We start from the raw sequence: 72,089 nt of genomic DNA on the forward strand, positions 1-72,089 counted from the left end.
TTATCAACAATAATGGTTTCGAACTCATTCAGCTCGGAGTTGATGGACTTACCCCGGCGTGTCGTAAAGGGGGTTTGAGTTTCTGGTAATCTAAGTCTACAAATTATATCCTATCACTACTTATGGTGATTGAGTCGTGGACGTGGTGTGGCCTGTGGGAGTATTATTATCGTATTTTGTGTTTCTGTTAATCTTAAGTTTCATAAGTACATTTTATGTTTTGTATAACACTGGATGCGTTTATGCGATTTTCTTTTACCATGCATGGACTCAAGATGATGATGTATCATGATGTATGAACTGTTCTTGTTGCAATAAATAATAATGTTTTGTTCAGTGGGGTTGAATTGTAATATTCAATTTTAGTATCTTTTTTTATTTTTAAAATAAAAAAATCTTTCATATATTTAGTTGTTCTACATTGACTTTCCCCACTATATAACTCATAAGTACATAACTCACTTTAGCATTATTTTCCTACTAATATCTTGAAACAAATTATTATCAAATAAGATGTTAGATAATTTTTAGTGGGATATCTTCTTGACAATTAGGAACGTTTTCGAGCTTTAAAGGTGGGTGTTTTAAGTGGGCACAAGTATATGATGCTCAATGGTGGTCGTTGTTTAAAGTTTGTCAAGGGTTAAAAACAAGTGAGGCTAAATAGAGAGAATAATTATTAATTAATAAATAAAAGGGTTAATATTATTAAAAGTAGGGCGAAACATAAAAAATATGAGGCTGACCATTAGAAAGAAACTCAAAGACAGTGAGTAATATTCATACTCGAATACCATACATTCTACTATTGGTTATGCTGTTTTTGTTACGAATAAGATGATTTATTGGCGCTCTAAAAAGCAATCTACTGTTTCTAAGTTCTCCGTCGAAGCTAAATATTAATATGATGCTTACGCTGCTGCAAAGATTATTTGGCTTTGACAACTTCTGGTTCACCTTGGTTATTATCTTCATTGTGTGATGAGTGATATTTGTATCACTCAAATACCTAATTTTCTTCATGTTTAGAGTCATTTTTCCTCTTCATTTATCATTTTCTAGCTTATTTTGTGTAATTTATAATTATTGAGTTATTTTTGAATATTAGTTATTTTGGAGCCTTGGAGGTTTGCGAGGATGGCCTTAAGACATAAGGAAGATAGTTGTGGGAGGCACGCAATAGCATGGGTGGTGTTTCGGGTAAAAACTTGTAAGATGGGGGGATGAATCGAGATTAGGAGTCGATGGCTAATGATGGTGATCGGTCACTCAGGGAATGAAGTGAGCCCTGCAAAAACGAGAGTTAGACTACCCCCGGGGTTGTATTCGAGATCGCTCCTCCGATGATCAAGTGGTTTGTCTAAATTCATTACCTCAATAAATGGGGATCTGATCCCTATTTATACACGTTGGAATGTGAAAAAATTCCCTGCCAGGCTGGCACAAGGCCCAAGGATAGGTGGGACCCACTAGGAGCCTTGCCAGGCTGACACAAGGTTTGAGAATGAGTGGGTCCCGTTAAGAACTTATTGGACCCAAACATTAGCCCCACACAAAATATGTGGGAGAAGGCTTTCCTGAAGCCATGTGTTTTACGGAATATCGGTTTCGCCACCCCATGGAAGGTGAAACTCGGCTACCCTTATGCTTTTGCGGAGGTGCCCCTTGGGACTAGAGGCCTAACATATCTCAAGGGATGCTGGGTCTCGAGGGCTGATGTTGCTCGAGATGTCGCAGGGGTTGATAGTACCCCGAGGTCCTCGAAAGGTCTTGCTCGAGATGCCTTGGGGGCTAATGAGCCCAAGGACGTCGAGGGGTGACGCGACCTCGCTCGAGATTACTCAGGGGTTAATGAGCCCCAAGTATCTCGAGGGGTCGATGACACCTCGCCCGAAATACCTCGGGGGCTAATGAGCCCCAAGTATCTCGAGGGGTTGATGACACCTCGATCGAGATGCCTCGGGGGCTAATGAGCCCCAAGCATCTCGAAGGGTTGATGACACCTCGCTCGAGATGTCTCGAGGGCTGATGACCCCTAAGTATTTCGAGGGGTTGATGACACCTCGCTCGAGATGTCGTGGGGGCTAATGAGCCCAAGTAATTCGAGGGTTAATGACACCTCGCTCGAGATTGCTCAGGGATTAATGAGCCCCAAGTATCTCGAGGGGTCGATGATACCTCGCTCGAGATGCCTCAGGGGCTAATGAGGCCCAAGTATCTCGAGGGGTCGATGACACCTCGCTGGAGATGGCTCCTCAAGTATCTCGAGGGGTTGATGACACCTCGCTCGAGATGCCTCAGGGGCTAATGAGCGAAAGTAACTCGAGGGGTGATGCGACCTTGTTCGAGATTTACTAAGGTTTTAATGAGCCCCAAGTATCTCGATGAGTCTTGACGTTGTAGCTCTTGACGGGCGCCAACCTAGTAGTTGTGGTGAATCTAGGGTATCCTTCACTCGATCTGGGTGAAGTGCCTAAGTGTAGGTCTTTGAACTTAGATGTGTCCAGTCAACCCATTGGGCGGGGATGGGTTGGACTGCAACTAAGGGAGGATGTTCCTATTAGGGGTGGTTCTTCGGTGGTTGCTCTGTGCATGGTCCTTGGATTCAGCTGATGGACATTATTGGGCCTTCTGTGAGGCCCAGTCCGGACATCGTTTCGAGAGCTTTTCGAGCCTGTCAGATGTCAACTACTACTTTCAAGGTGGTCCAATATAATGAGGGGAAAAGACTTCATTTTGTCTCTTTACACATTTTGATTCTTTAGGAATTCTGTGTTTCGCCAAAAAAATTATCTCGAGAGCGTTAGAAGTCGACAACCTTACTTCGAATTGGGATAGGATCTCGAGGGACTTCCAATAAAGGTACGATTTACTCCTTTTGCTTAGTTTTAAATGGATCCTTATGGATGGAGCCCCCTATTAATGAATAATGGGGGATTGTCGTCTACCTTGGGGACCCCTCCTCCTCAACTCGAACCATTGCTTGACGGGGTTTTAATAAATGGGGTTCTCATGGTGTGCGTAGCATTCGACTATCCTGACCCATCTCGGGTGCTCGATGCCTTACCGTGCTCGAGCGATTCTTTCTGATTGGGGGGGGGGGGAGAAGGAATTAAACAACCCCCCGCATGTTGTGACCATTGCTCGACCCCGACCATAATGAGTTACTTAGACGATCTTCTCGATAGTCAGGTAGTCCGCATAATGGAGGGGGAGCAGTGAAGACCATTCCCTTGGCCTGAGCACGAGTGGTAGGGAGGAAGAAGCTCAATCTCAGGCAAAGGGCATAGCGCATTTTTATGTCCGAGGTCCCTTTATGCAATTCCTGGGAGGTAACCTCCGCTTCCGTACGCTTTATACATCCCATAACCCACCGAGACTGATTACACCCCTCCGACGGGATGCATAGCTCTGTACAAGGCCTACCTCGAGCTTGGTTGGAGGTTTCCTCTTCATCCATTTATAGTCATGGTACTCCGCTCCTACAACCTTTCCCTTTGTCAACTGATGCCTAATAGTGTGGGCTCGATGGTGTGTTTCCTCGCGATTTGCACTATGATGGACTTGGAACCTTCTTTGACTTTATGGCGGAACATGATGAAGGTGGTAGTCATCTCCCGAACTCGAACAGAGTAGGGTGGTCGAGTTTCCAGGTCCGTTTCCCTTATAGGACCGTGGGAACTATGCCCTCGAACCAACAATACTTTCATACTGAATTCATGTAGATTTATCGGGCCGAGCAGTGGGATTTGTTCCTCGAATAACTGAGGATGAAGCCAGGGTGGCTATTTAATGCGAGACCATCACCTCGATCGTCCATGGTGATCGAAAGCAGATTCCTCAACATTGGAATCCTGGTGCGGAGGACCTAAGTGATGAACATTTCCTTTTGACAATGGGGTTTAGCCCTGCTTATCCCAAGGGTAGTGAACTCGTTGTTAGGTACTCGACCGGATGCTTTTATTTGATCACTAACTTGGCTTCTTTTTGTACAGTTATTGCCTGCCAAGAGCTCAGGAAAGAGATGCAGAAGCGTCTAACGGCTAACCAGCGGGTTCATGAATAGATTCGCTAGAAGGTGTCGAGGGGAGACACTCGGGTTCCTCGAGCCCCCAAGGGTGGTGGCGTTGGGTTCAAGGTATATGATGAAAAAATCAAAAAATTAATGATTATAGTTGTATATGTCATTTATAAATCAATTTTTTTTAACAAATTACTATGACTTTAATTAAAAAAACAAGTAATATATACGTAGAAATAAATCTACTAAATAATATTTTAGAAAGACTAACAAATTAGAAAAAAATATGCAAAAATATGCATATATATATATATATATATATATATATATATATTATATATATATATATATAATATATATATATATAAAAGTATAATCTTTTAAATGCGCTTAAAATTATTATTTTTGCATATGGTTATTTTTTTATTTTTGCATGGGTTTGATATGTAAGTACTAATTGAGATTTCTTAATAAATTTATATACTACAATTACATATAATCTTTTGCAATGTCTTAGAATTAAGGAATTAAGTGTGACCAAATTTTACCTATTACTTTAAGCTTGAATTTCAATTAAAAAAGTATAATTAACATATATAACATACCGTAAAGAAAAAGAAATTGAGAATTTAAATCACAAAAAGCTAGTTTAGAATTACTCGTGTTCATCTGTACAATTTTCCTTCCTTTAGCCACCTTTGACAATCATAACGTTCGAAATAATTTTGATAAAAAGAGGTTAAATCTTTAATCTCCTTTGAGTGAAGAAGTATGTTATCTAAATTAAGAATGAGACGGAGTTTCTTGCCTACAATTAAACTTTTTAGGAGACTACTTCCTTATTGCTGAAGTTTCTCATAACTTTCAGCCATTCTTATCTCTCTTTTTTAATTTGTGTCTCTTAACTTTTCCTAATCAAGGTGGTAAACTTAGTTGTGAATTATGATGATACGCTTCCAAGTGTTCGGTATATATAGGATTATATTTGAAAAGTGGCAAAATTTACCTTTACGAACTATAGCCTATAGGTATAACTTACTCCCAATATATATCTCCTTTAATTTGATTCACTTGAATTTACATTTTTATGGCATTTTTTTTTTCAGAGATGGCTCCATAGGTGTCACTTCTAGTTTTTTAATTTTTAATTTTTAGTTTTTAGTTTTAAATTCTAGAAGCGGCATAATTTAGGCTCTATAATAAATTAAAAGAGTTGTTGGTGATTATAACTTACATATTTTTCTGATCATGAAACCTAGTTTTTATGATAAAAACTTATTTTACTAGTTTGAACTTGATTATAATTTACAACTATATATATTTAGTAAATAGTACCTCTGTTTCTATATACATGTTATATTGAATGTTTTCACATTATTCAAATACTAAATTTGACTGCATTTTGAAGCTAATGCACATATTCAAATCCTACATACTCTCTCCGAATTTTATTAGTTTACCAGTTTCAACTTTTGACACTGTTCACATACATGATGACTTTGACTATCTCTTGTGATGTGTACTTAATGAAAAATATTGTCATTTGAGATCTTGTTAGATCCGTCTTATCAATGTTTATTATCCAAATTTTAACTTTTTATAATTTTTGCTTATTGATAGTTAGGAATATTAAGGTTAAAATTAGTGTATCGGCAAACGTGTTCCAAACAAATGGCTAAACTAAAAACCAGAGGTAGTATAATATAATTAGTAGCTAACATCATATAACAACAAGCCTTTTAGCAACTACTCTACTTCATATGAATAATATATGTTTTCGTCTTTCTCCTTCATTGTTTCGAAGTAACCAATATTTTCATGATTATAAATGATCACCTAAAAACCCATCCATCTAAATGACTACATTATTCTCCAAAGTCCATTTCGTCAAGCCAAATAATGTTAATCGTGTGAGGATTTTGATTTACACCATAACTTGGCTCTTTTCCCCCTCACACGAATAAGAGCTAGTGACTCCATTAATTTTAATTTGTTAATAGAGGCATATATTGGATTACTCATAATCATATTGATAAATCATTCATTTTATGATATATAGCAATAGCAGGTATGCTATAAAAACAACGAATTTTTTATGATCAAAACGTATTATACTCATTTAAACTGGTAAATATATAATCATAAAAATAATGGGTGATTATTATTTTCTAATAAGTTGACGAGGACAGAAGTTTATTGCCAACTACCAAATAATATAGCAGGTATGAACAACGCAAGATAATTTAATTTGGTTAGGAATCTATATTGTTTTTCTATGAGCTATATAATTTTGTTAGGAGGCTATATTATTTTTCTATGAGCTATTGCAGAGGGTACTTAGCACATACCAAACTAGTTCAGGAGAAGACCATCAGCTTTTAGTCTCCGCTTTTTCCATATTTAACCAAGTTTTCTTGGCCTTTCCTAAGGATAATTTGTTGTGGTGTTTTTTTAGGTATTCAAAGACTGAAGTCCTAAATTGTTTGTTCCTTTAGGACGGTAGCTGTGATGAGTTTTTTGTACTTATTAGATTACTCAATTATGAGATAATAATTCCGATTCCCACCACCACTAGCCTTCTTGGCCTATCCTAAGCGTAGCCGACTTTGCTTCCACTAAACTTCCTCCGTGCTTTTATTATTACAAGTTACAACATTTTCTTTATTTATCAGTTTTATATCAATGGCAATATCACTAGATTTAACTATGTTTTTTCTCTATCTCTTTCCTTATTACATATCCCTTTTTTCATCTCTCCCCATCTCTTTTATCTTCTTAAAAATTTTGACACCTACATGTTGCAATTCTCAGAGAACGGAGTAACTAGGTAGTATATTGTTTCAATATAAATAAACATAATGATAAATTTGATAGAACTGAAAATAGGGTTAAATAAGCCAAAGCGAAGGAAGAGAATTCGGTCCACTTACAAGTCCAAAAAACATTCGATACTAAAACCAATTAACAATATTAGGAGTAGGACTCGCAATGGGTTGAAGATAGGATATGTACCTAATGCAAAAAACATCACCAGATACGATCAAAACATGGGTTATTGATCCGATTTTGGGCCGGATAAATTGGGCTTGGACGGTTGGCCCAAATCCTCAGCCCGCCCCATCACGATCCAAATCCTCATCCACACCATTCATCACCTGCCAAAAAAATCAACCTCATATTCGCCCCATGCATCCATCAATAGCGGGTGATGCAGGTGGGAAATGGATGATACTAGAAAAAGTTGTTTGTAGACTTAACAAAAAAAACAATTAATAAATGAAAATTAGCCATCAATTAATAGCAAAACAACATAATATCAATTGTGTTCCAAATTTTTTCAAACATGTTCTAAATTATTTCGAGTTTCGTTAGAGGTTTCCTCTTCATCCATTTATAGTCGAGGTACTCCGCTCCTACAACCTTTCCCTTCATTAACTGATGCCTAATAATGTGGGCTCGTTGGTGGGTTTCCTCGCGATTTGTACTATGATGGACATGGAACCTTCTTTGACTTTGTGGCGGAACATGATGAAGTTGGTAGTCATGTCCCGAACTCGCACAGAGAAGGGTGGTGGAGCTTCCAGGCCCGTTTCCCTTACAGGATCGTGGGAACTATTCCCTCGAACCAACAATACTTTCGTATTGAATTCATGTATATTCATCGGGGCGAGTAGTGGGATTTGTCCCTCGAATGACTGAGGATGAAGCCAGGGTGGCTATTTAATGCGAGACCATCACCTCGATCGTCCATGGTGATCGAAAGCAGATTCCTTAACATTGGAATCCTGGTGCGGAGGACCTAAGTGATGAACATTTCCTTTCGGCAATGGGGTTCAGCCCTGCTTATCCCAAGGGTAGGGAACTCGTTGTTAGGTACTCGACCGGATGCTTTTTATTTGATCACTAACTTGGCTTCTTTTTGTATAGTTATTGCCTGCCAAGAGATCAGGAAAGTGATGCAGAAGCGTCTAACGGCTAACCAGCGGGTTCGGGAATAGATTCGCTAGAAGGTGTCGAGGGGAGACACTCGGGTTCCTCGAGCCCCCAAGGTAACATCTTCCCTTACTCGACCTTCCCTTTTCTATTGTTTGTTTCTTGTTTCTCTTGCCTGCAGGACCCCTCGAAAAGGCCCCGTACTCGACCTCCTACAGCCTCGGCCATCGTCACCTTTCAGGGGGGTAAAGACCGGAGGAAAATTGATGCGGACTCTACTCCTCGATCGAGGGAGGGGCTATCCGCATCTCGAGAGACTAGGGAGGAGTCCCCTCCTCGAGAGGAGGATCCTTCGGCTTGTAAAAAGAGGAAGACCCTGGACCTAGATTCTAGCTCGCAGCCTTTTACAGAGATGTCTGGGATGGAAAAAGCCAGGCGCTTCGATCTGGCTGTGAAGCACTTCCTCACTAAGGACCATCGAGGTCTGCCGAAATTCGACCAAGGAGGAGGAAGTCGAAGCCCTTCACTCTTCTTGGATCGATGTAAGTGTTGCTGATACTGCCAGTATGACGCCTCGAAGGGTGAATCTTCGAAGGCCATAAAGCTTGTTATCCAGGAGTGGCAAGACTCTTAGACTGGCAAGGACTTTGCAGCTGATATGAGGCTACTCGGGGCCGAGGTTTTCACCGAGGTTATATTAGGCAACCTTCGAGAGGCTTTGGGAAAAACATACCCCTCATTCGACTGGGACGTGGTCGAGACAGAATATAATTCAATCATCTCCAAGGAGCTCGAAGCTGACGCTTCCCTCGACATCGAGGGCTTCTAGCGGATGAGGTTCAGAATACCGAGGTAGGGGAGGAAGGTGGAGAGGAAGATCCCAAGGGGAAAGCTGACTTGAGTGCCTCCACTTCCCTTAATTTCGAGGATACCTAAAGTACTTCGACCAGCGACTCGTGAAGTAACTGTGATTGAGTCCTTTAGTCGATCTTGTCTTTCGCCCTTTTGTATTTAGCGGGTTTCTCAGTGACTTTTCGGATGTAAATTTCATGTCAATGATAGAACCTTTATTGGACTTCGGTGTGCATCATTTTCCCTTTTTGCTTTGCTTCAAACTTTTAATTTGCATGCCACTCGATTGAGCAGTCTTATTCGAGGTATGATATCCTCGAGCTTCGATAATCCCTAAGGGTGTTTGAATCTTGTGCTTCGTACTAGATGCTTGAATCTCGAGGCACATGACGAGCTTGTGGCGCGTGATGGCGTGGTTGGGCCACCACGTGTAGCCCAATGAGGGCGTTGAATTTATTGCAACCTTGGGAACCGCGGTCCTGTTTCTTTATAAGTACGGGACTGGGTCATTTAGAACTCACAATTTCATTTCTCTACTTCTCTCTTTACTTTATCTCGACCACCAAACTCCTTTTTTGAGTGCCAATGTCTCAGCATTTGATCACTGTAGAGGCACTTCGAGCGGCTAAACGCCGTCAACTGGCCAAGTCCAGCTCGAGTATTGCTCCCCCTTCGACTGGGAGGGGAATTGTCTCGAAGGCCATCTTTCCTGATGGTCCTTCTTTGAAGGAGGCTCCTTCGACTAAGGCGGGAGACCTGCCCCCAAACACACTTGTCCTCAATTAAGAACCCTCAGAGGTTATGTAACATCCTGTCCAAAACCAAGAGTTACATAGCCTTAAGATAAGGTAATAGCTATAGATAATGGCAGCGGAAATTCAAAGAGACGGAGATGCCACTCTAAGGAGTAGAACAAAAACTAAAATAGAATAACCATCATAGGAAAAGTCAACTCCAGTACATATAATCAAAAGGGAAAATGAGGTCCATACCCTCATCTCCAATAAGTCTCAAGAGTCATACAACCACCCAAGTAAACCTCAAAATCATAGAGTAAACAAAACTATGACAACTGAAATCCATGGTTCCAATACATAAGTCAAAACTAGAATTAGCTACTTAAACCAACTAAGTATCTAATCCTGAGTCCAGATTGAAATACTCATCCACTAGGACAAGCTCCCTTTCCTTGCTCACACGGGGAACACACACACCCCCGAACCAGATTAGAACCACTCTAAACAGCGTCACCATCTGCACAAAGATACAACAATTTTCACAATCAGTGGGGAGTAACTAGCAGTTCTCCCAGCTCAAATAGAAACAGATAAGAGCTTAAATAATTAGAACAACATCAGAAAACATAATACCAAATACCAACTCGCTATAAGATACCAACGACAACCATGTAACAAATGCGGTCAACGTTGCAAACAAATGCAACAAATGCGGTCCACAAGCTCAAGCATAACAGACCATACCGCCTGTGAGTAGACTCATTGGACCATGCCGCCAAGGCCAACGTTGCATATTCGAGGAACCATACCGCCCTTTTCGAATAGCTATAATCTACGGATCATACCACCCGTAGTAACCAATGGACCATAATCTACGGCCCACGGTTTAGTAACCAAAGCCTAGGACCATACCGCCCTTAGGTTAACGAGCATAAATTTCTAGGACCATACCGCCCTTAGAATAACTACCGCAAACTCCTTGAACCATACCGTTCATATGATTACTCTATCAACAATGTGCAATCATACAAGACAAGCACACATCAATCAAATCCAATCATCAATAAGAACAAGTTATGAGTGAAACTCAACCAATCATACCCAACAAGGTTCCAACATGAGTTTGCACAACCAACACAAACAATCGGCACGTTCCAAGACTCAAAACCAAGAGTTACCCATCACATGAGGACACATACCCTTAACGTAGTACTTAAACCACCCAAAACTACTCAAACATCCTTAGCATACTTACCTAAGACCAACCAAGCCCAAACACACAAGCTGTAAACCAAAAACATAAATAAAGTCACCACATCACGACCCAGGGGCAGACCACCCGTCGCGAGGTGCGACGAGGCTCGTGGGACGCGACTGGCAGCGTCGCGAGTCGCGAGCAGCCTTCTGCCGTGGCTTTCGAGCTTCGTTCGCTCGCCCACGAAACTCCTCCGAGGCTTGCTCCAGCCATCCTTGCCTACTCCAGCCTCCCTTACACCCACGACTCACCAACAACAACAACAATAACATACTCCAACAACAACAACAATGACAAAAACTACAACAACCCACTCCAACACCAACAATAACGACAATAACAACAACGCACAACTCCAACACCAACAACAACGATATTAACAACAACAACCTACTCCAACACCGATAACAACGTAATCACAACAACAACCAACCCCAAACACCAACAACAACGATAATAACAACAACAACAATCTCTAACACCAACCACATCAACGACAATAACAAATCATCAACAAAACAACAACAATAACAACATGGAACTTTAACCATACAATCTTCTAAGTTCTTCCTAATATGATACTATGTTCTCTAATGCATTTCTAACAACCTAAGTTCAATATCTATACTCTACCGAACTAGAAAAACGCTAGTTACCTTTTACTTGAATGTTGAAAACTCTTAGCACTGCTCTGTTCCGACTATGATTCGCGGTGATCAAAAGCTCGGAATCCAAATCGCTCCAGTCAAAGTATAGAACAAGATGTCATAAACGTTCTGTCCAAATTTGAAGACTATCCAACGGTTAGATCTCCGGCTACTGTTATTTTCGTAAAGGTGCGACAGGGAACAAAACCGGATGACTCGTCTGATTGCAACGAAAACTGCAGTCGCGTATTCCCCTTTCTTCAAAAAATAATTATACCACGAGCAAGATCTTTCCGATTAGATAGATTTTGACTACTCACATGCTCAATTCGGATAAGAATTGAAGGAGATATGATGCAAAGAAAATGGGTGTGCAGAAATGGACGAAAACCGAGAAGAGAGAAGAACTCTTTCTCTTCCTTTGTAATGGTTGGACGAGAATGGGGTGTGAAATGGAGTCACAAAGACCAAAGGTTGCTGATTTTATTTTCAGAAAAATGAAGGTGAAAGGGTGATGATTAAATGGCATTAAGAAAGGTAGACTAAGAGATGACCTTTGGTTATCGCAACGTTACAAGAGAAACTTAAAAAACTGTCCAAACTCTTCGTATAACAAGGCTAAAAATCAGAATTTTCGGACCTCCCTAAAATATAACATAATGTACGTAGGCTAACACTAGTACAATGTACATTTCCCGGCACTAAGTAAAACGTTCAAAAATAATATGTATAAGTATATGTTTTCCAAACTAAAAATTATTATTACCAACGTAATAAAAATATACACGTAATATACGATCACATTATACACTCGACACACGCAAAAGTTCTACATTGTCCGTTTTATAAGAACAATGCAGACAACCATATAATACAACTAACACAATGCCACATAAATAAGACGTACATTATAACCTCTGCACAAAGTCAATTAAAATAATGTAGGTGTAAATATATATATATATATATATATATATATATATATATATATATATATATATATATATATATATATATATATATATATATATATATATATATATATATATACTTTCCGAAAATAATTTAATAGAAATATAATTTATCACATAAGATAATAATAATTAACACACGAAAATTTCAGAGAAATTTCGGGGTGTTACAATCTCCCCTCCTTAAGAAAAAGTTCGTCCTCGAACTTAAAATACAAGGAAATACCTGAGACAAAAAGCTCGGGATACTTGAGCCTCATCGACTCTTCCGTCTCCCAAGTGGCTTCCTCGTACTTTTGGCTTCTCCAGAGCACCTTAACCAAGGGTATCACTTTTCTTCTTAGAGCACAATTCTGACGGTCCAAGATCTGAACATGTCGCTCCTCAAAAGTCATGTTCGGCTCCATAGAGACCGACTCTATAGGAATGACATGAGACAGATCATTGCGATACCTCCGCAACTGCGACACATGGAACACATCGTGCACCCTCGACAACTCAGGGGGCATAGCCAATCTGTAAGCCACCTCCCCAATCCTCTCGAGAATCTCATAAGGGCCAACATACTTCGGGCTTAAGTTACGTTTTTGCCAAAATCTCCCCACTCCTTTCATCGGAGACACCTTCAACAGCACCTTATCCCCAACGGTGAAAGAAATAGGCTTCCGACGCAAGTCTGCATAAGACCTCTGCCTATCTTGAGCGGTTCATCTCGCCTGAATCACCTTTACTTGCTCGACAGTATCTTGGATCAAGTCTGGTCCCAACACCAACGAGTCACTTATGTCGCTCCAACAAGTGGGACTACGACACTTTCGCCCATACAAGGCCTCATAAGGAGCCATCTGAATGCTAGCATGGTAACTGTTGTTGTAAGAGAACTCCACCAAGTTCAATGACTTCAACCAAGACTCTTGAAATTCCAAAGCACAATCTGTCTGCCCATCCGTAGCAGCATGGAAAGCGGTACTCAATTTCAACTTAGTACCAAAAGCTTCTTGCAGAGCAACCAGAAAGAGACAAAAATCTAGGGTCACGATCAGATACTATATCCTTCGGAACACCGTGCAACCGAATGATTTCATTAGCGTAGGCTTCCGCTAACTCTTCCATAGACCAAGTATTCTTCATCGGAATAAACCGAGCTACCTTAGTCAATCGGTCCACTATCACCCACACCGCATTCTTACCCCCAGCAGCTCTCGGAAGACCCATAACAAAGTCCATCGAGATAGAATCGAACTTCCACGCAGGAATTGGTAATGGTTGTAGCAAACCACCCGGTCTCTGATGCTCGATCTTGATCTTTTGACACACCAGACACCTGGCCACAAATTCGGCCACTTCCCTCTTCATGCAAGGCCACCAGAAATTAGCCTTGAGATCCTTGTAAAGCTTATCACCCCCAGGATGAACTGAGTAGGGAGTACAATGAGCTTCTTCGAGAATCTTCTTCTTAAGCTCCAAGTCATTAGGCACACACCGACTCATAAACTTTAGACCTCCCTCGGAGTCGACTCTGAAATTTTCGGCTCGGCCCTGAGCCTTAGCTTCACGGATCTTTTCCAACTTAGGATCATACTTTTGCTTCTCTCGCAACTCTAGGAACAAGGCAGGCTCGGCACTCATAGCACAGAGAGTTTCCACCGAACCCCGAGGAACCACTTCGATTTCAAGCTTCTGAAATTCATCACATAAGTCTCTCGGCGGAATTCTAACCGCAATAAGAGAATGCTTTGACTTACGGCTGCGAGCATCCGCAACCACATTAGCTTTGCCCTCATGGTAATCCAGCAGCAGATCGTAATCCTTGATCAGCTCCAACCATCTCCTCTGCCTCATATTCAAATCTCTTTGAGTGAAGATATACTTGAGGCTTTTGTGGTCGGTAAACACCTTACACGAAACCCCAAACAGATAGTGTCGCCAGATTTTAAGAGCGAACACCACAGCAGCCAACTCCAAATCATGAGTAGGGTAATTCTTTTCATGCACCTTCAACTGCCTGGATGCATACGCCACCACTTTCCCTTCTTGCATAAGAACACAACCCAAACCAAGCTTCGATGCGTCACTATAAACTTCAAACCCAACCCCTTCAGTAGGCAAGGTTAGAACAGGAGCGGTAGTGAGGTACCTCTTCAATTCTTGGAATACTTTTTCACACTATTCAGACCACAGGAACTTACTCTCCTTCTTCATCAATTTAGTCAACGGCTGAGCTATCCTTGAGAAGTCCTTGACAAACCTTCGATAATAACCAGCAAGACCAAGGAAACTCCGGATCTCGGAAACATTCTTAGGACTCTCCCATTCCACCACAGCTCTAACCTTAGAAGGATCCACCATCACTCCATCCTTGCTGATAACATGGCCTAGGAACGACACTTCCTTCAGCCAGAACTCACACTTGGAGAACTTTGTAAACAACTTCTGTTGTCTCAGAATACCCAAGATCAACCTCAGATGCCTCTCATGCTCTTCTTCATTCTTAGAGTACACCAGGATATCGTCGATGAAAACAACTACACACAAATCCAGGAACTCATGGAGAGAGCGGTTCATCTGATCCATGAACACAGCAGGGGCATTAGTCAAACCGAAGGGCATGACCACTAACTCATAGTGCCCATATCTTGTTCGGAAGGCGGTCTTAGGAATGTCCTCCTTCTTCACCAGAATCTGGTGATAACCTGACCTCAGGTCAATCTTTGAAAATACTCCCGCACCCTTTAACTGGTCAAACAGATCCTCAATGCAGGGCAAGGGATACCGATTCTTGATAGTCACCTTGTTCAATACACGATAATCGATGCAAAGCCGCATACTCCCATCTTTCTTTTTGACAAACAGAACAGGAGCACCCCACGGCGAGACACTTGGCCTAATAAATCCCTTATCAATCAATTCTTGCAACTGAGTCTTCAACTCTTGCAATTCAGCAGGCGCCATTCTATACGGGGCCTTTGACAGAGGAGCAGTACCAGGAGTTAAGTCAATGCTGAACTCAACTTCTCTTTCAGGAGGGATACCCGGTAGCTCATCAGGAAATGCGTCCGGATACTTACGGACAACAGGGATGTCCTCTAACTTCGCTTCTTGGGTCAAATCTTTCACCATACAGAGGAACACTTGCTCCCCTTTCTGACGGAGCCTTTGCATTTTGAGAGCAGAAACGATCTTTACTCCCTTCTTCAACACCACCCCACAAGGACTACGAAGAATCACTTTTTTGATCGCGGCAATGAATCTGAGCACGATACTTGAACAACCAATCCATGCCCAAAATAACATCAAACTCGACCATGGAGAATGCCTTGAGATCGGCAGGCAGATCAATACCCAACACATAGATATGCACTCCACAATACTCAGCCAAACAAGGGTAGTTCTCCCCAGAAGGTAGAGAAATAAGAGTCCGAATAGGAGAACTCGAAGTCAAATTAGCTTTCTTGGCAAACGAATTAGACACACAAGACACAGAAGCACCAGAATCAAACAACACAGAAGCAGGAACAGAATTAACAAGAAAGGTACCGGAGATGACGTCGGGATGAACATCGGCGTCGGAATGAGTCATACTGTAAACCCGATTCTTTGGCGGAGCAGAATGACTAGGAGGAACAGGGGTCTTAGCTGTAGCCCTCGGATTCTTGGGATACTCATAACTCTTGTGACCCGCCTCTCTGCAATAGAAGCAAATAATAGCAGCACCCTCACAATCCTTTCCCGGATGTAAAGGCTTCTCATACCTCCGACACTTGGACGGATCAGAACCCTGCCTAGAAACGGAGCCTTGGTATCCACCACGGAAACTCGGCTCGAACCTCGGCTTCTTAGCCGGACTAGGAGCAACAGACGGAAAAGGCTTCCTTACGGATGCGGCTTTAGCAGCTTCTTCCTCTCTCACTGATGCATGAACACAGAGGGCCATCTCATAAGCAGCTTGAAAAGTGGTAACCCCCGAACACAGCACCAGAGTCCTTACCCTCGGATTCATCTTCTTAATATATCTCTTAACCCTCTCAGCTTCGGTGGGAATGACAGTACCAGCAAATTTAGACAGCTCCGTAAAGCGGTCGGTGTACTTCTGGATGTCCATACTCCCTTGAGTCAGAGATAGAAATTCTTCCTGCTTTTGCCAGCGCAACTCATCGGGGTAGAATCTCTCTTTCAGCTTGGCGGAGAACTGAGTCCACCCAAAACTCGCTGTAACCATACACGCATCCTTCACCGTACTCCACCAATTATCCGCCTCTTTCTTCAGATAATACGTCCCAATCGGTACCATTTCGACAGCAGAGCAGTTTGTTGCCGTGAATAGCTTCTCCATCTCCCTTAAGCAGTTTTCCAGAGCCACAGGATTAGCAACACCATCATAAGTAGGGGGCCTGTGACGGTCAAACCGGTCGAAAGCAGACTGCCCACTACCCGAAGAAACAGCTCTATTAGCCAAAGAGATGAAAGCATTTTCCAGGCTTATGCGACGACGACGCCCAGCTTCCTTTCTAGCGGCTAACTGTTGTCGTGGAGGCATACTACAAAATAGAAACTATCACATTAGTCTATAAAAATCACATAAGCAAACATTAAATCGATAAACATAGTAAACAAAATGTTTCCCCAGGCTTACTTCCTACCCAGGTAACACTCATACACTCTAGACTTGAAATCTAAGACACTAGTAATCCTAGTCACAAGTCTACTCATCTTCTGGTGAAATAACAGCATCCTAAACAGAGATTCTGGAACGTTTTGCTCTGATACCAACTGTACATCCCAAGATACCAAGAAGAGTACATAACTTATAGAAGTAATCATGGGCGGAAATTCAAAGAGACGGAGATGCCACTCTAAGGAGTAGAACAAAATAGAATAACCATCATAGGAAAAGTCAACTCCAGTACATATAATCAAAAGGGAAAATGAGGTCCCATACCCTCATCTCCAATAAGTCTCAAGAGTCATAACACCACCAAGTAAACCTCAAAATCATAGAGTAAACAAAACTATGACAACTGAAATCCATGGTTCCAATACATAAGTCAAAACTAGAATTAGCTACTTAAACCAACTAAGTATCTAATCCTGAGTCCAGATTGAAATACTCATCCACTAGGACAGGCTCTCTTTCCTTGCTCACACGGGGAACACACACACCCCCGAACCAGACTAGAACCACTCTAAACAGCGTCACCATCTGCACAAAGATACAACAATTTTCACAATCATTGGGGAGTAACTAGCAGTTCTCCCAGCTCAAATAGAAACAGATAAGAGCTTAAATAATTAGAAACAACATCAGAAAACATAATACCAAATACCAACTCGCTATAAGATATTGTTTATGCTAAAATTTATCGCTAACGATGAAATTGAAGTTTGTGGGTCGTGTTAACCATATAATGTTAAGGTCAATGCGACGAAAGAATGCAAAGGGGAGTCAAAGGGGATGAACAGACAAAAATGGTGATGCGGAAAACCCCAATTAAGATGGGTAATAACCGCGGGTGGTTAGAGATCCACCAAACTAATATCGTTCACTATCTTTCTTTGTGACTGAGTGTCGTTTACAAGAATGCCAAGTTCACCTTAGTGTCTTTCTCACGATGTTGCGTAAAAAACATGAAAATGACCTCTCTCCTCTTTTATATGCCTTTTCTTTCCTTTGGCTTTTTCCCAACGAATACAACAATAAATCTACTCATTATTACATTGATTTCCTTGCTTAAATCACGGCGATCTCCTTCACTTATGTGCCAACGTCTTGACCCACGCTTCTTAACGGCTGAATTTATGGTTGGTTAATCTCTTTCCTTATTTAGCCAGACCGTTACTCATTTAATGTTCCAGCTTCAAATTCCGCATTGCCTGCTACGTCCTCAGGTCTAATTTTCTTCGTCACTGTGCCGTAGGTTGTCATGTCGTCGCGTCATCGCGTCCTTGCGTCAATGTCAACCTGTAAAAAATTCAGCCATAACAGTTTGCCCCCAATTGTTGAAATCGGGGTGACACAAAGCCCATGAGACAATTGTAAAAAATACCTTTAAATTAATCAAAGAAGTTCTGTCTAAATCATCAGGAGATCAAAAAATCATAAACTAAATCTTTGCACTTGTCAGTTTTTAGAAAAAATTCCGAAGAGAACATAAGGAAGGAAAGGGAATCCTCTCGAACGGTTTATCTTTGGCAACTCAAGAGTCGCCAACTGCAAAAAGGTAGTTTTTTTTGTTTAAAATGCCGTTTTAATTATAACTGTTGGTCCCATTGTCATGATTGCTTTTGGTTGGCATAAATAACTAAGGCGGTTTTTAAACAACTCAATCCCCACTTCCAATTTCATCAAATCTTTCTCTCTATTTAAGTAAGGCAACTTCCTTAACGCTCTTTATTCTCTCCGCCGGGAAATCGATCGCTGACACCAGGTAACTTCACACTTTCTCGCTCGTTTTTTCCTTTGATTCGCCCTATCTTTTCTTCTTCTACTGTTCTCATGGCTCCAAGTAGACGCAGTATTAGGACTTTTGTGAAAAATCAAGAGAAGTCGAAAGGGAAGGAGAAAGCTGTAGAATTAAGGGTAGAGAATGAGGACGAATTGTCGACGATGTCAGAAAAGGACCTTTTAAGATTTTTAGACTTAGGAAATTTGCTTGAGAGTACTGTCATTAGGAATGCCGAACCTGACGAACCCCCAGAATCGTGTCCCCAAAAATGGGTAGTGCTTTACGAATACCCTTTCAAAATAGGTATTAGGCTTCCTTTTACCCCCCTGGCAAGGGATTTGATGCAGATTTACCAGATCAGTCCTGGACAAATCATGCCCCAAGTCTGGAGGATTCTTAGTGTCATCGACAGGGTGACAGCGTCTTGGGAAGAGGCCTTCACCCTTCACGACCTACTGTTGCACTATGAAATTAGGGTTAAAGCAAAAAATAGGATAGCTCTACATGCTAAGGCGAGGTTAGAACCTCTGGTCGGGGGAATTCAGTCAAACGACAGGGGTTGGAAGAACAGGTTTGTTTTTGTGAAGAGGTCGTCGCTAGGGGAAGCCGGGGCGTCTCTGGTCGGTGGCTGGAATACCGAAGGTGTGTTAATTTCCAGTTTTTCTAAGTTTGCGACGTGTCGTTAACACCATTCTTACATCGTTTCTTCTGCAGGTCTTAATCCAAAACTATTGTCGCATCGCGACGAGTCTCAGAGTCTCTGTGACAAGTTTCTGAAGGTGCCAGAGGACGACAGGCAGTTCAAAAGGGTTCTCTTTGCTTCTCAAGACAGTTGTTCATCTATGGCATCTGGTTAGTCCATCTGTCTTTTATTTCTAAGTAGGATTTTCTAAGGAAGGTCCTTGCGTTACTAACTTGCTCTGGTATTCTTGGACAGGTTCATCACAGTCGCGTCCTAGGGGGAGTTTGGACGGTCAAGCGCTAGCTGAGATGCTGCGCAAACGTAAGGGGAATCTTCTGCTGACGCGACAGTCCCTGTCGTTAGCTACAGCAAAGAAGGACACGCGGTCTCATCCATTTGGACGATGAACAGGACGTCGCGTCCAAGACGCGCAAAACTGATTTCTTGGCCCCTCCGGACAAGAGTGGGCCTTCCTACTCTGTGACCGTCCCAAGTGACTTCATGTCGTTGGAACGGTCCATATGGCCTGAAGCAGACAGGTTCCTCTTTCCCAGCGCAATGGAAAGGATCAAGGAACATACTCTTCCTCGCATGATGTCGGATGGGCTGGAACTCCTATTTCAGGTATAAACTTCCGACTTCCCTTTTCAAACATTATGCCCTCTTATGACTATAGCTTGCGACTCTCTAAAGACACGTCTTATATTTTTTGTGCAGTCTTCTCAACATCTCCTGATGGCTAAGAGGGAGATCTCCTCTCTGCTGAAAGGTCATCTGACCATGAAGCAGAGAATGGAGAAGGCTGAGTTGGACGCAAAGTCCAAGAGCGACGAGGTGGAGTCCTGCAAGAAGGCCATGGAGGACATGAAGAAGTCTTTGCAAAAGAATGAGGAGGAGCTGGAAGAAGAGATAAGGCTGAGGGCAACTAGGTTGGAGGAGTCTTCTCGTCTGGAGATCTCGACGCGTCAAGCGAGCGTCGACGCACAGAAGAACGAGCTGGACATGCTCGAGGCTGAGGTGACGACTAGGGTCAGGGCGAAGGTGATGTACCAGTTCCTGATGAAGAAAACAGCAACCTGGACGCCGCAAAAGGACACCGACCTATACATCCAATTCATGGGGTCAATGAAAGATCTTATGGATGATGAGGTTGACGAAAACGCCCCGTCTTGTGCTGGGTTCATAGCGTCGGATGTGCCTCCTGACCTTGAGACTGAGAAGGAATCCCCAGCCACTGTCTTGCCAGCTGAAACGTCAGAGGAGAAGGAAGCTGAGAAGGTCTCTGACGTTTAATCTCCTAGTCCCTTATGTCATGCCTCTTATCCTTTAAACTTAATTTTTAATCAAACTGTGTTTTAAGTCACTCAAGGGATGACTGTTTGTATTAAACTTTTGGGTCACCTAAGGGGTGCCATAACTTTTAGATTACTAATCATCGTACTTTTTGGGTCGCCTATGGGGGTGACCATTTACTACGTTGCTTCTGAAAAAATTTCTTATCATAGATAATCTTATGTCTCTGCTGTGTGTCACATGCATGTATCCTGGTCGCTATTCTGACGTTTCTAAAGGATTAACGGCGTTCTATAGGCCATCCTTGGTCGCTCAGACGTATCACTTGGACTTAGTAAGAGTCATAATTAGTCATACGGACGTATCATTTGGACTCAATGAAAGTCATAATTAATCATACGGACGTATCATTTGGACTCAATAAAAGTCATAATTAGTCGTTCAGACGTATCGTTTGGACTCAATAAAAGGAATAATTAGTCGTTCAGACGTATCGTTTGGATTAAACGACTTTCTAGAATATACATAGGAAATACACAAAACTTACATGTGCCCGTCAGGGGGGGTGGCTGAAATGTCACCAATAGCTATGATTTTAGAACGATTGTGCCCTTGTCGTTGCATTGGTTGAGGTAATGGTGGAAGTCGTTGGGATGGAGAACGGCAAAGAAAGCCAAAGTATTTCAGTCACTTTCAGATCCTGAGATGAAAAATGTACATACTAGCAGTGTAATCATCTTCGAGGTCGATTTCTTGGCGGAGCGATGCTTCTTCATTTCTCAACTCCGTTGGAATTGGCTTCCCCTCTGTTAAATTAATTAAAGATAAGTCAATCAATTTCAATCCAGAAAAACAAAAAAAAAAAGAGAAAATTAAAGACAAAACAAACAAAAAAAAACCTTCAAGAGCTTCTCTGATTTTGCGTTTGAAGGTTCACCACACTTTTTCCTTTGAAGGTTCACCACACTTTTTTCGTCAGATCTTCGAAGGGTTTTTCGAAGCTTCGAGTGAAGGAGAGAGAGAGGGAGGGAGGGAGGGAGGGAGAGAGAGAGAGAGAAGCAACGTTCAGACTTCAGAGAGAGTTTTAGGTTAGAGGGAGATGGGGAGTTGGGGAGTTTTAGGAGAGGGAGATGGGAGATAATGAGACGCGCTGGCTTGAGATAATGAGTTTTAGGAGAGGGAGATGGGAGATAATGAGACGCGCATGAGCCCAACTAAGATGTGGGTCGCATGGGCTTGGGTCCGATGCCTATGATATAATTTGTAATGCACCTTATGGACGTGCGACGCAGATAGTTGTCAAGAATGTGCATCGCACCAAAGCAGAATGTGACGCACAACTACAATATGCGTCGCACTTACTGAGGGTATGACGCATATTGCTCGTTTTTGCGTCAAACACTCTTTGGCATGCGACGCAAATAGGTTTTTTGCGTCACTTCCGTGTCTATGCAACGCAAATCAGGGGACGCAAATCGTCCTTTTTCTACTAGTGTATAAAAAACTTACTTTGACGCTCGAGAATCAGACAAAAGAATGCCTCTATCATAGTAATTGCCACAAGTCATCAGATATCAATAACTACGTTGTCAAAGTCAAGATTAGTCAGCTAATGAGGAACTTACACACGAGAAACATAATGGATATAGAAATAAATCCATGGGTAAGAATGAACCCTCACAGTCTAACCAGTTTAAGCATGCAGTCAAGATAAGCGCGGTATCGTCAAAACTCACTTACGGTCAAGGCAGTTTAAGTTCACATTCCAACATCAAAATCTCAAGTGCTTAGCTATCCAGATAAAAAGCCCAAACATACTTTCAAAGAACATCATGGGGCACATAAAAGCAATTAAACCAATCCAGTCAAATTGCATTGTTGGTATTTTTTCAGTAATATTTGATTTTTTTACTTTTTCTATGTAGGAAAGCAATGAAACTAAACTACGAAAAGCAAGAAACTAAACTAACTACACTAAAAACCAGTAAAAAGGTAGGGGTGTACTTACAGAAAATCTCCCCCCCCCCCCAAGTTGAACTTGGCAATGACCTCATTGCAACAAGAGGGAGAAATAGGACTCACACGTCATCATCAGACATATCACCACCAGTAGTACCTGTAGCACCAAAAACAGCATGGCCAAAAGTACTCTCCTCATAATGGTAAGTGGGTTCAGGTACATGTGGTGTACACCAAGAAGGTTGGGTGACATCATGGACATCATGGGCAATAAGCCCCTGGTGAAACTAGTCATGATAGATGGGGTAGAAGGCGTGACGCATGTCGGACTCCATGGTGGTCAACCGTGTCTCCAGGGAGGTCAGATGAGTGTGGATAGTGGCATGGCCGAGCTCAAGGCGGCCCATCTGTGAGGTAAGGGACTGTTGTCCCTGCTCGATGCGGGTAAGGGGGGCCATCATAGGGTTTATAGGTGCGGAGGAAGAGGCTTCCCCAACAGACTGCATATGGTAGTTCCTCAGAGATTGTCGGGTAATGAGCTCCGAACCCCGCATAGGAAGTAGGTACAAACCTACACCAGGTTCAAGGCGAGTCTAAGCATGGTTATGAAGAAGGATAGACTTCTTCTTGGCGATGTACAACCTAAATTTATTGGCCGACTGGGTGGTTATCCACTTGGTATCGATCATATAATCAATGCCAATCTCAGCAGGACCCGCTATTGCATTGCTAATGTCGGGTGCATAGCCAAATAGAACATCGATAACGGTAATGAGGCAACCTAATATAATAGGTTCCCCCCTAACACTACCATCATCAAACGTGGCAGGCAAACTAGTGGCAGTCTGCTTTAGCTGAGAAACAAACAAGTAGGGGAGGCACAAAGAATAGACAAACTCAGGCAAGAGATAACTCCCCACTAGAAAAAATCTTCTGTTTTTTACATGAGTAGGGCTCACCACGTCCAAAAAATGTAAATCCCATAAATCGGTGCAAGTAGCAAAAATTGGGAAAATGAAGATGGTTAGCAAACATATGTTGGGCGATGGTCATCAGCTATGGGGAGGCCAAAAATAGCAGTTAATTGGCGTAAGATGAGTTCTCAATCCTCATTCATGAGGCAAAAATGGAGAACTTGATTGTTTTTCCCTACCTCTAGGGAACTCAAAAATTCAAGTTTAAGGTGCATGTATGTCCAGAATAATATGACAAACATTGTTCCTAATCCCAATTTCTCAAACAAAGTCTTAGTGTCACCAAGTGTAATAGCCCTGTTTTAAAGACGTTTATTTAGAAGTTAATTATATTTATTAAGTTCATTATGTTTCGGAAATTCTTATATTATTTGAGTTGTGGAGTATTATTTTTTATTTGTCTTGTTGTAATATATTCGCTATATTAATTTTTTATGGAGTTATTATTATATTATTTTATATATATCGTGTTTAGTTAGAAATTTGTGGATTTGTATTTATCCGATTAGGAAACCAAAATTGGCTCTCATCCCTTGTTGTCGGTTTAATGAAACCCCAAGCCGACCCTTATTACTTCTTTCTCTCTCCCGTGTCTTCTAAACCCCAACCCCCAAATTGAAAAACTCAAAACCTCGTGAAACCCCCGTGAAAAATCCCGAAACCCCCAAAAGCCAGACCATCGAATTTTGTCTCGCCTGCGTGTCGCCGGCGATTCCTTCCATGCTTTGCCGGAGTTTTCCTCACCCCTTGCTGCTCGACGGAGCCTCGTCGCCTGCCGTTGTTACAGTTCCCTGCTTTCTCTCTCTTCTTTCGTTCTTCCTTTCTTCCCCTGTCGTGTTGCTTGCTGCTGCTGCGGAGTTTCGTTGCTGATGAACGCCGCCGCCACACCTTGTGTTGCCGCCTACCTCGTCGGTCGTCGTGGCCCGCTGCCAAAGCTTGGTTCCTTCTTGTTTTTCATCCTTGCTCAATTTGAGCAGAGGTACAAGATTTCTCTCCTTAAACAATTCACTTTTGTTTTTCTTTAATTATGAGATTGTGATTACTTGATTGGATTGATTAAGTTAGGCCTGAAACTGGTTTTGCTATACAAACATGTTTTTGATTTGTAAAATGAAAATCAGATTTTAGTGAGTTTACTTAGAATTGGATTTTTGTTTCATTTAAATATTTTAATTTGATTAGCAATTTGATTGTGGAATATTAGTTTATTTGGAAGTATTTTTAATGGGGTTTACAAATCGTTGTGGTGGTTGTTTGTGTTGTCGTTGTGCTGTTGTTTGTTGTTCTGTTGCTTTGGTGTTGTTGTTGGTGTTGGGATTGTGGTTGTTGTCTGTTGTTGTTTGTTGTTTTTGTTGCAGCGTTGTTGTTATTGTTGTTGTCCTGTTGTGATGTCTCCTTGGTTTGTGAACTGTTGTGGTGGTTGTTTGTGAGGTTCTTTTGTTGTTGTTGTTGCTACTTTTTGTTGTTGTTCTTATTGTTGGTTGTTGTTGGGGTGGTGATGTCGTGGTCGTGGCAGTGTGTTGTTGTTGTTGTTGTTGTTGGTAGTGAGTTGTTGCTATTATTAGAGTTATCATAGTTTAATGAGGTTACAAAATCATTTTGTTATTCATGAGGATTGGTAATTGGATTGGTGGAGTATGAGTTGTTAATGCTAATTATTTGATTATGTAGAGTTAGTTTAGAGGATTTAGTAATTAGTGATTGGAATTATGGTTGTGAAGGATTTTCAATTAGTTGTGATTATGATTTCTAGTTTAGATTAGTTATTGATTATTGTTATTATTTTGAGGTTAATGTTGGAGGATTGTTATGGAATTCAAGAGAGTTGATGGAGTTGTGAAATTCTTAAAGTCTTTTTATGTCGGAGCTACATAATGGATCGCGTATGAGGTAACTTTTATGTTCAGTAAAATTATTTACTCATGCCCATGTGTGTATGGATCTTTATTCTGTTTTTGATACTTAAGTTCGTACTATGGCCATAGTTATGAATGTGATGATGAATGTCATTGATTGATTATGAATACGAAAATGTTTTGCTGGCTTAGTTTATGAAATGAAAAATAGAAAGTGGGCAATGTATGGGTGGAGGATGGTTACTCTTTTGACCTGATACGGTCGGCTACGCTCCATAACGAACCTTGGGGGTAGTATTGCTGGGCTCCATAACGAACCTTGGAGGCAGTGTTTGTTCTTTGTCCGAAGCCTGTAATTGCCACTGAATTGTTTAAGAGAGTGAGCTATGCTAGCGTTGTAATGAAAAGGAAATGATTTGAGAAATAAAATGTATTTAACGGGCTGAATTAAAGGTTACGAGTTTTCCACTCATTTTGGAATTTTGTTTGTTTTGTATTTCTCCCCTTAATTTGCAGGTTTGATATTCAGAGTTCGGAATTCGAAGTGGAGCAAGATCAAGGTGTCATAGTGGCTTAAGGATTAAGCTTGTATTTTAGATAGTTGGTTTGAGAATAGTTATTGATATTTCGTTGTATAATATTTGGGAATTTTAGTTCAATTATTGGTGTATTTAAGGATATTTTCCGCTGCGAAGTAATTTATTTAAGAGTTAAATCTAGTTTATGGTTGTCGAGTGTGTTTCGCTAGCAGCTCGAAAGAGCGGGCTGTTACACCAAGTATACCCAAAGCATGCAATGTACTTGAATCAACAAAACGAGTTGGGATTATATTTCGAAATATCAACTTTTGAAATTTTTGTTTTTGCTCTAAAGATGTAAATATTACATCGGAAAAAGTTGAATCCCGGTAGAATTTGTTGCTTAATTCCCCTCTTGTGCTTTGCCTCCTCTTGTTAGGCCTTGACATGGTGAAAGTTGTGTGAGAGAGTGAATTGAAGTGGGAGGAAGAAAAGATGGGAAAATTGTGAATTCAGTGTGAGAAAGATGAAGAAAAGGGAGGAGGGTGAAGAAATTTTGAAGGAGAAGATGGAACTTGTGAGTGAAGAGAGGTAGGAAAAAGGATTAGGTATGAAGGTAGTGAGAAGAGCGAGAGAGAGGGTTTGAGAGGATAAGGATTGAAAGAGGAAGAAAAGAAAAAGGGAAGAGTAGGGTAAGGGAGGCGCACAAATAAGTCTATGCGGAATACCCGCCCGTTCGACCAGGCTGAATTTTTTTCTCGTATTCTCGGCAGCGCTGAGCATTCGTGAGCCAAGTCCATTCGCCCGGTCGGAGGATTTTCCAAGCTATATCTGAACTATTTTCGCCCAGTTGACCAGGGACCAAAAATGCGAAATTCGCTTGCGCGCTCGGTTGGGCGAAAATTACGTTACGTTTTTTTTCATTCCTTTGTGAGATCGACAAGGCGCCCGATGGGGCGAGCTCGCTCGGATTACTAGGCGGTTGTATTTCTAGCTATTTTCTCGTCAAAATTTCCCCATGTTATGATATTGACCCCCTGCACACGCTAAACTCGTCCAAATATCAGTATACTCTCCCTCGTCTCTCTAAAAAAAAAAATTTAAAAAAAAAATCTAAACTAGAAAAGAAGAAAAGAAAGACGGGGATCCTCCCGCAAAGCGCTGGTTTACATGGTCCCGCACGACCGTAGTATCTTAGATTTCAAAATCAAGGAGTGTTGAAGTACATAACCTCCACTTGGCCTATGAAAGCGCCCTCATGGTACAGTTTCAGACGTTGACCATTGACTTTAAACTTCATCCCCATCGCATTAGCCGCTTCAATAGCTCCATATGCTTTCACATCGGGGAAAACAAAAGGTCCAAACCATTTTGACTTAAGCTTTCCTAGAAAGAGCCATAGTGTAGAGTTGTATAATAGAACTTTGTCACCAACATCAAACTCATGCTTCATAATCATCTTATCATGAAATCTCTTTGTCTGCTACTTGTAAAGTTTGTGGTTTTCATATGCTTCTAGTTGAAGCTCATCTAACTCATTCAATTGAAGAAGTCTTGCCTCACATGTAGCCTCTAAATCCAGGTTAATTTCTTTAACTGCCCAAGCTGAGAGATACTCCATTTCAACTTGTAAATTACAAGCTTTGCCATAGACCAATCTATATGGGGTGGTTCCTAGAGGTGTCTTGAAAGCAGTTCGCAGAGCCTACAAAGTATCATCCAATTTTTGTGACCAATCTTTCCTTGACCAGTTGACTACGTGCCTTTTCTAAGATGCGCTTGATCTGACGATTGGAGACTTCAACTTGACCACTAGTTTGAGGATGATAAGCTAAACCAACAATTATGAGTGGCTGCATGCGAATCACTGAAAGAAATTATGAAAGCTGGCTATCTATGAGTTTAGTACTGACAATAATCACCCTCATCAACATCAAGAAATGCATATTTGAGTTCAGAAGGTAAAGGTTTAAGTTCTAACTTCTTTACATGTGATTCGGAAGTAGAGCAAATAGTCTCCATTAACTTATAGCCTGCTACCTTATCAATGTCAAGGCCATCATTCAGATAAAAAATTGTCTCCAATAAATCATCTCACAGAAATTGTGGAAAACTAACTCCAGAAATCTCATCGAGTACATCAATCCTGCAACATGTGTGCTCAAACATAGGAGACTTAATAGAAATGGTTAGCTTAAAAGTAACTGCTTCATCACCAACACTCAAAGTTAGAGAGCTAGATTTTACATCGATAACAGCACCTGCATTACACAGAAAAGGTCTACCCAAAATAATGGGAATTTGACTATCTTCTTTCATATCAAGTACTACAAAATCCATAAGAATGTAGAATTTTCAAATTCTAACAGGTACATCCTTTATAATACCCAAAGGATATTTCACAGATCGATTTGCCATCTGGAGAGTAATTTGCGTGCACTTTAAAACACCCAAGTTCAGTTTATTGCATATATATAAAGGCATAATAGATACACTAGCACCTAGATTACATAAAGCCTTATCTATAAACAAACCACCCATATGACAAGGGATGTAAAAACTACCAGGATCTTTTAGTTTGTTGGAATTTTATTTTGCATAAGAACATTGCATTCTTCAGTTAGAGCAACTCTATCTATCCCACCCAAATCTTTCTTTTTAATGACCATATCATGGCATACATAGGTACTTGAGAAATTAAATTAGTGAAAGGAACTGTTACCTCATGATTTTTGACCATATACATGAACTTACCAAGTTGTTGATCGACCTTTGATTTTTGCATCCTATGGGGGAAAGATAGTGGTGGAGTAGGAGAATCAGTAACCTTCCCCTTGTGTTTCTCAGCTTCATCTACTTTCCTGTGCTCAACTTCAGTTTTGGAGCTATCCTCACCTTCATTTTCATCCACTACATCATTCTGAATTGGAGGTGGTGAATCATCGATAGGCATAGGTGGGGCATCATACTGTGTACCGCTTCGAAGAGTGACGACATTAGCAGTTTCTTTGGGAATTATTTGCCCCGGCAGATCACCTGGTTGCCTTTGTGCATTATTTCCGGCCACCTGTGCAAGTTGAGTCTCCAAGTGTTTGGTAGTGTTCTTCAACTCCTTGATGCTCTCCACGTTATTTTTCTGCATAAAAACAATCATTTTCATTAGATCATACATAGTAGGCTCTTGAGAGCTGGCATTCTGAGAAGCTTGCTGCTGATAGCCTTGGTGTGAAGGCCTATTGAAACCAGGAGGGGGTTCTGAGGAGCCCCTTGGTAATATTGTTGTCTAGCAGCATGTTGTGCTGGGTTTTGATGAGATGGTTGGTAGGAAGATTATGGTGGAGGTTGAGGATTCTAAAGATTGTTGTTTTTTGTAAGAAAAATTAAGGTGATCCTTCCAACCTGGGTTGAATGTGTTAGAATATGGGTTGTGTGGAGGTCTCTGCTGAAAAGCATTTACATGCTCGCTCCATCTGATTCGGTTCAGGTTGATTGTTGCAACAATCATGACCAAAGTGGCCCTGAACACCACACATCTCACAGTAAGAAGAGGTAATAGGAGCCATGGAAGACATAACATTAATACTCATAGGAGGAGTATTAGACTGTGATGATTTAAGTGAATCCATCTTCATGATCAACTGGGCTACTTGTGAAGACAATAAGGCATATGCATCAGCATCCAACTTTTTCTTTGTAATAGTCCTGGAAAAACTATGATCATTCGCTGTTAAGTTGTGGGCATTCTCTCTGCAGGTCCTTGAACCTATTCCGTCTTATTTCTGCTGTCTTGGTAGGAGGATAATACTCTTTCAGGAATGCTTCAGAAATAACACTCCATTCAGTTGCTGTAACATCATTCAACCATTTTTTAGCTTTGTCTTTCAAAGAAACCTCAAATATCATGACCTTCAATTGAATAGGAGTGACCCCTTGAAACTGTTGTAAATGATTTGCAGGTTCTTTAGATGAATGCCCACTTAAGTAGTTATATTGGATCATATTAATAAGGGCAGGCTTGATTTCAAAATTGGCTGCCTGTATGTTATGCCTGTGGAAACATTGCCAAGAGAAGGTACCCCATAAGAGTTCAATGACTTAGGAGGCATGATTGATTATGTTGGTTCTTCCGTGGATTTTCCCTAATTAACATACTTCTTCTTCTTCTTCTTTTGTTTCTTCTTAAGTTACTGGAGGGTTTTCTCAAGATTAGGATCAGTTGGAGCTGGAGTACCTGTTATTTTAGACTTGGACATAAAAGTAACAAAGAAAAATGTGCAGTGAGATTGCCTCAATTGGAACTTGAAGTTCCAATCAGACAACGAAAATAGTTCAAATAATCAATCAGAAATCCATAGAAACTAACCGTCTCTCCGGCAACGGCGCCAAAAACTTGATGGGTTTTTAAAATATACCGCAAGTGCACGATGTCTATTTAGTCGAAAATGGCAAATACAAGTCAATCCACAAGGAGTGGAGTTCTATAAATTTATGCTCAATTATTTAACTACTTCAAAAGAGGAAATTGATTGAAGAATTAATAACTAAACTAAAATAAACTAGAATACAAAAGGATGTAAGTTTATCAAATAATTAAAAACCTAGGGCAATTAATCGGCCCACCATGCTTATACCAATTTAATCACTACAATATAGTTCAACAATCCTTGGATTGAGGTTCGAATAACAAGCATCTAATAAATAAAATCCTATTAGCTAAATATAACTCATGATATTGTGCAATTACAAGAATAAAACAAGCATAATAAATCAATAATAATTAGTCTAATTCAATCTAAATATCGAAGAACTTTAAACCACAATAAAAAAAAAGGTATAAACATGGCTTCCCTCTCTGAGCCCTAGAAAAAGGCTACTCACTCATGATAATAATAAACTCAATAAAAATAATGGAAATAGGAAAATTCATCAAAATAAACAAAGTAAAGAGGGATACCGAATGATTGAAGAACAATGAAAACGAAATCAACGATCTTTATAATCCTCAAAGGCAAGAGTAAATACAAAGCTAGAGAGAGAAAACTAAATGTTGAAACCTAAAAACGCAGAAATTAAGATCCTCTAATAAAAAATACTAAAAACTATTTATACTTTTTACAAATCTGGCTAAAAAAGGCAAATCTAACCGTCCCGAAAAACTGTCGGTCGGGCGACGGTGATTGAGAACTACGACAAAAGAGGAAATCCGCCCGATCGGGTGCGTAAATAGTTTTGACCTTTTGGTTGCCCGGTTAGCCGGGTGAATTGAACATACTATCAGGTCACTCGTGCAATCTCCCAGATCTTATTTGGACCCTATGTGACCACTGGAATCTTGTTTTGCAACTTAAATAAAGGCACCAAATGCCTAATATGCACAAAAATATGTAACACCCAAAAATAACTCTAAACACATCAAATCACACGAGAAACAAGCTTAAAAGAGCTCAAATCGACTATCAAAACTAAGGGGATTGGAGTAAATAATCGATATATAATAAACACCTCATCCTCCAAACCCAACCAGAGGCTGGTTGATGGGGGTCAGGTCAACTTCCTGATATTTCTATTTTGTCAGGCAGTCCATTGTTATGATGTCCGCGGAGCTCCCACTATCGATCAAAACACTCGGCCTACCCTGAAAGTTGCCGTGGTCGCGACGTCAGTCTCTTGTTTCTGGGTGTAGAGAGGTTTCTTTCAAGAGCAGCTGGTTAAGCAGCTGAATTGTAGCCTCCAAAAATGACGTTTATGTACCGAGCAGTCTTATCACTCCGGTATTCCTTCTCATTTCGAGGCTCTTTTCTTCTCTTTTGGGTCTTTTAGATACCAGTTTAGGTTTCCTTCGTCGGCCACCTTGTCTGATGCTCTTTTCACTTCTCTGCCGTCATGAGTAGTGTGGCCACAATCATGATGGTACTCTCACCAAAGTCTCTCATCTCTGCGATTGACAGCAGTTCGGATCGGGTTGGGCTTGGGAAGAGTGTATTTCTCCTTGATGTCGAGGTAGATTTCTCTTATGTTGAGATTGTATCGAGGGTCAAGCTTGTTCTCGTCCTGTCAAGGCTTCTTATCTCTTTCTTTTCGAGGGACGTCCCTTGGGGCGTCCCCTCGAGGAACATACTCGTGTTTTCTTTTATTCGAGCTAGGTTCTTCGTGCGTTTTGTAGATGTCGGAGGCCTGTATGAATTTTTGAGCGAGATTTATCGCTTCAAAGAATGTAGAGACCTCGCTTTTCGCAATTTTGAGCTTAAACCTGCTCGAGAGGTAAAGCCCGGACATTAATGCGGTGAACGCCTCATTGTCCTTGAGGTTGGAGACCTTCAAAGATCTTCGTTCAACCTCTTGATATATTATGCTAGATCCTCATCTCTCCGTTGCCTTATAGACATGAGATAAATACTTGTCTTTCAATGTCTCCTTCTTGCTATGAAATTTTGTTTGAATGCCGCCTTGAGGGCAGCAAAGTTCGAGATGCTTCCGGGGGCAAGTTCTGTAAACCAAGTGAGAGCGAGCCCTTTCAGGGTGGTAGGAAGGAACTTGCACCATGCAGCTTCACTTCCCGTTTACATGCTCATTTGAGCTTTGAACGCTACTTAGTGGTCGATAAGATCGGTGGTCCTCTCCCGTAGTACTCGATCGATGGTACCTTCACTTTACGAGGGTTGGGGCTCCGCATAATTCCCTCACTGAAAGGGGTGATGAAACCTAAGTTGCCTACACTAGTGGAAAAAACGTCAAGTGCTCCGGTTAAAAACCGTACAAGTGCTCCGTATTTGACGCGTAACAGACGCCATACGAGCACTTGAGCATTTATCAAGTGCTCCGATTGAAAACCAGAGCACTTGGACTCACAAGTGCTCCGGTTGTATTAAAAACCGAAGCACTTGTGAGTATTATATGCTCAAAATTAGCCAAGTGCTCTGGTTGATAAGAAAAAACCGGAGCACTTGTGAATCAAGTGCTCCGGTTTTTCTTATCAACCGGAGCACTTGGCTAATTTTTTTTTTTTAAAAAAAAACCAGTGCTACTGCCCGCATGCAAGCTAGCAGCAGCCAGTAGCATATAATTCTTTTATTGACCTCTCAGTTAATCATAATGATGTAACTATAATTAGCTTTCACCCATCTTCGCATCACTTTTACAATCATGTGACAAAAACTCTGAAATTCGACAAGAAAGAATCATAAAGTGACTTACTGATAAAATCTTTTAATCATAGTAAAATTGATAGAAGTTTCCAAAATCATTTGCAATAAACCTTCTCGTAAGGTATTATTTTCCACACTAGAACAAACTTGACCTCATAGCAAACAGTAAAATGAGAATTCAGCTTTAAAAGTAAGCAAGGTATGGACAAAGAGCATAAACTCCAACCCCGTAAATGTGTACTTGTGAATTTTTAATATTAAAATATTCACAAGTGCTTGGGTTGATTATTCAACCGAAGCACTTGACAAGTAGCACATGCAGTTTTTTCCACTAGTGCTATTTGGGCTTCAAACTCTTTGGTAGGCTCAGAGCTGCTCGACCCTTGTTTGCTTTCCTTTCACTTTACGAGGGTTGGTGGTCCGCATAATTCCCTCACTGAAAGGGGTAATGAAGCCTAAATTGCCTATTTGGGCTTCAGACTCTTCGGTAGGCTCTGAGCTGCTCGACCGTTGTTCACTTTCCCTGCTGTCCCTCTTTTGCTGTCGAGATTCCCTCTGTTCCCGGCTAGGGTTTGAGGGAATTTCTCCTTCCTTCGTCTGTGCCCGTCCTTTATTCAGGACCTCCCGGGCGTCCCACATATCATTCGTGAGGTGGTGTTCGTTGATGACGTGCCTCGCGTCCCGTCTATTAGGAGAATCTCGAGCGGATACTTGAGGAGCTCGAGTAGAGTTCGAGGGATCGAGTGCGATAATCTGGCGTCAGCTGTCGAGATGGCCTCGCCAAGGCTGTCCCGGGATTAATCGAAGGATGGGGGCCAAGTTGATGTGCGCTCCTCTCCATTCTGAAAGTTCAGCTTGACTACCCTAAGGTTTTGCTCCAGATTATCACCGAGGCGATCTGCGAGCTGTTGGAGGTATTGCTAGGTGACATGGTTAGGACTTGGTTGTTCAAATCGAGGGGGCTCGACTCGAGGCAAGACTATCCTCTGTCGAGGTTCCCAAGGTTTACAGCACTAGTCGCCTCTCGAGGGTGGACCTTCTCAAGGATATGCTGGTGTCTAGAAGAAAGGACAGAGCCTGGTGATGGTCTCCCGCCATTTCGTCAGCTACCTCAAGGTACGGTGTCCCATTTGGTGTGATGATCTCGGGGGTCTTCGGCTTCGTCGCGTTCTCCGAGTGTTGGCCATGACTTTTTGTTCAATACTCCCACATACGGCGCCAACTTGTTTCGGGTAAAAACATGTAAGATGGGGGATGAATCGAGATTAGGAGTTGATGGCTGATGATGGTTACCGGTTACTCGGGAAATGACGTGGGCCCTGCAAAAAGAAGAGTGAGACTACCCCGGGGATGTATCCGGGATCTCCCCTCCGATGATCAAGTCAGTTAATTGCTTTAATCTGTAAATGTGAAGTGGGTTGTCTAAATTCATTACCTCAATAAATGGGGATTTGATCCCTATTTATAGGCTTTGGAATGTGTGAAAAGATGCCCTATTAGGCTGGCACAATGCCTGGCGATAGGTGGGACCCACTAGGTGCTTTGCCAGGCTGGCACAAGGTTTGAGAATGAGTAGGGCCCATTAAGAACTTAATGGCCCAAACAGGTGCTATGGGATGCAAAGGTTTATTTGGAGATTTTGTTTTCTTTGTAAATTAAAAATGTAGTTTGAAAAATAGAATTTCAATATTTACTCAAATTTTGAGATATTCTTTCGGCAAAATATCTTCAGCTACCTTATACTAGCTATTTATAAACAGTAATCATGCATGAATGATCTGATTTTGCACTTAGGTAACCGAAGAATGTTTAGAGAAAGGAATAGATGTATGCAAAGATGGTGTCAGCTTCAAAAAATTTGGAAAGACAATCAGGTATTGGCTTCAAAAAGGGTTTTTTAACAGCTACCCCTATGGTTTTTCAAAATTTATGTGCTTCCCCTAATTTTCAAAAAATGCACCAGCTACCCTTTTTATTTCTACAAAATGCATGATATGCCCTTAAGACTAACAGTGTCAAGTTTCCGTTAATCATTAACCCTAATTAATCATTTTAAAGCCTAATTAAGCCTTAATCCTAACCCTAATCCTTACACCTACCCCTAACCTTAATCTTAAATCTAACCTAAACCCTAACCACCAGTCCACCACCCCTCCCCCACCCTCATCGGCCCCACCCTCTCACCACCACTTGCAGCTCCCCTCCCCTACCCCCGCAGCCCCCTCCCCAACTTATCAATTTCCGTCGAACTCCCCCTACCCCGTCGATTTCCGTCAAAGTCCCTCCCCCATCTTATCGATTTCCGTCGAACTCCCTCCCCCATCCCCGGCGATTTCTGCGAACTCCCTCCCCACCCCTGTCGATTTTCGTCACAGTCCCCCCCCCGTCGAATCCCGTTGAATTTCCCTCCCCCACCTTAGCGGTTGTGGCTCTCTTCTCAGCCAAAAACAAAAAACACACGCGAAGGAGGGAGATCGAAGGGGAGGGGGGGTGTTGTGTTGTTTCGCGGCGGCAACAAGCGAGGAGACAACGAAGGTGGTGATGCGATGGTTCACGAAGAGGAAGCAGCGAAATGAGAGAAGGGAAAAGGGGTGGCTACGAGGGTAGGTGGGCTACAGGGTGCAGGGGAGAGGTTGCGGCAGGTGCAGGAGGGGGTGGCGAGGGGGGTGGCAACGTGTGTGTGGGGGGTGGGCTGCAGGGGGTGGAGGAAGGGTGGGGTGGGGAAAGGGGTGGTTGGGTGATTAGAGTTAGGGTTCTAGGTGGGGGTTAGGGTTACTTTTAGGATTTTAGGATTAGGATTAAAGGGGTTAATTAGAATTAAAGGGGTTAACTAACCCTAATGACTAACGGAAACTTAACACCGTTAGTCAGTAAGGGCATTTCATGTATTTTGTGAAAATAATAAGGAGACCTGATGCATTTTTCTAAAATTAGGGGTATCCCATGAATTTTGATAAAGTACAGGGGTACCTGGTGAAAAAACCGCTTCAAAAAGATTAGTTCTTGGGCACTTACTATATGTGTGATTTCTGGAATATATATTTGAATTCCTGTATTGTCTATTTAGTAGACTATGTAGTACGAGAGTGGTACAACTAGTACTTATCATTTATAAAATATCTTGTTAGCTCACAGCAGCTGTCAAGTTGCCAATACTATTCTCTTACTTTTCTAATCTTTCTACAAGCATCTTGGCGAACAAACTTCTTTGTAGTATTTTTCAACTACTTATTCTTCAAAAAATATAATTTAAATCTTTTAGAGGCAATTCCTAAGTATGACAAGGAAATGGTTATGAATGACTTGACAGTTTAAAGTTTTTTTTTACCAGCCATGTATATTTACCAAAAGGATCCGTATTGTTTGAATAATGCTGGTTCTAATTTAATGGGCAAAATAGAATCTTAAAGGATGCAAGGTACAAAATAGAGATTTGATGCTACTCTAATATCGTTTTCTTTACCCAACTCAATTAATCACTAAAAAAAACTTATTGATCCTGGAAGACTAAAGGCTAATGTGTGCAGTTGCTACTTTTCAAAACCTTGGTACCAGATTTAGAGGTTGTTTGCATTCTACTGGGCAGTGTTCTATCTTATATCTGACTTTTCGTTTACTGTTCTCCACAAATTGGCTAATTTAGTTGTCATATCCAAACTAAGGGCCAATGCAATCATATGTTTTTGAGTTTTGAATGGTAAAACCTGTGCAGTCTTAACTACCTTGAGTCTTGAGAGAAGGATTCCCTAAATTTTTCCTTGTACTTTAATTTAGAAAAAAAAAAAAAATACTGTGCAGTCTTGTGTTTTAAATTCACTCTTTTATGACAGATATGTAGCTGCAATGTTTCTGTTTTTGTTTAATGTATTTTTCAACTTCACTTTACAGTGACCATGCTGAAAAGTATAACTATGGTGTGGTGGACCGATTTGTTGGCCATGGTGTTGGAACTGTATTTCAATCTGAGCCCGTCATATACCATCATAGTAAGTATTTTGCATGCCTTGCTTTTCATACACCAAAAGACATTCGTATGATAATTTTGCTAGCTTTATCTGTACTGATCATTAACAAGAGCAAGCTATGTAGCTATAGCATTTTAGTTTTATAAAGTCCTATATTAGGAAATGATTATTTAATGTGAATATATCTCAATTTTTACGTGGCAGCCCCCCTTTCTGCCGCGGACATTTCGCCATGTTGTAACAAGGCGAAAATTGGAACATTGTGAGGGATTTGATTCAGTTTGGTTGAAATTGGGGTGGGATGTTTGCTGGTAGCCTGGACTTTTGTTTTTATTCTTACTATTTATTTCATCTAATTTTCATTGATATTTTTGAGACTTATGATTTATGAATATCGGATCATTTGTGTGAATTATGAATTTGTTATTGTTAATCTTTGTTATTCGGATAAAAAAATTTCAAATATAACTTTGTCACCATGATACTGTAAGTACCAATAGAGACTTAACGCTCTGAATCCGAATATGGGTGCTCTAGGTGTGAGTATCTGGACTCTATTATTTAGGCCATTAACTTGTTATAATTTTTGAACAAAGGGGAAACGCCTTGCCAAGTGCTTGTAACATAGTGCACACATTCATTTACTAATAAGAAACGCTTTGTACATTTTGCTAAGGTATTAAAAGAAATTTTATGGTAACTTCTATGCCTTTATGTTTACATGCACAATCAGTTTGGCTAGTGAAAATAGGTCTTCTGCCTCAAATTTCAATGCTTCATTGTTCTCTCTTATTTTGTTGTATATTATATTGACAGGAAATAGACGTCCAGGTGAAATGGTTGAAGGCTAACGTTTACAATTGGTAAGAGCATCAATATAATTACTAAAATTGAAACCTGCAGTCTGTAATGCAGCTAGTGATACAAACAAGCATAAACAAACATGAAACATACGCCCACCATGCACCCATATCATGAGGTCTGATTGAGTGATGTTAGTAATGATGTCCCATATGGTTCATTATTAAAAAAAATCTTGTGTAGTTGAGTTTTATGCAGATATACGTTCTGAAGCATGCTTATGTTTATTTGTTTTATAATGTGTGCATATTTTCTGAATTGCGAGGGTCCATTTAGATGGCTATTTCATTTAATGGATGCTTTGCAATTTTGCTTCAAGGTCTAGTTAGGATGATGAAAAGTTGACAGGGTGCCACTAGTACAAAAAAGGCAATTTGCGTCGGATGTGAGGCGCCTATTTGCGTCGGACTGTGGTGCGACGCCAAAGCCCTCGACGCAAATGACTCGGAAACGATCTGCGTCGTATGCGGAAACGACGCAGATGGTTCAGCTATTTGCGTCGCACTCGTATACGGTGCGACGCAGATGGCTATCTCAGCCCAATTTAGAGTAGTGCAGAGGGTAATGTGCGTCGCACATTGCCTAGGGTGCGACGCACATTAGTGATTTGCGTCGCACCTCGGGCTATGTGCGACGCAAATTACTATTTTAATAAAAAAAAAAATTTTTTTAGACCTACAATATACTGCAAAGATGATTCTCGAACAGTAGAAGAGTAGAAGATTGAAATCGAAACGCAGATCTAGAGTAGAGTAGAAATTTCAGAAAGACGCAAAATTCAATAATTTTATAATTTACAAGTCCAACACAATACATTAAACCACCAAAATTCTATAATTTACAACTCGAACACAAAATAATATAAAAAATCAGAGATCCAGAGTAGAAAGACGCAAAATTCTATCAATTTCCTTCGATTTCTGACGAAGAAAACTTCCAGAGAAACCAAAAAAACAAATCTGCAAATGAAAGTAAGAAAAAACAAGTCAATAAAAAATCAGATCTAAAAAGTAAAATAACAGAAGAAAATAATTTCAGAAGTATAAAACTCGAAGACAATGAAAAAATGAAAAAATTAGATCTAAACAATGTAAAAATGAAAAAAAACGAAGGAAAAAATTAGATCTTTTTTCTCGCTTACAGAGGAAGAAGAAGTGCAGAAGGGGAGTAATAAAGAGGACGTGAAATGCGAGTGGTGGAAGAACCTTCATCGGACTAGATCTGAAAAATAAACGAAATTTTAAGATCTGAAAACACGAAATGAAACGATTAAACAAAGAAAAATAAAGAAAAAGAAAGAAACCTGATCGATTTCATCGGTGCTTTCGATGATGAGATGATCTATTTCCATCGGTGGCAAAGAAAAAATGAAATGCGAACGAACTTCGAACGAACTTCATCGGTGATTTCATCGGTGCTTTCGATGATCTACTTCGAACGAACTTCTAAAACTGAAGCGAACGAACTTGTAAAACTGAAGCGAACGAACTTCCAGTGAGAGAGAGAGAGGGGGAGAGAAAGAGAGAGAGAGAGGGAGAGAGAGAAAGAAGCGGCTGGAAGATGTGCGTCCAACTGATTGAATTTTTAGGTTAAGAGATAGAGTGAAGTTTTAGGTTAAGAGGGCGGCCCAATTAATGTGCGTCGCATGGGCTTCGGGTCCGATGCAAAATAATAATTTGCGTCGCACACTTGGGCACGTGCGACGCACATTGTTTGATCATTTGCGTCGCGTGCTTCAAACTGTTTGACGCAAATTTTCTTTTTATGATCTGGACCCATGTTGTGCGTCGCACTTTTCATTGAGTGCGACGCAAATAGTATTTCTGCGTCGTTTCCGTGTTTATGCGACGCAAATGGGTCCATTTAGATGGCTATTTCATTTAAAGGATGCTTTGCAATTTTGTTTCAAGGTCTAGTTAGGTGGATGAAAAGTTGACAGGGTGCTCTAGTAGAGAGATGATAAACTCGTGTCAGAGAGTAGACATCCACTCTCAATGTGAGGATAACAAGAGGAGTTGTTAGCGGTTTACCCTTTTTTTCTTGTCTAACAAGCCTTATGGTTAATTCTATTAGAGCACCCTAGATCATCCACTCGTGTCAGAGAGTTGACATCCACTCGTGACAGAGAGTAGACATCCACTCTCAATGTGAGGGTAACGAGAGGAGTTGTTATCGGTTTGCCCTTTTTTGCTTGTCGAACAAGCCTTTTACTTATTTTGGATTACATTGATCTTTCTAGATCAGCTTTATTAGAATTGTTACTGTGTATACCAGAGAACTGAATATGTTGCTCTGTGAATTTTAATTGGCACCCTTTCTTAAATGCAGACCCAATTCTTACGATGGGAAGCATTGATTGTATTACATGGGGTGATAAATGGACTACTATTACAGATGACTGTAGTCCTACTGCGCAGTTTGAGCATACCATCTTGATTACGTAGACGAGTGCTAAAATCTTGACAAAGTACTAAACAAATCCACATAATGTCTACATTGCTTGTATACGTGTGACGTTTTGTGATGTAGTACATATTTTTAAATATGATTCAATAAAAAGTTATTGTAATATGCACCGTAGATTTTGTATCATATTGCAACGTACAGCATGTAAGCAAATAAGCATATTTGAGGAAGAAATAGCGGGGAGTTCGATGGAAATATTGTCAAAAAACACTATTTAAAACCTTAATTAACAAATTGAAATAATTAGGACAAGTATTTATATTAGTGATAGAGTGAGGCAAAGTCCCCAAACTCTTAACTTTTGTTTACGTGGTAGGTTTAGAAGTATTTTATGTTGAATTTCCAAATTTGGCCAACCAAACTTAAGCTTTATTTGCATAATTAACAACCATGAAAATCATAAATTTCAGAGACAATAGATTAAAACGATATAAAAAGACATGACTAAATTAAACTTTAACCCTATTAATAGTCATCAAGTCATTTCACATATAATCCCCTTGAAATTCTCCAACATCCCACAACTTCCTTATTTTTTTGTCAATCAAAATGAAACTATTCGTTTGTCTTTTGTGCATCATTTTTTCCTCAAGTTTTCTGAAATCACATGCTGAAGATGACCAAAAACAGTTCGTAGAAGCTCACAACACGGTCCGTGCTCAAGTTGGGGTTGCTCCGCTTGTATGGAACCAAACATTGGCGTCATTCGCCCAACAGTTTGCCGATAAAGTCAAGCAAAATGTGATAACACAATGAAGTCAGGCGGACCATATGGGGAGAACACGGCGGGAGGATACGCGGCATTTAGGATCATCGATGCTGTGAGCCAGTGGGTGCAGCAGAAGGAAAATTATGATCAACAATCAAATGTGTGTAAGAATGGAAAGGAGTGTAAGCAATACAAACAAGTGGTTTGTAAGGAGAGTAAATTATCGGATGTGCTACTTACTTTGTGGGCTGGTTGGCCTTTTGTAGTTTGTGAATATGATCCTCCTTGTTCAGGGTAATAGCTTTATTAAATGGCTATTTTGGGTTTTATAAGTAATGTATTTGTAATAATAAATTGTATTGTTGTTCATCCTCTTATGGTTCTCTATCTGATGAATCATTGATGAGATGTAATAAAATTGATTTTCTGAAAAAAAATTCAAGTCCTTTTGTATTTGCATACAATAATTGTCGATTTAGTGTTGAATTTTATGTTCGTGGTAGGATATGATGTAAATAATTTTGATTTTTATTGAAGTGGCTCAAAGAAAAAAAAAAAGAACTATGTCGTGTTATAAATTTACGGAAGAATGAAATAGGTTTTTTTATAGATCATTAATAGCATTGAATTAGATAAAATTTAATGCCATATTTTAAAAAACACTGTACTATCACTCAAGATTTTACTTACCGAAACAAAACTTAGCTAATTAATATTATACTTATCTTTTGTTCAAGATAGATTACTTAACCATATAAGAAATTATAAATAAACTAAATAAAGATTTACTATTATATCCTAGGAGTGTAGCAACTAATTTAGAAGTAAAATAATGAAAAACAAAATACTCTTGGCAAATCCTTTTATTTACAACCTCAATTATATAGTTCTAACGCCATTCGAACTTTGGCTTTAGTTCATTACTAAACTCAAACCTCACTTCAGATTGTCTCTTTTACTTTGGCAATTGCTTCCTTTACATCCGACATTCATGATATTGTCCTTCCTTGTCCTCCGGTAGAATTGAGCATGAATCTTCTTTAAGTTTCTCGGAGTCTCGCTAATTCTCCGTACTTTTCACTTTCATCTATCAAACGTCTCGACAAAGACCTGTTATCTAATGATATGTCATCAAAAAAGTCGTATGATTGTATTTCAATCACACTTTTAGTATCATTGTCCCAAGCATCTTTTGTTTTATCAACTATTAAAAGAACTCTTTCATGCAATGATGCAAGATCTAGCGCTTTTTTTAATAGTGTCACACAGTCTTCTCTTGGAAGCACTTGCGAATGTGCATAATACATATCCTTAGGATTAAGTATGTCAAGCATCTTCCTTGCAGATACCCGATCTCCTAGTATGAACATCGACAAATCGAACAATTTGTTTGCTTCTTGAAGGAAGGTTTGAACATATGGCCTTAACTTGGTCACCCAGTATTTTCCGTTTCATTCAAATCCCTACCATTTAAACTTTATGTTAATAAATAAACAAATGAAATAAAACATATCATAACTTGCAAAGTATTGTATATATGAGGAAAAATATGCCTTCTTTTAAATTAATTTCATTATGAGAAAATATATTTGTAATGGTTTTACTTGTTTACTATCAGCCTTAGAAAAAAAAATATATATTTTATAGCATATATTTTTTTCCATTTTTTGATATCGGCGACGAGAAGGATTCTAACCACATCTCAACGTATTGGAAAACTAAAATGAAAAGAATACCTACTCCCAGTTTATCAAAAAGCCATTCCTACTAATTTTGGACTAAATTGACATTTGATAGATTACAACTCAGTATAATGCTTTTTCTTACGATCTAAAAGTATTAAAAAAAAAAAAAATACAAGATATTGCCTACATTACACGGACATGGTAAGTCACACACAATTATACTCCAACCTGACAAGTGACATTGTTTGCATACGGGTTCTATAAACAATACTAATACACTAATAAGCAAAAAACATAAATAACCAAGGCTTAGCCATAGCGCAAAAGCTAATGCAATGACACTTTTTTTCAAGAAAAAAAAAACTAATACAAAGACCGACAACCCCGAGTCCGCAATACTAACTTATAGTTTTGGGCATCTAAGGGAGAGATCATGCAACTTCAGTTAGAATTATTTCGATTAATGGTACATTAAAAAATTAACGGTTTTTTCACCATTTACCTCTGACAATTTTTTTTTGCACCGTATACCCTTTCAACTTTCCACATCATATACCCCTCACTTTTAGAAAAATACATCAACTTACCCTTTTGACTATCCGTGTTACACTTCCGTTAGTCATTAGGCCCTATCCTCTCCTAATCCTAATTAACTATCTTAAATCCTAAATAACCTTAAAAATAATAATAAACCCTAAATGCCTAACTAAACCTAAAAGCCCACCATCCCACCAGCCCACCAACCCAACAACCCCAACCCCACCAGCCCATCACCCCCGTCACCACCAGCCGCAACCTCGCCAGCCCACCACCCCCACCGCTGCACCGCCACCCACCACCCGACAAGATTTTCGCACTTGTGACCCCACCCCATCGGATTTTCGCCCCCACCACCCACTAATTTTCGGACCCCACCCCATCGGATTCTCTCCTCTATTTCGCCGAAACGCACCTCTTATTTTTGAAAGTCTCCTCTATTTCGTTTGCCGGTCTCTATTTTTCGAATGGGAGAGGGATGTGGGAAGGGGGATTGCCAGTCTCTGTTTTTGTCCTTCGACTTTGTGTATGGGGGAGCTTTAGGGGTGGTGTGGTGGCGTTTCTCGTTGGTGTGGTGGCGTTGGGTTCAGGGTGTGGTGGTTGCGCGGGAGCGGAGAAGGGGGTGGGGTTTCCGGGCAAAGGGGATCGGAGGGGGTGGAGTGGGGTTGCCGGGGGAAAAGGGAAGGGGGTTGCGGCTGGGGTGGGGGAAGGAGTGGGGTAGGGATGGAGGGAGGGGTGGTGGGTGGGTGGTTAGGGTAGGTTTATGGTTAATTAGGGTTAAGGGGATATCAGAGTAGGGTTTAGGATTAATTAGGCTAGAGAGGGTTAGGGTTTAGGTTAGTTAACTTGGGTTAGAGGGATTAGGAGTTAATGACTAATGGACATTAACGTCGTTAGTCATTAAGGGTAAGTGGGCATATTTTTCGAAAAGTGAAGGGCATATGGTGGAATTTGGGAACTTGAAAGGGTATATGGTGTAAAAACAATTGTCAGGAGTATATGGTGAAAAAACTGGAAAAAAAAATGATTATAGTTGTACATGTCATTTATAAATCCAATTTTTTTAACAAAAAACAAGCAATATATACGTAGAAATAAATCTTCTAAATAATATATTAGAACGACTAACAAATTAGAAAAAATATGCATAGATATATATAAAAGTATAATCTTTCAAAAGTGCTTAAAATAATTATTTTTGCATATGGTTATTTTTTATTTTTGCATGGGTTTGATATGTTGGTACTAATTGAGATTTGTTAATAAAATTATATACTACAATTACATATAATCTTTTGCAAGGTCTTAGAATTAAGGAATTCAGTGTTGCCAAATTTTACCTATTAGTTTAAATTTGAATTTAATTTAAAAGTATAATTAACATATACTTCCTCCATTTCAAAATAGTTGCACGTATTCCTTTTTCGAAATGTCATAATAGTTGCACCATTTCCTTTTTTGGTAAGATTTCATTGCATAAAATTACCTTTTTGCCCTTACTATTAACTTCCAATATTAATTATTCACCTACTAACCATTCCCTCCCATTTATTAATCTTCCAACCATTATTAAATCTACCCACCTATCTCCCCATTACCTGTACCTTTTAAAAAGAAAATTAGATGAGTAGTTTCCTTATCCCCCCCCCCCCCAATTTACTGAAATCAAATCCCCAAAATCTAGTAACATCTAGTCTCGGTTCTTCAATTTTAAGAACCCTAAAACTTTGATCCTCACCATTTCGATCTTCTCCCTTCCAATTTATGGAGAATTTACTTATTCAATCCATTATGCGCCGTTGTTATGAGCTTCGATCTATTCAATTCACTCTTCAAGAACCCTAGAAACCGTCAATTTTTTTTTTGGATTTTTTTCGATCTTCTCTCTCTTTCTCTGTATTAAATTTTTATCTATGGATCCCTATTACTATCATTATTCTTCTGAAAGTGATGAGGAATACGTAAAATTGATGAAGTTGAAGCACCCTATGCGACATCGATCTAGCTTCAAAGAGGAGGACGACTTTGATCTTTCTCATGAAGATAATGATTTTTATGATTTGAGAGAAAAACTTCGATTATGATAATTGGAGATCTGATGGCGAAGACGAAAGTAGCGGCAATGCTGAAGAGATTGTCCCAAAAACACTACCAACTAGAGTGGGTTTCATGGGTGAAGTAGCCCCGGATACACCTGAGTATGAAAAAGACACTAGTAACAAGAGGACAAGGTATTTTCGTCCCTCCTCTCCAACCGAATATCCACCACCACCATCTTCACCGAAAATTGGATACGACTCAGATGAAACGCAAGCCCCTAATAATTGGCCAGAATGTTCAACTCGATAAGCATCTATCTGTTAGTTTCAGTTTTAGTAGAAAGTTGCTCATGATTTTGGGATTATTTTGGTTGTTTTTGACATGGTTTTGTTGGAAACTTTATATTGTTGTATAATGTTGTGAGCAAAATTATTTGGGATAGTAATTTGTGAGTCCCAGAATATGGAAAAAATGGATGTGAATGTTGTTAGACATTTTGTAGTAATTGTGGCTTCATGCTTTGAGAATTGGTTTGTTTGACTACTATTGTGCATCTGGTAATACAAAAATGTTGCATTGGGTTTGAAAATGTTGCTTTCAGAACTGGTTTGCTTGACTACTAGCTGCCTTTAAAAATGTTGTTGCTAGATTTTTGATGATAAAGAGTGTTTCACCACAGTAGTTTTGTATATTGGATCTTAATTACTTTATACACAAAAAAAAGTCCATGAACTTTATCCACAAAAAAAGTGTTTAAATTATTTATCATTTACAAAATAAATGAGCGTATCTTGCTCTAGTTAGTTACAGCAATTTATGATTTAAAAAATAAATGAGCTTATCTTGCTCAAGTTAGTTACAACAATTTATGATTTAGAAAATAAATGAGCCTATCTTGCTCAACTTATAAAAGTTATAATTAACTAAATAAGAGAGCCTTACCTTGCTCAAGTTAGAGAATTTTGTGATTTGCATGTATATTGTGAAATCTGACTCTATGTTGTGAAATCTGACTCTATGTTGTGAAATCTGACTGTCCATTTATGCTATGGCAGCACTTGTAGATGCTGAATTTGAACCGACTACATCTTCACAAACTTCCCTTCTAATAGTAACTATGCCTTCATTTAGGTATGAGATTGTGTCATCTACCAACTCGAGAGGAATTGTGACTCCTGTTAGTAGAAGACCCAATCTATGTAGCTTCTTGTTTCCTTTATGAAGACCTTTGTAGTTGTTTCCACCCTTTACCTTCAGAATCTCAACCATCACATACATTAATAATAACCAAGTGTAATTTATGAGTCGTGGATCATGACATTCACATGCTTGTTTCACACTCTCCACTAAGTTGTCCATGCTTTTGATGTTGTAGAGATTGTATAGCCTTGAAAAAACCTAAATCCAAAGAATTTAGATCAAGTGATTGAGGGGGGTGAGAAATTAGATGCATATCAAATCCATCCTTTGTTGCTTCCTCTAGAAATTGTGGATCATTTGGTTAAATATGGGGTCTTGCGTTATCTTGCTGAATCCAAATAAATTTACATCCAAAAGATGGCCATTTAGCTCTGATTGTTGTAGTAACTTTGTAATGGTCATGTTCTTAATCACTTCCTTTATGATGTGTTTTATTGCTTTGTTCTCTAAAGTCCCTCTCTCTCTGTTCACACTCCACCTTTGAGCTTCCACAGCTTCAATAAATGGAAAAATATCAATTTTGCCATCCTATATGATCACTCCATCACTAGTAATCATAGGTCTTGTTATAGCACCCATGAACATCACTTTGATGATGTAGTTTTTTAATTGGACAAATCTGTATGGGTCTTCTTCATCTGACTTGAGATAAAATCTTTGAGTGATTCTACTCATGTAAAACCTCAATAAAAATAATGGAAATAGGAAAATTCATCAAAATAAACAAAGTAAAGAGGGATACCGAATGATTGAAGAACAATGAAAACGAAATCAACGATCTTTATAATCCTCAAAGGCAAGAGTAAATACAAAGCTAGAGAGAGAAAACTAAGTGTTTAAACCTAAAAACGCAGAAATTAAGATCCTCTAATAAAATACTAAAAACTATTTATACTTTTTACAAATCTGGCTAAAAAAAGGCAAATCTAACCGTCCCGAAAAACCGTCGGTCGGGTGACGGTGATTGAGAACTACGACAAAAGAGGAAATCCGCACGATCGGGTGCGTAAGTAGTTTTGACCTTTTGGTTGCCCGGTTAGCCGGGTGAATTGAACATACTATCAAGTCTGTTTCGTGGCTCTTCCAGTCGGGCCAAACCACCCGGTCGATCGGGCGAGTGTTATTTTTCATTCCTTTTTTCGTGTAATTTATCCAAATCACTCGTGCAATCTCCCAGATCTTATTTGGACCCTATGTGACCACTGCAATCTTGTTTGGCAACTTAAATAAAGGCACCAAATGCCTAATTTGCACCAAAATATGTAACACACAAAAATAACTCTAAACACATCAAATCACACGAGAAACGAATTTAAAAGAGCTCAAATCGACTATCAAAACTAAGGGGATTGGAGTTAATAATCGATATATAATAAACACCTCATCCTCCAAACCCAACCAGAGGCTGGTTGATGGGGGTCAGGTTAGCTTCCTGATATTTCTATTTTGTCAGGCAGTCCATTGTTATGATGTCCGCGGAGCTCCCACTATCGATCAAAACACTCGGCCTACCCTGAAAGTAGTCGTGGTCGCGACGTCAGTCTCTTGTTTCTTGGTGTAGAGATGTTTCTTTCAAGAGCAGCTGGTTAAGCAGCTGAATTGTAGCCTCCAAAAATGACGTTTATGTACCGAGCAGTCTTATCACTCCGGTATTCCTTCTCATTTCGAGGCTCTTTCTTCTTCTCTTTTGGGTCTTTTAGATACCAGTTTAGGTTTCCTTCGTCGGCCACCTTGTCTGATGCTCTTTTCACTTCTCTGCCGTCATGAGTAGTGTGGCCACAATCATGATGGTACTCTCACCAAAGTCTCTCATCTCTGCGATTGACAGCAGTTCGGATCGGGTTGGGCTTGGAAGAGTGTATTTCTCCTTGATGTCGAGGTAGATTTCTCTTATGTTGAGATTGTATCGAGGGTCAAGCTTGTTCTCGTCCTGTCAAGGCTTCTTATCTCTTTCTTTTCGAGGGACGTCCCTTGGGGCGTCCCCTCGAGGAACATACTCGTGTTTTCTTTTATTCGAGCTAGGTTCTTCGTGCGTTTTGTAGATGTCGGAGGCCTTTATGAATTTTTGAGCGAGATTCATCGCTTCAAAGAATGTAGAGACCTCGCTTTCCGCGATTTTGAGCTTGAACCTGCTCGAGAGGTAAAGCCCGGACATTAATGCGGTGAACGCCACATTGTCCTGGAGGTTGGAGACCTTCAAAGATCTTCGTTCAACCTCTTGATGTATTATGCTAGATCCTCATCTCTCCGTTGCCTTATAGAGATGAGATAAATGCTTGTCTTTCAATGTCTCCTTCTTGCTATGAAATTTTGTTTGAATGCCGCCTTGAGGGCAGCGAAGTTCGAGATGCTTCCGGGGGCAAGTTCTGTAAAGTGAGAGCGAGCCCTTTCAGGGTGGTAGGGAGGAACTTGCACCATGCAGCTTCACTTCCCGTTTACATGCTCATTTGAGCTTTGAACGCTGCTTAGTGGTCGATAAGATCGGTGGTCCTCCCCCGTAGTACTCGATCGATGGTACCTTCACTTTACGAGGGTTGGGGCTCCGCATAATTCCCTTACTGAAAGGGGTGATGAAACCTAAGTTGCCTACACTAGTGGAAAAAACGTCAAGTGCTCCGGTTAAAAACCGTACAAGTGCTCCGTATTTGACGCGTAGCAGACGCCATACGAGCACTTGAGCATTTATCAAGTGCTCCGGTTGAAAACCGGAGCACTTGGACTCACAAGTGCTCCGGTTGTATTAAAAACCGGAGCACTTGTGAGTATTATATGCTCAAAATTAGCCAAGTGCTCTGGTTGATAAGAAAAAACCGGAGCACTTGTGAATCAAGTGCTCCGGTTTTTCTTATCAACCGGAGCACTTGGCTAATTTTTTTTAAAAAAAAAAACCAGTGCTACTGCCAGCATGCAAGCTAGCAGCAGCCAGTAGCATATAATTCTTTTAGTGACCTCTCAGTTAATCATAATGATGTAACTATAATTAGCTTTCACCCATCTTCGTATCACTTTTATAATCATGTGACAAAAACTCTGAAATTCGACAAGAAAGAATCATAAAGTGACTTACTGATAAAATCTTTTAATCATAGTAAAATTGATAGAAGTTTCCAAAATCATTTGCAATAAACCTTCTCGTAAGGTATTATTTTCCATACTAGAACAAACTTGACCTCATAGCAAACAGTAAAATGAGAATTCAGCTTTAAAAGTAAGCAAGGTATGGACAAAGAGCATAAACTCCAACCCCGTAAATGTGCACTTGTGAATTTTTAATATTAAAATATTCACAAGTGCTTGGGTTGATCATTCAACCGAAGCACTTGACAAGTAGCACATGCACTTTTTTCCACTAGTGCTATTTGGGCTTCAAACTCTTTGGTAGGCTCAGAGCTGCTCGACCCTTGTTCGCTTTCCTTTCACTTTACGAGGGTTGGTGGTCCGCATAATTCCCTCACTAAAAGGGGTGATGAAACCTAAATTGCCTATTTGGGCTTCAAACTCTTCGGTAGGCTCTAAGCTGCTCGACCCTTGTTCGCTTTCCCTGCTGTCCCTCTTTTGCTGTCGAGATTCCCTCTGTTCCCGGCTAGGGTTTGAGGGAATTTCTCCTTCCTTCGTCCGTGCCCGTCCTTTATTCAGGACCTCCCGGGCATCCCACATATCATTCGTGAGGTGGAGTTCATTGATGACGTGCCTCGCGTCCCCTCTATTAGGAGAAGCTCGAGCGGATACTTGAGGAGCTCGAGTAGAGTTCGAGGGATCGAGTGCGATAATCTGGGGTCAGCTGTCGAGATGGCCTCGCCAAGGCTGTCCCAGGATTAATCGAAGGATGGGGGCCAAGTTGATGTGCGCTCCTCTCCATTCTGAAAGTTCAGCTTGACTACCCTGAGGCTTTGCTCCAGATTATCACTAAGGCGATCTGCGAGCTGTTGGAGGTATTGCTAGGTGACATGGTTAGGACTTGGTTGTTCAAATCGAGGGGGCTCGACTCGAGGCAAGACTATCCTCTGTCGAGGTTCCCAAGGTTGACAGCACTAGTCGCCTCTCGAGGGTGGACCTTCTCAAGGATATGCTGGTGTCTAGAAGAAAGGACAGAGCCTGGTGAGGGTCTCCCGCCATTTCGTCAGCTACCTCAAGGTACGGTGTCCCCTTTGGTGTGATGATCTCGGGGGTCTTCGGCTTCGTCGCGTTCTCAGAGTGTTGGCCATGACTTTTTGTTCAATACTCCCACATACGGCGTCAACTTGTTTCGGGTAAAAACTTGTAAGATGGGGGATGAATCGAGATTAGGAGTTGATAGATGATGATGGTTACCGGTTACTCGGGGAATGACGTGGGCCCTGCAAAAAGAAGAGTGAGACTACCCCGGGGATGTATCCGGGATCTCCCCTCCGATGATCAAGTCAGTTAATTGCTTTAATCGGTAAATGTGAAGTGGGTTGTCTAAATTCATTACCTCAATAAATGGGGATTTGATCCCTATTTATAGGCTTTGGAATGTGTGAAAAAATGCCCTATTAGGCTGGCACAATGCCTGGCGATAGGTGGGACCCACTAGGTGCTTTGCCAGGCTGGCCAAGGTTAAGAATGAGTAGGGCCCATTAAGAACTTAATGGCCCAAACAGGTGCTATGGGATGCAAAGGTTTATTTGGAGATTTTGTTTTCTTTGTAAATTAAAAATGTAGTTTGAAAAATAGAATTTCAATATGTACTCAAATTTTGAGATATTCTTTGGGCAGAATATCTTCAGCTACCTCATACTAGCTATTTATAAACAGTAATCATGTCATTAATATTTAATCATGCATGAATGATCTGATTTTGCACTTAGGTAACCGAAGAATGTTTAGAGAAAGGAATAGATGTATGCAAAGATGGTGTCAGCTTCAAAAAATTTGGAAAGACGATCAGGTATTGGCTTCAAAAAGGGTTTTTTAACAGGTACCCCTATGATTTTTCAAAATTTATGTGCTACCCCTAATTTTCAAAAAATGCACCAGCTACCCTTTTTATTTCTACAAAATGCATGATATGCCCTTAAGACTAACGGTGTCAAGTTTTCGTTAATCATTAACCCTAATTAATCATTTTAAATCCTAATTAAGCCTTAATCCTAACATTAATCCTTACACCTACCCCTAACCTTAATCCTAAATCTAACCTAAACCCTAACCACCAGTCCACCACCCCTCCCCCACCCTCATCAGCCCCACCCTCTCACCACCACTTGCAGCTCCCCTCCCCTACCCCCGCAGCCCCCTCCCCCAACTTATCAATTTCCGTCGAACTCCCCCCTACCCCGTCGATTTCCGTCAAAGTCCCCTCCCCCATCTTATCGATTTCCGTCGAACTCCCTCCCCCATCCCCGGCGATTTCTGCGAACTCCCTCCCCCACCCCTGTCGATTTTCGTCACAGTCCCCCACCCCCCGTCGAATCCCGTTGAATTTCCCTCCCCCACCTTAGCGGTTGTGGCTCTCTTCTCAGCCAAAAACAAAAAACACACGCGAAGGAGGGAGATCGAAGGGGAGGGGGGGTGTTGTGTTGTTTCGCGGCGGCAACAAGCGAGGAGACAACGAAGGTGGTGATGCGATGGTTCACGAAGAGGAAGCAGCGAAATGAGAGAAGGGAAAAGGGGTGGCTACGAGGGTAGGTGGGCTACAGGGTGCAGGGGAGAGGTTGCGGCAGGTGCAGGAGGGGGTGGTGAGGGGGGTGGCAACGTGTGTGTGGGGGGTGGGCTACAGGGGGTGGAGGAAGGGTGGGGTGGGGAAAGGGGTGGTTGGGTGATTAGAGTTAGGGTTCTAGGTGGGGGTTAGGGTTACTTTTAGGGTTTTAGGATTAGGATTAAAGGGGTTAATTAGAATTAAAGGGGTTAATTAACCCTAAAGACTAACGGAAACTTAACACCGTTAGTCAGTAAGGGCATTTCATGTATTTTGTGAAAATAATAAGGAGACCTGGTGCATTTTTCTAAAATTAGGGATATCCCATGAATTTTGATAAACTACAGGGGTACCTGGTGAAAAAACCGCCTCAAAAAGATTAGTTCTTGGGCACTTACTGTATGTGTGATTTCTGGAATATATATTTGAATTCCTGTATTGTCTATTTAGTAGACTATGTAGTACGAGAGTGGTACAACTAGTACTTATCATTTATAAAATATCTTGTTAGCTCACAGCAGCTGTCAAATTGCCAATACTATTCTCTTACTTTTCTAATCTTTCTACAAGCATCTTGGCGAACAAACTTCTTTGTAGTATTTTTCAACTACTTATTCTTCAAAAAATTTAATAAAAATCTTTTAGAGGCAATTCCTAAGTATGACAAGGAAATGGTTATGAATGACTTGACAGTTTAAAGTTTTTTTTTTTACCAGCCATGTATATTTACCAAAAGGATCCGTATTGTTTGAATAATGCTGGTTCTAATTTAAATGGGTAAAATAGAATCTTAAAGGATGCAAGGTACAAAATAGAGATTTGATGCTACTCTAATATCGTTTTCTTTACCCAACTCAATTAATCACTAAAAAAAACTTATTGATCCTGGAAGACTAAAGGCTAATGTGTGCAGTTGCTACTTTTCAAAACCTTGGTACCAGATTTAGAGGTTGTTTGCATTCTTCTGGGCAGTGTTCTATCTTATATCTGACTTTTCGTTTATTGTTCTCCACAAATTGGCTAATTTAGTTGTCATATCCAAACTAAGGGCCAATGCAATCATATGTTTTTGAGTTTTGAATGGTAAAACCTGTGCAGTCTTAACTACCTTGAGTCTTGAGAGAAGGATTCCCTAAATTTTTCCTTGTACTTTAATTTAGAAAAAAAAAAAAAAAATACTGTGCAGTCTTGTGTTTTAAATTCACTCTTTTATGACAGATATGTAGCTGCAATGTTTCTGTTTTTGTTTAATGTATTTTTCAACTTCACTTTACAGTGACCATGCTGAAAAGTATAACTATGGTGTGGTGGACCGATTTGTTGGCCATGGTGTTGGAACTGTATTTCAAATTTTCAATCTGAGCCCGTCATATACCATCATAGTAAGTATTTTGCATGCCTTGCTTTTCATACACCAAAAGACATTCGTATGATAATTTTGCTAGCTTTATCTGTACTGATCATTAACAAGAGCAAGCTATGTAGCTATAGCATTTTAGTTTTATAAAGTCCTATATTAGGAAATGATTATTTAATGTGAATATATCTCAATTTTTACGTGGCAGCCCCCCTTTTTGCCGCGGACATTTCGCCATGTTGTAACAAGGCGAAAATTGGAACATTGTGAGGGATTTGATTCAGTTTGGTTGAAATGGGGGTGGGATGTTTGCTGGTAGCCTGGACTTTTGTTTTTATTCTTACTATTTATTTCATCTAATTTTCATTGATATTTTTGAGACTTATGATTTATGAATATCGGATCATTTGTGTGAATTATGAATTTGTTATTGTTAATCTTTGTTATTCAGATAAAAAATTTTCAAATATAACTTTGTCACCATGATACTGTAAGTACCAATAGAGACTTAACGCTCTGAATCCGAATATGGGTGCTCTAGGTGTGAGTATCTGGACTCTATTATTTAGGCCATTAACTTGCTATAATTTTTGAACAAAGGGGAAACACCTTGCCAAGTGCTTGTAACATAGTGCACACATTCATTTACTAATAAGAAACGCTTTGTACATTTTGCTAAGGTATTATAAGAAATTTTATGGTAACTTCTATGCCTAAATGTTTACATGCACAATCAGTTTGGCTAGTGAAAATAGGTCTTCTGCCTCAAATTTCAATGCTTTATTATTCTCTCTTATTTTGTTGTATATTATATTGACAGGAAATAGACGTCCAGGTGAAATGGTTGAAGGCTAACGTTTACAATTGGTAAGAGCATCAATATAATTACTAAAATTGAAACCTGCAGTCTGTAATGCAGCTAGTGATACAAACAAGCATAAACAAACATGAAACATACGCCCACCATGCACCCATATCATGAGGTCTGATTCAGTGATGTTAGTAATGATGTCCCATATGGTTCATTATTAAAAACAAATCTTGTGTAGTTGAGTTTTATGCAGATATACTTGCTGAAGCATGCTTATGTTTTTTTGTTTTATAATGTGTGCATATTTTCTAAATTGCGAGGGTCCATTTAGATGGCTATTTCATTTAAAGGATGCTTTGCAATTTTGTTTCAAGGTCTAGTTAGGTGGATGAAAAGTTGACAGGGTGCTCTAGTAGAGAGATGATAAACTCGTGTCAGAGAGTAGACATCCACTCTCAATGTGAGGATAACAAGAGGAGTTGTTAGCGGTTTACCCTTTTTTTCTTGTCTAACAAGCCTTATGGTTAATTCTATTAGAGCACCCTAGATCATCCACTCGTGACAGAGGGTAGACATCCACTCTCAATGTGAGGGTAACGAGAGGAGTTGTTACCGGTTTGCCCTTTTTTGCTTGTCGAACAAGCCTTTTACTTATTTTGGATTACATTGATCTTTCTAGATCAGCTTTATTAGAATTGTTACTGTGTATACCAGAGAACTGAATATGTTGCTCAGTGAATTTTAATTGGCACCCTTTCCTAAATGCAGAGCCAATTCTTACGATGGGAAGCATTGATTGTATTACATGGGCTGATAAATAGACTACTATTACAGATGATTGTAGTCCTACTGCGCAGTTTGAGCATACCATCATGATTACGTAGACGGGTGCTAAAATCTTGACAAAGTACTAAACAAATCCACATAATGTCTACATTGCTTGTATACGTGTGACGTTTTGTGATGTAGTACTATATTTTTAAATATGATTCAAATAAAAAGTTATTGTAATATGCACCGTAGATTTTGTATCATATTGCAACGTACAGCATGTAAGCAAATAAGCATATTTGAGGAAGAAATAGCGGGGAGATCGATGGAAATATTGTCAAAAAAACACTTTTTAAAACCTTAATTAATTTAGAAAGGAATTATCTTTTTTTTTTGTATAGTTGTATACATAAATTTCAAATTGAAATAATTAGGACAAGTATTTATATTAGTGATAGAGTGAGGCAAAGTCCCCAAACTCTTAACTTTTGTTTACGTGGTAGGTTTAGAAGTATTTTATGTTGAATTTCCAAATTTGGCCAACCAAACTTAAGCTTTATTTGCATAACTAACAACCATGAAAATCATAAATTTCAGAGACAATAGATTAAAACGATATAAAAAGACATGACTAAATTAAACTTTAACCCTATTAATAGTCATCAAGTCATTCACATATAATCCCCTTAAAATTCTCCAAACATCCCACAACTTCCTCATTTGTTTTGTCAATCAAAATGAAACTATTCGTTTCTCTTTTGTGTATCATTTTTTCCACAAGTTTTCTGAAATCACATGCTGAAGATGACCAAAAACAGTTCTTAGAAGCTCACAACACGGTCCGTGCTCAAGTTGGGGTTGCTCCGCTTGTATGGAACCAAACATTGGCGTCATTCGCCCAACAGTTTGCCGATAAAGTCAAGCAAAAATGTGATAACACAATGAAGTCAGGCGGACCATATGGGGAGAACACGGCGGGAGGATACGCGGCATTTAGGATCATCGATGCTGTGAGCCAGTGGGTGCAGCAGAAGGAAAATTATGATCAACAATCAAATGTGTGTAAGAATGGAAAGGAGTGTAAGCAATACAAACAAGTGGTTTGTAAGGAGAGTAAATATATCGGATGTGCTACTATACTTTGTGGGGCTGGTTGGCCTTTTGTAGTTTGTGAATATGATCCTCCTTGTTCAGGGTAAATAGCTTTATTAAATGGCCATTTTGGGTTTTATAAGTAATGTATTTGTAATAATAAATTGTATTGTTGTTCATCCTCTTATGGTTCTCTATCTGATGAATCATTGATGAGATGTAATAAAATTGATCTTCTGAAAAAAAAATCAAGTCCTTTTGTATTTGCATACAATAATTGTCGATTTAGTCTTAAATTTTATGTCCGTGGTAGGATATGATGTAAATAATTTTGACTTTTATTGAAGTGGCTCAAAGAAAAAAAAAGAACTATGTCGTGTTATAAATTTACGGAAGAATGAAATAGGTTTTTTTATAGATCATTAATAGCATTGAATTAGATAAAATTTAATGCCATATTTTAAAAAACATTGTACTATCACTCAAGATTTTACTTACCGAAACAAAACTTAGCTAATTAATATTTTAGTTATCTTTTGTTCAAGATAGATTACTTAACCATATAAGAAATTATAAATAAACTAAATTAAAGATATACTATTATATCCTAGGAGTGTAGCAACTAATTTAGAAGTAAAATAATGAAAAACAAAATACTCTTGGCAAATCCTTTTATTTACAACCTCAATTATATAGTTCTAATGCCATTCGAACTTTGGCTTTTAGTTCATTACTAAACTCAAACCTCACTTCAGATTGTCTCTTTACTTTGGCAATTGCTTCCTTTACATCTCGACATTCATGATATTGTCCTTCCTTGTCCTCGCGGTAGAATTGAGCATGAATCTTCTTTAAGTTTCTCCGGAGTCTCGCTAATTCTCCGTACTTTTCACTTTCATCTATCAAACGTCTCGACAAAGACCTGTTATCTAATGATATGTCATCAAAAAAGTCGTATGATTGTATTTCAATCACACTTTTAGTATCATTGTCCCAAGCATCTTTTGTTTTATCAACTATTAAAAGAACTCTTTCATGCAACGATGCAAGATCTAGCCCTTTTTTTAATATTGTCACACAGTCTTCTCTTGGAAGCACTTGCGAATGTGCATAATACATCTCCTTAGGATTAAGTATGTCAAGCATCTTCCTTGCAGATACCCGATCTCCTAGTATGAACATCGACAAATCGAACAATTTGTTTGCTTCTTGAAGGAAGGTTTGAACATATGGCCTTAACTTGGTCACCCAGTATTTTCCGTTTCATTCAAATCCCTGCCATTTAAACTTTATGTTAATAAATAAACAAATGAAATAAAACATATCATAACTTGCAAAGTATTGTATATATGAGGAAAAATATGCCTTCTTTTAAATTAATTTCATTATGAGAAAATATATTGGTAATGGTTTTAATTGTTTACTATCAGCCTTAGAAAAAATATATATATATTTTATAGCATATATTTTTTTCCATTTTTTGATATCGGCGACGAGAAGGATTCTAACCACATCTCAACGTATTGGAAAACTAAAATGAAAAGAAAACCTACTCCCAGTTTATCAAAAAGTCATTCCTACTAATTTTGGACTAAATTGACATTTGATAGATTACAACTCAGTATAATGCTTTTTCTTACGATCTAAAAGTATTAAAAAAAAATATATACAAGATATTGCCTACATTACACGGGCATGGTAAGTCACACACAATTATACTCCAACCTGACAAGTGACATTGTTTGCATACGGGTTCTATAAACAATACTAATACACTAATAAGCCAAAAACATAAATAACCAAGGCTTAGCCATAGCGCAAAAGCTAATGCAATGACACTTTTTTTCAAGAAAAAAAAAGCTAATACAAAGATCGACAACCCCGAGTCCGCAATACGAACTTATAGTTTTGGGCATCTAAGGGAGAGATCATGCAATTTCAGTTAGAATTATTTCGATTAATGGTACATTAAAAAATTAAAGGTTTTTTCACCATTTACCTCTAACAATTTTTTTTTGCACCGTATACCCTTTCAACTTTCCACATCATATACCCCTCACTTTTAGAAAAATACATCAACTTATCATTTTGACTAACCGTGTTACCCTTCCGTTAGTCATTAGGCCCTATCCTCTCCTAATCCTAATTAACTATCTTAAATCCTTAATAACCTTAAAAATAATAATAAACCCTAAAAGCCTAACTAAACCTAAAATCCCACCAGCCCACCACTCCAACAACCCCAACCCCACCAGCCCATCACCCCCGTCACCACCAGCCGCAACCTCGCCAGCCCACCACCCCCACCGCTGCACCGCTACCCCCCACCCCAAAAGATTTTCGCACTTGTGACCCCACCCCATCGGATTTTTGCCCCCACCACCACTAATTTTCGGACCCCACCCCACCGGATTCTCTCCTCTGTTTCGCCGAAAAACGCACCTCTTATTTTTGAAAGTCGCCTCTGTTTCGTTTGCCGGTCTCTATTTTTCGAAGGGGAGAGGGATGTGGGAAGGGGGATCGCCAGTCTCTGTTTTTGTCCTTCGACTTGCTGTGGTATGGGGGAGTTTCAGGGGTGGTGTGGTGGCGTTTCTCGTTGGTGTGGTGGCGTTGGGTTCAGGGTGTGGTGGTTGTGCGGGAGCGGAGAAGGGGGTGGGGTTTTCCGGGCAAAGGGGATCGGAGGGGGTGGGGTGGGGTTGCCGGGGGAAAATGGATGGGGGTTGCGGCTGGGGTCGGGGAAGGAGTGGGGTAGGGATGGAGGGAGGGGTGGTGGGTGGGTGGTTAGGGTAGGTTTATGGTTAATTAGGGTTAAGGGGAGATTAGAGTAGGGTTTAGGATTAATTAGGCTAGAGAGGGTTAGGGTTTAGGTTAGTTAACTTGGGTTAGGAGGGGATTAGGAGTTAATGACTAATGGACATTAACATCGTTAGTCATTAAGGGTAAGTGGGCGTATTTTTCGAAAAGTGAAGGGTATATGGGGGAATTTGGGAACTTGAAAGGGTATATGGTGTAAAAACAATTGTCAAGGAGTATATGGTGAAAAAACTGGAAAAAAAAATGATTATAGTTGTACATGTCATTTATAAATCCAATTTTTTTAACAACAAACAAGCAATATATACGTAGAAATAAATCTTCTAAATAATATATTAGAACGACTAACAAATTAGAAAAAATATGCATAGATATACATAAAAGTATAATCTTTCAAAAGTGCTTAAAATAATTATTTTTGCATATGGTTATTTTTTATTTTTGCATGGGTTTCATATGTTGGTACTAATTGAGATTCGTTAATAAATTTATATACTACAATTACATATAATCTTTTGCAAGGTCTTAGAATTAAGGAATTCAGTGTTGCCAAATTTTACCTATTAGTTTAAATTTGAATTTTAATTTAAAAGTATAATTAACATATACTTCCTCCATTTCAAAATAGTTGCACCGTATTCCTTTTTCGGAAATGTCATAATAGTTGCACCATTTCCTTTTTGGGTATGATTTCATTGCATAAAATTACCTTTTTGCCCTTACTATTAAATTCCAATATTAATAATTCACCTACTAACCATTCCCTCCCATTTATTAATCTTCCAACCATTATTAAATCTACCCACCTATCTCCCCATTACCTGTACCTTTTAAAAAGAAAATTAGATGAGTAGTTTCCTTATCGCCCCCCCCCCCAATTTACAGAAATTAAATCCCCAAAATCTAGTAACATCTAGTCTCGGTTCTTCAATTTCAAGAACCCTAAAACTTTGATCCTCACCATTTCGATCTTCTCCCTTCCAATTTATGGAGAATTTACTTATTCAATCCATTATGCGCCGTTGTTATGAGCTTCGATCTATTCAATTCACTCTTCAAGAACCCTAGAAACCGTCAATTTTTTTTTGGATTTTTTTCGATCTTCTCTCTCTTTCTCTGTATTAAATTTTTATCTATGGATCCCTATTACTATCATTATTCTTCTGAAAGTGATGAGGAATACGTAAAATTGATGAAGTTGAAGCACCCTATGCGACATCGATCTAGCTTCAAAGAGGAGGACGACTTTGATCTTGCTCATGAAGATGATGATTTTTCTGATTTGAGAGAAAAACTTCAATTGTGATCATTGGAGATCTGATGGCGAAGACGAAAGTAGCGGCAATACTGAAGAGAGTGTCCCAAAAACACTACCAACTAGAGTGGGTTTCATGGGTGAAGTAGCCCCGGATACACCTGAGTATGAAAAAGACACTAGTAACAAGAGGACAAGGTATTTTCGTCCCTCCTCTCCAACCGAATATCCACCACCACCATCTTCACCGAAAATTGGATACGACTCAGATGAAACGCAAGCCCCTAATAATTGGCCAGAATGTTCAACTAGATAAGCATCTATCTGTTAGTTTCAGTTTTAGTAGAAAGTTGCTCATGATTTTGGGATTAATTTGGTTGTTTTTGACATGGTTTTATGGAAACTTTATATTGTTGTATAATGTTGTGAGCAAAATTATTTGGGATAGTAATTTGTGAGTCCCAGAATATGGAAAAAATGGATGTGAATGTTGTTAGACATTTTATAGTAATTGTGGCTTCATGCTTTGAGAATTGGTTTGTTTGACTACATTGTGCACTGGTAATACAAAAATGTCGCATTGGGTTTGAAAATGTTGCTTTCAGAACTGGTTTGCTTGACTACTAGCTGCCTTTAAAAATGTTGTTGCTAGATTTTTGATGATAAAGAGTGTTTCACCACAGTAGCTTTGTATATTGGATCTTAATTACTTTATACACAAAAAAAAAGTCCAAGAACTTTATCCACAACAAAAATCTTTAAAATATTTATCATTTACAAAATAAATGAGCCTATCTTGCTCTAGTTAGTTACAGCAATTTATGATTTAAAAAATAAATGAGCTTATCTTGCTCAAGTTAGTTACAACAATTTATGATTTAGAAAATAAATGAGCCTATCTTGCTCAACTTATAAAAGTTATAATTAACTAAATAAGAGAGTCTTACCTTGCTCAAGTTAGAGAATTTTGTGATTTGCATGTATGTTGTGAAATCTGACTCTATGTTGTGAAATCTGACTCTATGTTGTGAAATCTGACTGTCCATTTATGCTATGGCAGCACTTGTAGATGCTGAATTTGAACCGACTACATCTTCACAAACTTCCCTTCTAATATTAACTATGCCTTCATTTAGGTATGAGATTGTGTCATCTACCAACTCGAGAGGAATTGTGACTCCTGTTGGTAGAAGACCCAATCTATCTAGCTTCTTGTTTCCTTTATGAAGACCTTTGTAGTTGTTTCCACCCTTTACCTTCAGAATCTCAACCATCACATACATTAATAATAACCAAGTGTAATTTATGAGTCGTGGATCATAACATTCATATGCTTGTTTCACACTCTCCACTAAGTTGTCCATGATTTTCGGGAACTTTTGATGTTGTAGAGATATAGCCTTGAAAAAACCTAAATCCAAACAATTTAGATCAGGTGATTGAGGGGGTGAGAAATTAGATGCATATCAAATCCATCCTTTGTTGCTTCCTCTAGAAATTGTGGATCATTTGGTTGAATATGGGGTCTTGCGTTATCTTGCTGAATCCAAATAAATTTACATCCAAAAGATGGCCATTTAGCTCTGATTGTTGGTAGTAACTTTGTAATGGTCATGTTCTTAATCACTTCCTTTGTGATGTGTTTTATTGCTTTGTTCTCTAAAGTCCCTCTCTCTCTGTTCACACTCCACCTTTGAGCTTCCACAGCTTCAATAAATGGAAAAATATCAATTTTGCCATCCTATATGATCACTCCATCACTAGTAATCATAGGTCTTGTTATAGCACCCATGAACATCACTTTGATGATGTAGTTTTTTAATTGGACAAATCTATATGGGTCTTCTTCATCTGACTTGAGATAAAATCTTTGAGTGATTCTACTCATGTAAAACCATTATTTCTCGTCAATGTGGACCATGTTATATAAATAAGAGAATTTAGGGATTTCTCTCACTGTTCTTGGTAAGATTTTGCTGAGTACAAAATGTAACCATTGTATTTTGTGAATGTGTGCGACTTTAGACTTGACTGAGTTGGCATGAGACCTTAAAATTCCCCTTTTCATGAGCCTCGATCATCCACTCGTGTCAGAGAGTAGACATCCATTCTCAATGTGAGGGTATAACGAGAGGAGTTGTTACCAGTTTGCCCTTTTTTGCTTGTCGAACAAGCCTTTTACTTATATTGGATTACATTGATCTTTCTAGATCAGCTATATTAGAATTGTTACTGTGTATACCAGAGAACTGAATATGTTGCTCAGTGAATTTTAATTGGCACCCTTTCCTAAATGCAGAGCCAATTCTTACGATGGGAAGCATTGATTGTATTACATGGGGTGATAAATGGACTACTATTACAGATAATTGTAGTCCTACTGCACAGTTTGAGCATAGCATCTTGATTAAGTAGACGGGTGCAAAAATCTTGACAAAGTACTAAACAAATCCACATAATGTCTACATTGCTTGTATACGTGTGACGTTTTGTGATGTAGTACTATATTTTTAAATATTATTCAAATAAAAAGTTATTGTAATATGCACAGTAGATTGTGTATCATATTGCAACGTAGAGCATGTAAGCAAATAAGCATATATGAGGAAGAAATAGCGGGGAGATCGATGTGAATATTGTCAAAAAACACTTTTTAAAACCTTAATTAATTTAGAAAGGAATTATCTTTTTTTTTGTATAGTTGTATACATAAATTTCTAATTGAAATAATTAGGACAAGTATTTATATTAGTGATGGAGTGAGGCAAAGTCCCCAAAATCTTAACTTTTGTTTACGTGGTAGGTTTAGAAGCATTTTATGTTGAATTTCCAAATTTGGCCAACCAAACTTAAGCTTTATTTGCATAACTAACAACCATGAAAATCATAAATTTCAGAGACAATAGATTAAAACGATATAAAAAGACATGACTAAATTAAACTTTAACCCTATTAATAGTCATCAAGTCATTCATATATAATCCCCTTGAAATTCTCCAAACATCCCACAACTTCCTCATTTGTTTTGTCAATCAAAATGAAACTATTCGTTTGTCTTTTGTGTATCATTTTTTTCTCAAGTTTTCTGAAATCACATGCTGAAGATGACCAAAAACAGTTCTTAGAAGCTCACAACACGGTCCGTGCTCAAGTTGGGGTTGCTCCTCTTGTATGGAACCAAACATTAGCGTCATTCGCCCAACAGTTTGCCGATAAAGTCAAGCAAAAATGTGATAACACAATGAAGTCAGGCGGACCATATGGGGAGAACACGGCGGGAGGATACGCGGCATTTAGGATCATCGATGCTGTGAGCCAGTGGGTGCAACAGAAGGAAAACTATGATCAACAATCAAATGTGTGTAAGAATGGAAAGGAGTGTAAGCAATACAAACAAGTGGTTTGTAAGGAGAGTAAATATATCGGATGTGCTACTATACTTTGTGGGGCTGGTTGGCCTTTTGTAGTTTGTGAATATGATCCTCCTTGTTCAGGGTAAATAGCTTTATTAAATGGCTATTTTAGGTTTTATAAATAATGTATTTGTAATAATAAATTGTATTGTTGTTCATCCTCTTATGGTTCTCTATCTGATGAATCATTGATGAGATGTAATAAAATTGATCTTCTGAAAAAAATCAAGTTCATTTGTATTTGCATACAATAATTGCCGATTTAGTGTTAAATTTTATGTTCGTGGTAGGATATGATGTAAATAATTTTGATTTTTATTGAAGTGGCTCAAAAAAAAAAAAAAAAAAAAAAAGAACTATGTCGTGTTATAAATTTACGGAAGAATGAAATAGGTTTTTTTATATATCATTAATAGCATTGAATTAGATAAAATTTAATGCCATATTTTAAAAAACAATGTACTATCACTCAAGATTTTACTTACCGAAACAAAACTTAGCCAATTAATATTTTACTTATCTTTTGTTCAAGATAGATTGCTTAACCATATAAGAAATTATAAATAAACTAAATTAAAGATTTACTATTATATCCTAGGAGTGTAACAACTAATTTAGAAGTAAAATAGTGAAAAACAAAATACTCTTGGCAAATCCTTTTATTTACAACCCCAATTATATAGTTCTAACGCCATTCGGACTTTGGCTTTTAGTTCATTACTAAACTCAAACCTCTCTTCAGATTGTCTCTTCACTTTGGCAATTGCTTCCTTTACATCTCGCCATTCATGATATTGTCCTTCCTTGTCCTCGCGGTAGAATTGAGCATGAATCTTCTTTAAGTTTTTCAAGAGTCTCGCTAATTCTCCGTACTTTTTCACTTTCATCTATCAAACGTCTCGACAAAGACCTGTTATCTAATGATATGTCATCAAAAAAGTTGTATGATTGTATTTCAATCACACTTTTAGTATCATTGTCCTAAGCATCTTTTGTTTTATCAACTATTAAAACAACTCTTTCATGCGACGATGCAAGATCTAGCCCTTTTTTTAATAGTGTCACACAGTCTTCTCTCGTAAGCACTTGCGAATGTGCATAATACATCTCCTTAGGATTAAGTATGTCAAGCATCTTCCTTGCAGATACCCGATCTCCTAGTATGAACATCGACAAATTGAACAATTTGTTTGCTTCTTAAAGGAAGGTTTGAACATATGGCCTTAACTTGGTCACCCAGTATTTTCCGTTTCATTCTAATCCCTGCCATTTAAACTTTATGTTAATAAATAAACAAATGAAATAAAACATATCATAACTTGCAAAGTATTGTATATATGAGGAAAAATATGCCTTTTTTTAAATTAATTTCATTATGAGAAAATATATGTAAATAATAGAAGTCAACAAATTCAAACTCTTAACCCCAAATTTCCTGAAGTTATTTGTAATGGTTTTACTTGTTTACTATCAGCCTTAGAAAAAAAAAATATTTTATAGCATATATTTTTTTTCCATTTTTCGATATCGGGCGACGAGAAGGATTCTAACCACATCTCAACGTATTGGAAAACTAAAATGAAAAGAATACCTACTCCCAGTTTATCAAAAAGCCATTCCTACTAATTTTGGACTAAATTGACATTTGATAGATTACAACTCAGTATAATGCTTTTTCTTACGATCTAAAAGTATTAAAACAAAAAAAAAAAATACAAGATATTGCCTACATTACACGGACATGGTAAGTCACACACAATTATACTCCAACCTGACAAGTGACATTGTTTGCATACGGGTTCTATAAACAATACTAATACACTAATAAGCAAAAAACATAAATAACCAAGGCTTAGCCATAGCGCAAAAGCTAATGCAATGACACTTTTTTTCAAGAAAAAAAAAACTAATACAAAGACCGACAACCCCGAGTCCGCAATACTAAATTATAGTTTTGGGCATCTAAGGGAGAGATCATGTAATTTCAGTTAGAATTATTTCGATTAATGGTACATTAAAAAATTAACGGTTTTTTCACCATTTACCGCTGACAATTTTTTTTTTGCACCGTATACCCTTTCAACTTTCCACATCATATACCCCTCACTTTTCGAAAAATACATCAACTTACCCTTTTGACTAACCGTGTTACACTTCCGTTAGTCATTAGGACCTAATCTTCTCCTAATCCTAATTAACTATCTTAAATCCTAAATAACCTTAAAAATAATAATAAACCCTAAAAACCTAACTAAACCTAAAGCCCACCATCCCACCACCCCCAACAACCCCAACCCCACCAGCCCATCACCCCCGTCACCCCCAGCCACCCAGCCGCAACCTCGCCAACCCACCACCCCCACTGCTGCACCGCCACCCCCCACCCCACAAGATTTTCACACTTGTGACCCCACCCTATCGGATTTTCGCACCCCACCACCACTAATTTTCGGACCCCACCCCACCGGATTCTCTCCTCTGTTTCGCCGAAAAACGCACCTCTGATTTTCGAAAGTCTCCTCTGTTTCGCTTGCCGGTCTATGTTTTTCGAAGGGGAGAGGTATGTAGGAGGGGGGATCGCCAGTCTCTGTTTTTCTCCATCGACTTGTTGTGGTATGGGGGAGTTTCAGGGGTGGTGTGGTGGCGTTTCTCGTTGGTGTGGTGGCGTTGGGTTCAGGGTGTGGTGGCTGTGCGGGAGCGGAGAGGGGGGTGGGGTTTCTGGGCAAAGGGGATCGGAGGGGGTGGGGTGGGGTTGTCGGGGGAAAGGGAAGGGGTTGCGGCTGGGGTGGGGGAAGGAGTGGGATAGGGGTGGAGGGAGGGGTGGTGGGTGGGTGGTTAGGGTAGGTTTAAGGTTAAAGGGAGATTAGGGTAGGGTTTAGGATTAATTAGGCAAGAGAGGGTTAGGGTTTAGGTTAGTTAACTTGGATTAGAAGGGGATTAGAAGTTAATGACTAATGTACATTAACGTTATTTGTCATTAAAGGTAAGTGGGTGTATTTTCGAAAAGTGAAGGGTATATGGGGGAATTTGGGAACTTGAAAGGGTATATGGTGTAAAAACAATTGTCAGGAGTATATGGTGAAAAAACTGAAAAATAAATGATTATAGTTGTACATGTCATGTATAAATCCAATTTTTTTAACAAAAAACAAGCAATATATACGTAGAAATAAATCTTCTAAATAATATATTGGAACGACTAACAAATTAGAAAAAATATGCATAGATATGTATAAAAGTATAATCTTTCAAAAGTACTTAAAATTATTTTTTTTGCATATGTTTATTTTTTATTTTTGCATGGGTTTGATATGTTGGAACTAATTGAGATTGGTTAATAAATTTATATACTACAATTACATATAATCTTTTGCAAGGTCTTAGAATTAAGGAATTCAGTGTTGCCAAATTTTACCTATTAGTTTAAATTTGAATTTTAATTTAAAAGTATAATTAACATATACTTCCTCCATTTCAAAATAGTTGCACCGTATTCCTTTTTCGGAAATGTCATAATAGTTGCACCATTTCCTTTTTTGGTATGATTTCATTGCATAAAATTACCTTTTTGCCCTTACTATTAACTTCTAATATTAATTATTCACCTACTAACCATTCCCTCCCATTTATTAATCTCCCAACCATTATTAAATCTACCCACCTATCTCCCCATTACCTGTACCTTTTAAAAAGAATATCAGATGAGTAGTTTCCTTACCCCCCCCCCAATTTACTGAAATTAAATCCCCAAAATCTAGTAACATCTAGTCTCGATTCTTCAATTTCAAGAACCCTAAAACTTTGACCCTCTCCATTTCGATATTCTCCCTTCCATTTTATGGAGAATATACTTATTCAATCCATTATGCGCCATTGTTATGAGCTTCGATCTATTCAATTCACTCTTCAAGAACCCTAGAAACCGTCAATTTTTTTTTTTGGATCTTTTTGGATCTTCTCTCTCTCTCTCTCTGTTAAATTTTTATCTATGGATCCCTATTACTATCATTATTCTTCTGAAAGTGATGAGGAATACGTAAAATTCATGAAGTTGAAGCACCCTATGCGACATCGATCTAGCTTCAAAGAGGAGGACGACTTTGATCTTGCTCATGAAGATGATGATTTTTCTGATTTGAGAGAAAAACTTCAATTGTGATCATTGGAGATCTGATGGCGAAGACGAAAGTAGCGGCAATGCTGAAGAGTGTGTCCCCAAAACACCACCAACTGGAGTGGGTTTCGTGGCTGAAGTAGCCCCGGATACACCTGAGCATGAAAAAGACAATAGTAACAAGAGGACAAGGTATTTTCGTCCCTCCTCTCCAACCGAATATCCTCCACCACCATCTTCACTGAAAATTGGATACGACTCAGATGAAACGCAAGCCCCTAACAATTGGCCAAAATCTTTAACTAGATAAGCATCTATCTGTTAGTTTCAGTTTTAGTAGAAAGTTGCTCATGATTTTGGGATTAATTTGGTTGTTTTTGAAATGGTTTTGTGGAAACTTTATATTGTTGTATAATGTTGTGAGCAAAATTATTTGGGATAGTAATTTGTGAGTCCCAATATACGCAACAAATGGATGTGAATGTTGTTAGACATTTTGTAGTAATTGTGGCTTCATGCTTTGAGAATTGGTTTGTTTGACTACTAGTGTGCATCTGGTAATAAAAAAATGTTGCTTTGGGTTTGAAAATGTTGCTTTCAGAACTGGTTTGCTTGACTACTAGCTGCCTTTAAAAATGTTGTTGCTAGATTTTTGATGATAAAGAGTGTTTCACCATAGTAGTTTTGCATATTGGATCTTAATTACTTTATACACAAAAAAAAGTCCATGAACTTTATCCACAAAAAAAGTCTTTAAAAATATTTATCATTTACAAAATAAATGAGCCTATCTTGCTCTAGTTAGTTACAGCAATTTATGATTTAAAAAATAAATGAGCTTATCTTGCTCAAGTTAGTTACAACAATTTATGATTTAGAAAATAAATGAGCATATCTTGCTCAACTTATAAAAGTTATAATTAACTAAATAGCCTTACCTTGCTCAAGTTAGAAAATTTTGTGATTTGCATGTATGTTGTGAAATCTGACTCTATGGCAGCATTTGTAGATGCTGAATTAGAACCATCTACATCTTCACAAACTTCCCTTCTAATAGTAACTACGCCTTCATTTAGGTATGAGATTGTGTCATCTACCAACTCGAGAGGAATTGTGACTCTAGTTGGTAGAAAACCCAATCTATCTAGCTTCTTATTTCCTTTATGAAGACCTTTGTAGTTGTTTCCACCCTTTACCTTCAGAATCTCAACCATCACATACATTAATAATAACCAAGTGTAATTTATGAGTCGTGGATCATAACATTCATATGCTTGTTTCACACTCTCCACTAAGTTGTCCATGATTTTCGGGAACTTTTGATGTTGTAGAGATTGTATAGCCTTGAAAAAACCTAAATCCAAACAATTTAGATCAGGTGATTGAGGGGGCTGAGAAATTAGATGCATATCAAGTCCATCCTTTGTTGCTTCCTCTAGAAATTGTGGATCATTTAGTTGAATATGGGGTCTTGCGTTATCTTGCTGAATCCAAATAAATTTACATCCAAAAGATGGCCATTTAGCTCTGATTGTTGGTAATAACTTTGTAGTGATCATGTTCTTGATCACTTCCTTTGTGATGTGTTGTATTGCTTTGTTCTCTAAAGCCCCTCTCTCTGTTCACACTCCACCTTTGAGCTTCCACGGCGTCAATAAATGGGAAAATATCAATTTTGCCATCCCATATGATCACTCCATCACTAGTAATTATAGGTCTTGCTATAGCACCCATGAACATCACTTTGATGATGTAGTTTTTCAATTGGACAGATCTGTATGGGTCTTTTTCATCTGAATGAGATAAAATCTTTGAGTGATTCTACTCATGTAAAACCATTTCTCGTCAATGTCGACCATGTTATATAAATAAGAGAAATTAGGGATTTCTCACACTGTTCTTGGTAAGATTTTGTTGAGTACAAAATGCAACCTTTGTATTTTGTGAATGTGTGTGACTTTAGGCTTGACTGAGTTGGTATGAGACCTTAAAATTCCCCTTTTCATGAGCCTATACACCGTTGGAGGACTACACATAAGTGCTGATGCAAAAGATCTTAGCGTTGTTCTCTGCTCTAATGGGATTGATCTTAATGCTTCATCATCAGTGAACTTTGGATTTCTGCCACATTTGTTTTTTTTTTTTGTCTGCATATTAATTTCATTGCCTCATATTGCTTGTTTCTTAGCTTATGTCCAGATTCTATAAATTGTGCTTCTATTAACCCCAAAACGTATTGCAATTTCTTTGAATTTTTCCCTTGGTATAACTAAATTCTTAGCAACTTCTAACAATCTAGTCACTATGTGAGACTTTTGTCTACTCCCTAATTCCAGTTTTTTCTTGATATTAATTTGTTCATTATTTTCAGCATTATTTGTTTCTTCTTCATTATCAAAATCAGTAACATACCAGTTGTTTTTCATCTCCTCGTCATTATCGGAATCTTCAATGTTGTTAATCTGCTCTTCAATGTGGATGAGTTCATTCAATCTTATGTCTTCATCAGAATCAAACATTAAATCTTCAAGCCATCTGTCATACTCATCCACCTCAAACTCCATCAAAGAAGTGTTGTGCAAAAAAAAAAAATTGTGAAGTGTGTGCAGTGAGTGAGTGAGAATTGTTTCTTTGAAGACGTTTTTTTTAAAGCTTCATCAATGTTACTGACTTACTGTTGTAGAGTTTATAGTGAATTTTTTTTGTAATGGTAAAGCTCTTAAATGTTTGGAGGGAAGTTTGAAAATTTCATTAAATTTACACTACCGTATGTAATTTGGAGGGAGTGTTGTATATACAACTATTCTGATTTTGGAGGGGGTGTGAAACTAAAAGTTAAAGTTGCTTTTCCATAAATGTACCTTTTGGATTTTTCTCTATCATCGGATTTTACAAAGTAGAAAACCCATCAGTTGAGCCCACAATAGTTGTCATTATACTATCCTTTGTCATTAATCTTTTCTCATTAACTTATCCCTCTCATGACCCCACCATACCTCCTTAAGAAATGTGCCAAACAGAAACGGTACAACTATTTCTAAACGGAGGAAGTATAACATACCGTACAAGAAAAAGAAATTGAGAATTTAAATCACAAAAAGTTTAGAATTACCTATGTCCATCTGTACAATTTTCCTTCCTTTATCCGCCTTTGACAATCATAACGTTGTAAATAATTTTGATCAGAAGAGGTTAAATCTTTGGTCTCCTTTGAATGAAGAAGTATGTTAACTAAATCAAGAACGAGATGAAGTTTCTTGCGTACCATTAAACTTTTCATATTTTCATTGCTGACATGATCTATTGAATAAACATGAAGTGAAAAAGAATCAACACGATCTTGGTTTTCAACTTCCATGATAAAAATTTCTTTGACGTGCTATAATATTTTTATGCATGGTTGTTTGGTTGTTTTTTTTGGAGGGGTTGTTTGGCTTGTGCAAGTGCAATATATATAGCTTTCAAAATCTTCAACCATTACAACTAATGTTTCGGATAAAAGTTGATAACTCAAAGTCATAATACTACTAAAATTAGGGCTTTGGGAGTGATACAATATCACGTAGGACTCTATAAAATAAGGGTATCCAAAGTTTTAATATTTTTCAGGAAACCCATCAGATTGCTCAATTGATGTTATATTGAGGTTATTAAGAACATATTTAAGGAACCATAGAATCCTTAGTTCCATAGGATCAGGATGGGCAATACCAAGATAAGGGAGGCCATCGGTGCGGATTATAGAAACAAACGAAAAACGAAAACGTGGATTTAAAGCATACAAAAACACAGCCAGAAACTAAAAAAGAAGTGGATTTGACAAATTGGAGATCCAAATTGAGCAGTCTTAACTCATGACTGAAAGTTACTTATAAAATAGTTACAGTCATTAAGATAATATCTGCACCTTTATTCAAGCTCTATATGACCCGACCCGTCCCAGGCCACCATTGTTGAGCAACAACTATTGGTAAATAAAGTAGTCTTTTATCTCTACCATTACCATAAAAACAAGCCACCTTTTCTCTCATTGTTGTCGATATGATGTCGTAAA

The 72,089-nt window shown here is 39.0% G+C and overlaps 2 protein-coding genes and 1 long non-coding RNA gene across 3 annotated transcripts; all 3 read left to right on the forward strand.

Moving 5' to 3' along the window:
* Window positions 1–18,909: 18,909 nt before the first annotated feature.
* On the forward strand, window positions 18,910–19,948 carry LOC130591799 (uncharacterized). The gene is made up of 3 exons (XM_057395719.1): window positions 18,910–19,501; window positions 19,574–19,711; window positions 19,797–19,948. Exons 1-3 carry the CDS (start codon window positions 18,910–18,912, stop codon window positions 19,946–19,948), a joined length of 882 nt encoding a protein of 293 aa, XP_057251702.1.
* A 4,468-nt stretch (window positions 19,949–24,416) lies between these two features.
* On the forward strand, window positions 24,417–26,303 carry LOC130592006 (uncharacterized). Its single transcript, XR_008970026.1, has 2 exons — window positions 24,417–25,657; window positions 26,140–26,303. It is a non-coding gene; the product is annotated as an uncharacterized LOC130592006 (long non-coding RNA).
* A 37,242-nt stretch (window positions 26,304–63,545) lies between these two features.
* LOC130591702 (pathogenesis-related protein 1A1-like) lies at window positions 63,546–64,010 on the forward strand. The gene has a single exon (XM_057395393.1). The coding sequence runs from the start codon at window positions 63,546–63,548 to the stop codon at window positions 64,005–64,007; it is 462 nt and encodes a 153-aa protein (XP_057251376.1). The 3' UTR covers window positions 64,008–64,010.
* Window positions 64,011–72,089: the final 8,079 nt, after the last annotated feature.

Source organism: Beta vulgaris, chromosome 6 (genome assembly GCF_026745355.1).
Source record: "Beta vulgaris subsp. vulgaris cultivar EL10 chromosome 6, EL10.2, whole genome shotgun sequence".
Lineage (NCBI taxonomy): Eukaryota > Viridiplantae > Streptophyta > Magnoliopsida > Caryophyllales > Amaranthaceae > Beta > Beta vulgaris.

Excerpts from the sequence above, each read along its gene's own strand:
- LOC130591702 (XM_057395393.1), top strand. The coding sequence starts at position 63,546 with ATGAAACTATTCGTTTGTCTTTTGTGTATCATTTTTTTCTCAAGTTTT.
- LOC130591799 (XM_057395719.1), top strand. The coding sequence starts at position 18,910 with ATGGCTCCAAGTAGACGCAGTATTAGGACTTTTGTGAAAAATCAAGAG. Across the intron at positions 19,502-19,573 it reads CGGTGGCTGGAATACCGAAG|GTCTTAATCCAAAACTATTG; the intron begins GTGTGTTAATTT and ends TTTCTTCTGCAG. Across the intron at positions 19,712-19,796 it reads TTGTTCATCTATGGCATCTG|GTTCATCACAGTCGCGTCCT; the intron begins GTTAGTCCATCT and ends ATTCTTGGACAG.